We start from the raw sequence: 66,717 nt of genomic DNA, 5'->3' as shown, positions 1-66,717 counted from the left end.
GCTTTTTGTATTGTCGTTTACATCATTGACAGTCTTTCAACCCTAGTACTTAATCGTAAGACCGCGTATGAACTTCTTTTTCATAAACTGCTCGACTATTATCATCCTCGTGTCTTTGGTACACGTTGTTACCCCTGTTAACGCCCTATCATACCTCAAAATTTTAGCCAAAGACTGCCTCCTGCATTTTTCTTGGCTATGCCTCTCGCCATAAGGGCTACCTTTGTTTTGACCACTCTCAACTCCAGACCTATATTTCTCGCCATGTTTACTTTTATGAGCCTGTCTTTAGACCCGTCTCTTTGTTTGTTCGTTCTCCATCCCCTAGTCTTTTCGAGTAGGATTTTTCTTCTATTATCGTCCTACCCCCTTTTGATCCTCTTCCACTACTTCCTTCTCAACCGACGGTCCCCCCTGATATACCTATCCCTCCTACTTTGCATGCTCCTTCTTCTCCTGTGAGCCACATTCCTACTCCTGATCCACCTGATTCTTCTCTGCCATTGTCCTCTACTTCCCCTCTTCCTGACTCTGTCATGAGTTGCCCGTCTGACCATACTCACTCCATTATCACTCGCTCTATGACCAACTCTCTTAAACTCCATGCTTTCACCACCACCCGTTATCCCCTATCTCTTGTTTTAGCTCTACCCTACTCACATCTGAACCTACTTCGTTTAAACAGGCTAATCTTGACCCCAAATGGTGGACGGCTATGGAAGATGAGTTTAATGCACTCAAACTTAATCACACATGGCACCTTGTTCCTCCGCTTTCTCACTATAATATCATTTACTCCAATTGAGTCTTTTGGATTAAACGACATGCTGATGACTCTGTGGCTCATTATAAAGCTTGTCATGTTGCTAAGGGTTTCTATCAAGAGGAAGGCATCGACTTTTTTGAGACTTTTAGTCCCGTTGTGAAACCCACCACCATCTGCGTTGTTCTTGCTCTTGCAATCTCGTTAGATTGGCCAATACACTAATTGAACTTTAATAATGTTGTTTTAAATGATCTTCTTTCTGAAGAAGTTTATATGGCACAACCTTTAGGTTTTTAAGACTTCGCTTTTTCTCAGCATGTATGCATGCTAGATCAGGCCTTTTACTGTCTCAAGCAAGCCCCACGTGCCTGGTACCAGCATCTCGACTCTTATATTCAATACCACAGGTTTCACATCTCTCTTTATGATGCTTCGTTATTTATCTTTTAAGATAGCAGTGTGGTTATTTATTTACTGGTTTATGTTGATAATATCATAATCATCAGTAGTTCCATCGTTATCATTAAGCAGGTAATTCAGTGCCTCAGTCTTGCTTTTTTCATCATAGATCTTGGACACTTAAATTATTTTTTGGGCATTGAAGTCCATTATGCTTCGTCAGAGATTCTTCTCTGCTAGCACAGCTATGCACTTACTCTACTTCGTTGTGCATCTATGTTGATGCGAAGCCGATCTCTACTCCTTTGAGTGCTTCTACTCGACTATCTAAAGATGACACCCCTTTTTTTCATGACTCCACTCTATTTGGAGCATCATGGGCGATCTTCAATACCTCATTATCACACGACCTAACATTGCCTTTGTGGTCAACAAAGTTTGTCAATTCATGCACCAGCCCATGGTTACCCACTGATCTGCCGTCAAACGCATCCTTCGCTATATCAAGGATACCATTCACCATGGCTTGTTCCTCTCACGGTCTTCCTCTCTCCAGCTCAGTGTCTTCTCTAATGCTGACTAGGCTGGTAGCCTTTATGACTGCAAGTCTACAAGTGGTTTTGATGTCTTTCTGAGCTCTAATTTTGTTTTTTGGTCTTCTCACAAGCAGTGGACCGTAGCTCAATACAAATCTTTAGTTTGTGTTGTGTTTGATCTTCTTTGGCTCAAGTCTCTTCTTAATGAGCTTGGCTTTGCTCCTTCTTCTTCACCCATTCTTTGGTGTGATAATATTGGAGCTTTATATCTTGCAACGAATCTGGTTTTTCATGCTCTTACCAAACATGTTGAAATTGATTTTCATTTTTTTTGGAATCATGTGTAAAAGGGTCATCTTCAAGTTCAGTTTATCACCTCCTTTGATCAGCTGGCTAACGGTCTCACTAAACCTCTTCCTTTTTTGAGGTTTATTTTTATTCATGACAAGCTCAACGTCGTTGACCCCACGTTGAGCTCGTAGGGGCATAATAAGGATAACGCTCACACGACTTTCCCAGAAACCAAAAATGATAAAGGTGTTCAGGATAACTCAAATGCAGCTACAAGGAATCCAGCTCAATCAGGAGTCTCATGAGCCAATCGTCCATTTGATAATCTGATAATATCGGATTATCAAAAATGATAATTGATAAACCAGTGTTACCATTTTTTAGAATTATCAAAAATGATAATTCATGAGTGTTCTAGAACAGTGTATTGCAAATGTTGTAAAACTCAAACTCTATTATTCCATATATTGTAAAACTGTGTTATGATTATAAATAAAGTGCTCGACCTCTCGGTGAACAAGAGAGTAAAAAATTGAGCTTTCCATCCGCCTTGAAGTTCTTTCGGCAGCCACAAGCAAGAGCCTATCTTAGGTCGCCAGTGGCTAGGGCTATTCTTAGAAAGATGGTGAGACCTTGTTTTTCTCAAGATTGATTAATCATGGTATCATGATTAATGACTTGCCCAATGTATGTCCTCTGCGAATCAGAGCACTCACCTGGAGTTTGTTAACTTAGGAGAAGAAGGCTGGTAGGCTGGTAAATGGGCCGAATGAATTAAACAAGGCATGTTCGGGCTCGACTCATTTACTAGTGAACCAAGCTCGTGACTCCGCTCATGTTCGTATTTAGCTGAGCCAAGTTCAAGCTTAGGTCTTTCCTGAACAAGATGAGCCAAACACGAGCTCGATCATGTAAAAAAAATCCATATTTTTTATACATGAAATATAAATATTTTCTATATATTACACTTAATATTTTTTTATATATTAAACTTATTAGTTGATATTTTATATGTATGTTTATTATGCATTCTTCTCTCTTTATATATACAGAGTAATGGGTAGGTGCAAAATGATAGATGCTAATTGAGTTTTTTAGGGTTTTTTGTTTTATTTTTAAATTATTACCTTATAGATGTGATCTATGTACTTGATTTTATAGGGATCAGCTATTGAAGTGGTCAATTCCTACACATGGGTGGGTTTTTATAAAGTTCAAAAAATCAATGGTCCAAAATCTTTGTAAATTTTTTAGGCTCCAAATATCAGTTTTTTCATCAAAAACACATGATCCGGGTGTGGATTCTTCCTAAATCGACCATGCCCAACACATTTATGGGGTTGGAATTGCAAAAAAATACACAAGAAGGGCAGAATAACCCATTTAGCAAGTATCAATTTCACCCGTCTCTCTCTCTCTCTCTCTCTCTCTCTATATATATATATATATATATATATATATATATATATATATATATATATATATATATATACATGAGCTTACCCAAACGAGCCGAACACTTTGTTGTTTGATCTCGACTTATTTAAACAAACTAGCTTTTCATGGCTTGTCTCTTCAGTTATGCTAGCTGATCACAAACAAATTCTTGACAAGCCCAACTGAGCCGAGTCTCGAGTTGTTCGGTTCATTTACCAGTCCTAGTGGGGACAGCCTATAATCAACTTTAGTTGGAGGGGGTGCTTAAATTCAGAATTGTCATCCTCGTTAAGTTGAATAAGTTGGACGAACACAAAAAACGACTGTATTAATCATCAACTTTACTCTGAGAAGTCTTTGAAGTCAGTCACCCTCATTAATGGCATGTTTGTTTCATTCCCATGAGATGGGAAAAGGCTGAGCTGGCGGAAAAGCTCAGTCCTCTCTCACCTTGGATGAAACAAACATGAATACAAAGATGGGAATGTGGTGAGCTGTTTCACTCATCCCCGATGTCCCTCTTATCTTCATACCCCTCATTGGGATTTCATTAATGCAGGTTGTTTTGATCAAATGAGACTCCATGGATGCGATCTATATCATTCATTTAGTGAAGATCGACATTTAAATTACCAAAATCTGACTTGTGTGCAGGATTTTTTACTGCTTTAAAAATCAACCATGACAAAACACAAAACTTTGTGATTTAAAAAATCATATTTTTTTCAAAAAATTGGAATTCAAGGGTCGATTCTCGTTAAATCGACCATCCTAAATCTATAAGGTCAGATTTGATCAAAACAATTTGCATCATAAGATTTAAGAGGGTTATGAAGATGGGAGATGACATTAGGGGATGAGTGGAACCGACCTCTGACCATGTCATTTTTTCATTCAAATCTCTTCCACCCTCAACTATGCATTGTGGGCTCCAAGGGAAAAGGTACCCTTTCCCATCCCATACCTGGCGGGGCATAAGTACTGATGGCGTCATACATCAACTCATAATCACTCTCATTCTTCCTGCGGTCAAGTTTAATGCTTATACAGCGCATCAAATGCAATTATTTTTTTCCATAATAGCTTTCAATCCATACTACATAAAATATTGAAAAAAGTTTAAAAATATGTACACAATATATATATATATATATATGAGAGAGAGAGAGGTGTAACAATGGACAACCCAGCGTCAAACACCCATGTCAGATGAAGTGCAATATCAAAGGCACGCTTTATTTTGTGCAAAAAGGGTCTAGGTGCGCGACCGCATGTCCGCCCATTTGATGCTTACAAAATGTCCACTATTATGCTGTCTCTTATATATATACCATGATACCTTATTGTGGTACACACTATTGTTTGCATAGATCTAGCCACCAAATGGTAAAACTAACCATGGAGATGTGTTAAGTATGATTTATTTAGTATATTACAAAGTTTTATCATGTTTAGTACACCATAAGTTTTCATTTATTTTTGAGATGATGAAAATCAACAGCTAACAATTCATGAAAATGGGAGTGATTTAAAAATGGTTTAAAACATCATACTTGAGTCAACTTTAACGCATGAAAGTAATAAATAGAATGTGCTAAGCATGATCAAATGGTTAGATTTTGTTTTTTAAGCTTAGATCTACGTAAATGAAACCTGTACCACGTAACATATGGTAGTACAATACCACCATAGAAGCACCATATATAGAGAGAGAGAGAAAGAGAGATGTGTATCTTCCAGACATCTTAGAAGACATTTGCACAATTTTTTTGCTTAATCCAAACTAGTAGATGTGTTTATCATTGTTTATTTACTGAAAATCATGATTTAGATCGAATCAATTTAACAAAAATTCTTGATTTCTAGTTGATCAAGTTTTTGGTGCAATATATACCGTTCATTTTTTCATTGAATTAACAACACATCTAAACATAAAAAATGCTTAAACTAATACATGTTTTTAACTAAATAAAGTGTAAAAGATCACATCTATGGGTTTAGATTAAAAAAAACACATACAAGTATGTTTTCTGTAAGGGTGGAATTATCTAGGAGATTAATGGTCTGAAAATACACATCACTATATATATATATATATATATATATATATATATATATATATATATATATATATATATATATATATATATATATATATATATTCAGTTATGGTCTTATGGTCGATGTGGACCGGATAGATTCTTGTATAAAGCTAATGATGGCCATGTTATGTGCTTTGACCATGGATTTCCATGACTTCGGAATCAGAATGACTTAGAGTCTTGGTACTTCAATTATTTATTTGATGCAGTGTTTGTCTCCATTTACTTTTCTACATTCCATATTCAGCCCGTACTCGAATTTACCACTTATGCCTTAGGACGCCTATCAGCATCTCTTGCCTTTCTGTACAACTTTTAACAAAAGATTCTCCCTTACAAGTTAGACTCAAAATTCATTTTATATAGACCTCCCCATACGTACTTTTTCAGCTAGATTAGATGCCCATATTTTATCTAAGCGCATCAAAGAAACTGCATCTTGCAGCAGAAGCTTGACACCAAGAACCACATTGAGCTGTACCAGGGTGTTCGAAATTCTCAAGGCATGGTTGCTGTTATCAACCACTTGCTTGCACCGTTGCAACCACAGTGATGGCTTTTTTTTACCTTTCATAATTGAGGAAAATCACTTTACTCACTCATTCGCAAGCTTATTGGTGTAAAAACTCCTGAGCCCCATTGCTCACCAGGAAGTACACCCAGCTTTGGTCTTGCAACAAGGGACACACACCTGTCCGTTTCAAACTCGTGACATCCCTTCAACTTGGTGACATTCGCGAGTCATCCCTGTCAGATGAGCTGAGCCCTTCTGGGCCGATGATGGTAGCAAAGTTGTATGCACTTTGTTTCTCCTTGAGTATCAGTTTGTCTACACATATCCATCATTCATGATAACAGCGACCTAGATAACAGTATCGATAGTCACACAAACAGAGAAGAATAGGAAGCATAATAGTGTCTGTATGCACCTGGAGTAGGGTGGTCTTCAGCTGTTCACATCCGTTCCTCCCATGGAGCAGTGCAACCATATATGGCAGCATGATGGCATTCATGGTCACACAAACATTGTCGTAACTTCATTTTCTCCCCTCGATCTTTGTCAAGTTCTCCGCCCTTCATGTGGAATGTGATTCTAATGTTATTGTAGCCTCCTTGTTTTCTAAAGGTCGGGATGCATGTTCATTAGCTGATCTTTACTGATTTACGCAAATTTTACTGAATCCAGCCAATTGCCAATCTAATATAGCAGAAGTTCAAGTTTAAATAAACAAACGTACCTGACACAAATTTTACTGAACCCAGAATCACCATTCTGCTGATCTAGCAGGAGTTCAGATATATATATAAATCAAACCAACCTGAATTACGCGAATTTTACTGAATCCAGACATTTACCATTCTGATCTAGCAGAAGTTTATACATATATATATGAACCTGTGCTGGTAAGACATCCAGACCAAGCTGGTTGTGGTTAACGTTAACATTCCCCTGGAAAGCAATGGCATGAACATGACAGACAGAGAAACAGCCGAGAGTCCTCTTTTCCTCATTATTTTTCACTTTTTGAAGTGTAATACAGACCATGGGAGGCATTTTTGTTAACCGAGGGGCCAGATAAGTTCTGGTGTAAAAAGGAACAAATAATTGGCAAAAACTAAAATTTGACTCATTCAACTCAGACTGATCACATAATTGAGATCCCTGCAAAGTAGACAACCTGGAAATTCTTTGCTATGTCGTTCTATACAAAAATTATTAACCACAAAGATGGCACGATGAAATTTTCAAAATTGGTTTCAGAATACAAACTCTTCCTCTGATCCCATGGGTGGAAGTCCCCTTTCTCGCAAAACTGCAGCTGCTGTATCATTGATCCCCAGGAGATACTGCAAACGTGAAACTTTATCTGCAGGTGCATCACTGTTCAGGTAAATGCAGAAAAGATCAGCAAGCTCCTCAGGCACAGACCATGGCAAAGGTTCAGAAGGCACCGCCTTGTCACATGCTAGCATGTCATTAAGTGATGCGACCTGAAAGGGGTCAATGTGGTCAACACATGAGATTACTTCTGAACAGCCATCACTTGCTATTAATGATTGAACAAAAGATTTTTATCAAAGTACCACATATGTGAGCCGACATGATCTAATTTTTCTACATGTAAATAAACTCACGACAGCTAGAGAATAACTAAACTGCTAGAGTGAATGCCTGTCATAGTCACCCCAACAAGTGCTTCTGAGTATCAAGACTAGAATATGTAGCCAACACATGCTGCAATCAAATGTGGCTAGACCACAGATGCATCTTAAATCCTAATCATAGGAGCCAACCAACAGAAGCTGCTTGACTACCAGGTCTGACTCAAGCCAACCAATTGAAATTGCTCAAATTCCATTAGAACCAATCAGGCCTGTCTACTCACACACTTCCCAAGGGCCCCACGTACATGAGCTTCAACAAGTTGAGTAAAACAATGAAAAGCTCCCAGGTTTCCAGGACTTGAGAAAAAATTTTAAGGAATGTAGAAGGCAGGCTCTGAGTTGTGGGTTGAGCTTCATACCAGGATTCCACCATTTCAATGTGTGAAACAGGAAATGTAAAAAGAGACAACAGGCCATCTAGAAAGCTTTTCTGTAATGAGAAAAATATGCTCAGAGTGTGACAAATAAAAATTGTGCCCAATAAAAACAAAAACAGTAGAAGACATTTCTATTCTAGCCTCTGGATACGTGGGAATTTCCCACAAACAAGAAATTGAAGCAAGATGGAATGATCTATAAGCAAAAATATTTGGAAGAATCACATCACATTAAAAGGGGAAAATACAAGATCCTGCAGATCAGAAAAGTGCAGGCCTTATCACATGATGATAACCACAATAATGTTTTATGTTCAACAAGGTGGCACATAAGAAACAGAAACAGAAATCGATTGCACAATCAACATGATGGAGCAAATGCAGCAGCACATTAGCACGTCCTTGTCATGCCAAATTGCAAGTCATGCTAAGCTCTAGATATAGGAAAACCAGAAGATAAACTTGCATGAAGTTGAACTTATTAAAACAAAATTTTATCTGAAAACTACAAAGGAATATTCTAGATGTCGGTCTGGGTCACTTAGTAAAAGCCCCTCACAAGTGAGAGTCTAGCAGGTAGCCTAAACAAACAGTCCATAGATAAATAGCTTTGAGCATTTCTTTTAATAAAAAACGAGTGAAAGTAAAACACCATAAAAGATTGTGGCCAAGGATTGGAAAATTAGCCGCTTAAAGTATTAAAATTAAGTTTTCCTTTCCAGACAATGGAGCAAAAAGATTAGTTGCCAGTTAAAAACCAATATAAAATTGCAAAAGTATCAGTGCTATTACCACCCCTGCCTGATTTCTCTGGCGCAGTAAAGACACAGCTTGAACCAGTGAATTTGACAACCTGTTCCTGGCAAGTTCCTGAACGACTACTCTTGACTTTTCAACATCAATACCAAGATCGGCTGGAATCCTTTCATACACTTCCTCTTCGTCAAACTCTCCAGTTCCTGAGGAGAAAATCTCATCCACTGTTTTCTTGAAGAGATTCTCACGTAAATTTAATGAAATCATGCTGTCCAAATCCACATTTGCTTCTTTCAGTTCTCTGACCTGCTTTATGGTGATTCTCCCTCGGCTAACAGCTGTTTCTATTGCAGCTGCCATCTTTGTTGTGGTTATACCCTTGATAACTTTTTGAGCTAACTCAGAAGGCAGACCTACCTGCTTCTGTACCTCATTCAGTTGCTCAATCCGTTCTTTGGTCAACTGCCCATCAGCCAGAATCACCCGAGCCTTTTCACTGAAAGCTTGTTCAGCTAAGTTCCTATGAACATCCACAACTTCTTTGCCACTCATTCCTAAAATTTGCCCAAGCTGATTCAATAGAAAATACTCTGAATCATCCTTTTTTGTGATGATCTGTCCCCCAAATGGTACAACAGTGACCTCCCCAGAGATGCAGTATAAAAGGTATGTCCGGTACAAGTCAGCTCTCTCCCTTTCTGATAGGTCATCCTTCAGAGTAATTTCTGTCTGTCCTGGTTTTCCAAGTTTTTCTTGAAGCACTTTGTCAGGTCTCGTCTTTCTTAGTGTCTGCAAAGATTCCCATTCAGGCTCTTCTTCCTCGGTGGGTTTCTGTTCTTTCTGAACTGGCTCTCTTCCAGAAGCAGGAGATTCTTCCTTTATATCAGATATCATTTCTGTTACAACCACAGTGTTAAAGGCAACCATCTTCTTCAATTCTTTCGCTGCCTCGGTTCCTTTGCCAGATGCCCTGGATCTCTTCACATAGTTAATAAATGCCTTTCGCACCTGCACAATGAGAAACCAAAAATGATGAATCACAATCTCAAAAAATGAACTTTTTAGAGCTAAATGGAAGGAGCACAAACCGTTTTGCTGACTATAGCCATGGAAGCATCCCGTGTTAACCGCAAACCTTGAGAAGCCTTTCTTATTTTTGCTTTGAGGTCTTCATCATATCCATCAACACCTGCAAAAATCACATCTCTCACAACCTGCATAACAACAGCACATATATTAGAACCAAGATGGGAAAATGCACAATGATCATGAACATGACCAAATCAAAATAAAGAAGATCAATATATGCATATTTCAAATCAGACATCATCCTAGCAAATATTTGCCATAAATGTTTCATGACCAGACAATCAGGTCAATACAAATGACTCAATAAAAACACCAGTCCAAGGGTTTAAGGAAAAGATGCTTGAATGCAGGAGCTCCTGAAATATAACAGTTCAACTAACCTTCTGTTTTCCTGAAGCAAACAAAAAGATATAATTTTAATAAAATTCAGTTAAAAAGTTTATTTTCACCTTCTCAAACAAGCTACCACAGATATCTGCATGTGCTGCATCAATTGTTTGTTGTGGAATGCACAAAAGAACCCGTAGCCGAAGTAAAGAATCAACATCCTCCTCACTGAGTGCACCATCACTTACAGCAAGCTGGAGCTTCTGCCGATATATATCTGAAGAAAAATGTTGCATGAGCCAAATGTACAACTTAAACCACAAACAACATAACTCAAAACCTTGCCAATGCCCAAAGAGTTCAAAAAAGGAAAAAACTGTCTCTGTTTACATTTATAGACTTAACACTTTGAAGAATCCAATAGTAGTCACCACAAAATAGAAACATTTAAATATCACATGAAACTGAAGTTACAAAATAATAGGACTTGGTGTTAACCTTGACGTAATAAAAAACCATTAGCTTGCCTTTGTGTTTAGAACCATGAACAGAATTATGTTAATGGTAACTTGAACAAGTATAATGCAATGCTTCAAAAAGGAAAAACATGCATTAGCACCTAAGCATCTCATTACTTTATTGTTTCTCAAAAAAAGAACACCAAGCATCTTATTACATATGAAAGGAACGTGATAACATATTAACATCTCCACAAATAGTACGCAAAAACACAATCTTTCAAATAAAATGCCCAAAGTTCAAAAGGATAGCCACTTTAAAGGCAGCCTCTTTAACATTAGTTCCTAAGTTTTGCACCTGTGCTCTCACTTACTTTTCTAATCAGTTTACTTTAGTGGAGTGCTTTACACTTTTCTTATGAATTAACAATGTGAAATACAAGCTAATAATGAATGAATTAACAAAAAATAAAAATGATAACTTATCCTGCTAAACAACAACACATTATGTAAACATAACACTATATTACCTTTATGGATTTCGCTAGCCTTCTGCGGATCAAAACGCAACTCATCACACAGGTTTTGAAGGAATGCTGCTTTGCTTGTTGCAATCTCCAAATCACCCCGAGAAACTACTTGTGAAAGCCGTTTACGGTAGACCTTTGAGGTAACCTCAAGCATAATGGCTTCAGATTCACGCTTTCCTAAGCCGAATATATTCTTCAAATGGTTCAAAGCAGTAAGCTACACAGAAAAATAAGAAAAAAAATAAAAATAAAAGGTTAGAAAATCATATGGTCAAAAAGAAAGGAAGCCCAATACAAAAGCATTAGAGCAAATGAAAGAACTAAAGAACATTAAACTACCATAAAATGATCAATAGACTTTAACAGGATCCCTATATATTCATCAGCAATAGAACTCTAGATCAAGATCACAACACATGAAGGAACTCGTAACTAATAACAAAATCAAGACCTGACTGGATGGATTCAACAGCCCAAATGACAAATTGGCAAGAGAAATATGATGATATGAAATCATTAGAAAAAACTATAAAATATAATTTCCAATATTTTCCAGAGAACTATTGCATAAAACTAGAAAGCAAAAAATAGGGGGAAAGAAAGCATCCAAAGAAAGCAATTAAATTAAAAGTGAAATAGAAGTTGCATCAAACAGCTGAACACTTTACGAATATGAAAGGATCCAAAAGAATTGTACACAATAGTAAACAGAGAGAGGCATCATCAAATATTCATATTACAAACATAGAACAGCTATCTCAGTTGATCTCACCTCAACTTTTATCACACTCCAAATCAAAAGCAAGAGAAAGCAGGATATTATAGCAATATATCATACTTCTTACTATATAGCCCACCCCATGTTAGGATAAGGCTTCACAATGATGATGATCGTACTTACCATTCTGATCCCACTAGTACTTTACAGGTAGTTGTTTGTTTTTTGACAAGCAACCACCACTTTATGACAATATCTTATCAGTGAATAAAGACTACTGAAGAAATCAGATTTCTTAAACTCTTTCTCTTTATTTTTTGAAACCTTCTCCTTGGTCATGTCACCAATTTACACTTTATAACATTCATGTGTTACTCCACCTAATTGTAAGAAAAAAATCATTAGCATACCCAGGGACAACAAATTCCCAATTGAATTAGGCAATGACATTTCACTATTTCACCTTTGGAAATTTATGCAGACTGCCTAGGGATGCCAAAGGATATCCACAGCCATGGGAAGTACACAAATTATATTTCGTACAAATTATGAAATTCTCATACAATAGTAGCATGAAACATGTTGATAGAACTATTTATATGACACTAAACTTTTCTACTGTACAATTCCAAAAAAATAATGCACATAAAAATACCATCAAGTGGTAACAAGGCAAATGTTGAAATAGAAGAGTGTGTAGATTACAGAATGTAAGCACATGCCTCTTTGTCTTCAATGCGCCCATCAGAGAAAGCCTCTGTTAAATAGGCTCGATAAAGCGGTTTCAGGTCATCTATCTTTCTGTCACCATCATATTCACCACCTAAGATGCACACAATCATGTGAAAAACTACAATTTCTCCATAATCTTCAGCATAAATAATAAATTCAACTTTTCATAGAATATTTACCCAATAAATAAATAGGTCCAATTCCAGGAGGGAATCTACTGAATTCAGGATGGTTGGTGAACGAAATAAGCAGATTATTGAATGACAAAATCTTCTCAAGTTCATCAACAACAACTGCCTCCCTACAAAAAAATAATCAGCCTTTTCTGTTTAAAAGTGCAGCAAGATGGGGAAATACCTGAAACCTTAAACAACTGTGTTGTCATTGCAATGCAGTATATAGAATATTATGTAAGAAGTTCTCTAACCACAAATATTCTTGTTTATCAATAATAAATGTTATTGACCAACATATATTTTATTATCAACCATCGATTTGTTTTATGTTTCAATTAACAAGTATCATACACTAATCAAAATAAATGTGAAGCAAAGACCAAAACACAATGCATGCATACCATTTTATTACCAATATGTTTCTGTTCTAGGTCATGCACAAAAAAGTAAGATGTGTGCCAGATTCTCTCGGCTGTAGATGCTGCATGTGCATTTTGACATATGAATAGTAAAGGTTTTAGAAGCAACCTAATGAAAGAACATGTACCTATGTGATGCCCAAAGTAGTTACTAAGGAGGAGAGACAATATTGCTGGGGCTGTATTGCTTCAGTTTCTACTATTCCCAATGGAGATATTATGTGCTGTGGATCTTTATTAATAGACTGTGTTATACAGTCCTTGTTAACTCCGCCTGTGTATAACTGTTTAGTTATACACTGCCGGTCCCAAGCCCGGATAAAGGAGGAGGGTTGCGGTAGGCCTGTGACAGCCATCATAAAAACTTAGTCATACCCTATGAATATGAACCAATATGAGAATTTCGTTGGGGCGTTCCCTACTGAGCGACGCGCTGTACTCTATAGGCCCGGAGGCAGTGATAAATGGGCAAGGGTAGCTAGGTCGTCGCCCGGAAGCGACGCGTCACACCGGCGCCCGGGTGTGGTGTCAAATAGGCAAGGGTTCCCTCACTTTGTTAGACGGGTGGGGGTAAAGAAGTTAGTCCACGGCCATAAAATTAGGTTAGCCACTTGAAACATAGGATCTTTAACTGGTAAGTTGGTAGAGTTAGTAGATGTTATGTGTCGGAGAAAGATTGATATTTTATGTCTACAAGAGACCAAATGGGTAGGTGAGAAAGCAAAAGTGATAGAACCTTGGGGATATAAGATTTGGTATACAGGAATAAATAGGAATAGGAATGGAGTAGGGATTGTTATGAGTCGTGAGTTTATATATAATGTAGTTGAGGTCCGTAGGAAGGGTGATAGGATTTTACTTATTAAATTAGTATTAGGTACGAATATTATTAATATTATTAGTGTTTATGCACCTCAAGTAGGTTTAGATGATTCCATTAAGCGTCAATTTTGGGAAGATTTAGATGGAGTAGTACAAGGGATATCTTATGGAGAAAGGCTTTTCATCGGCGGTGACCTTAATGGGCATGTAGGCATTAGTAGGGATGGATTTGAGAGTATCCATGGAGGCTATGGTATAAGAGAAAGAAACGAAAGTGGAGAAAGGATTTTAGATTTTGGTTTGTCCTATCATATGATCTTAGCAAACACTTGGTTTAGGAAGAGGGAGTCTCACCTAGTAACATTTAAAAGTGGGGTTAATACGAGTCAGATAGATTTTTTCCTACTTAGAAAGAAAGATAGGGGTTGTTGCATCGATTGTAAGGTTATACCGGGAGAAAGTGTAGCTACACAACATAGAGTCTTAATTTTAGATCTTAGAATTAGACAATACCGCAAAAGGGATAAACATATGATAGATCCTAGAATTAAGTGGTGGGCACTGAAAGAAGCTAAACAAGGAATGTTTGTAGAGCGGGTAGTTAAGGAAGTTGATTGGTGTCTCGAGGAGGATTCAAAATCTATGTGGAATAAGATAGCGGGTGGCATGAGAAAGGTGGTTAAGGAGGTATTGGGTGAATCTAAAGGCGGTGCACCGCTAGGTAAGGATACATCGTGGTGGAACGAGGATGTCAAATTAGCTATTAAGGTTAAAAGAGAGTCTTATAGAAATCTAAGTAAAAATCGTGATAATGAGAATTTGGAGAAGTATATGATAGCAAAGAAGGAAGCTAAAAAAGTAGTTCGGAACGCGAGGGATAAGGTATATAAGGAGGTTTATGACAAGTTGGATACCAAAGAGGGTGAGAAGGATATTTATAGGCTTGCAAAGATGAGAGATAGGAAATCGAGGGATTTGGGTATGGTTAGATGTATCAAAGATGAAACGCAAAGGGTTTTAGTCAAAGATGAGGAGATTAAGGAGAGATGGAAAGATTATTTTGATAAGCTATTTAATGAAAGTCATGCTCAGGATCTTGGAGACTTTTCAATTCTTTTTCATGAGATGAATCGTGACTTCATGCGCAAGATTCAAAAGAAAGAAATTGCAGAGGCTTTGAAGAAAATGAAATCAAGAAGGGCAGTAGGCCCAGATGGTATACCTATCGAGGCTTGGAAATGCTTGGGAGAGAAAGGTTTAGAATGGTTGATAAATCTTTTTAACAAGATTTGGCGGACAAATAAGATGCCTAATGAGTGGAGGAAGAGTACTTTGGTGCCTCTATATAAGAATAAGGGTGATATACAAGATTGCACAAACTATCGTGGTATAAAACTCATGAGTCATACTATGAAACTTTGGGAGAGGGTGATTGAGTCTAGGTTGAGGAAGATTGTCATGATATCGGAGAATCAATTTGGTTTTATGCCTGGAAGATCAACTATGGAAGCTATACATCTTCTTAGACAACTTATTGAGAGAAATAGAGAGAGGAACAAAGATTTGCATATGGTTTTTATTGATTTGGAGAAGGCTTACGATAGAGTACCTAGGGACGTTCTCTGGTGGACAATGATGAAGAAAGGTGTTTCTCTCAAGTACATTAGCAGAATTAAAGATATGTATGAAGGAGTAGTAACCAATGCCCGCACTTGTAGAGAGGTGACAACCAATTTTCCTATAACGGTTGGGTTACATCAAGGATCTGCTTTAAGCCCTTTCCTATTTGCTATAGTGATGGATGAGCTTACGAGATCAATTCAAGAAAATGTGTCGTGGTGTATGTTGTTTGCTGATGATATTGTTTTGATTGATGAGTCTAGAGCTGGGGTTAATGCTAAGTTAGAATTATGGAGACAGACATTGGAAGCAAGAGGTTTTAAGTTGAGTAAGAGTAAGACAGAATACATGGAATGTCGTTTTAGTAAGCAACGAAGTAGTGATGGGAGTGTAGTGAAGCTTGGTGAGCACGAAATATCGGTGGATGATTCTTTCAAATATTTGGGATCTATCATTCAAAAGTATGGAGAAATTGATGGAGATGTAAATCATAGGATAAAGGTTGGGTGGATGAAATGGAAGAGTGCAACTGGAGTGTTGTGCGATCGTAGAATGCCATTGCGGTTGAAGGGAAAGTTTTATAGGACAACTATTAGGCCCGCTTTACTATATAGTACGGAATGTTAGGCTGCCAAGAGACATCATATTCAAAAAATGAGTGTAGCTGAGATGCGGATGCTTAGATGGATGTGTGGAAATACAATAAAAGATAAGATTCGGAACGAGGAGATACGTAAGAAGGTAAGCGTTGCACCCATTGAAAATAAGATGAGAGAGAATCGTTTACGGTGGTTTGGACATATTCGACGAAGGCCTAATGATGCTCCAGTTAGAAGGATGGAGAAATGGAAAAATATATTAGTTAAAAGAGGTCGGGGTAGGCCTAGGAAGACATGGATGCAGGTGATAAGAAAGGATATGAATGCTTTGAACCTCACCGAGGACATGGCATTGGATAGAAATGAATGGAGGAGAAGGATTCATGTGGAAGACCCATAATGATTTTCTTTGTTGGTTCATATCGCCGACCCCAATTGTTTTGGGATGAAGGCGTAGTTGTTGTTGTTGTTGTTGTTGTTGTATATATATATATATATATATTAGTGTGTATGTAAACTGAAATACCCCTTAGGGGTATTTCACTAATTTCATCTTATAACAGGTGTCAGTCCACTAGGGACATGCTTTTTAGTTTTTTTTCTTTTTTTTCTCTTTTGTAAATGCTTCTAAACATTGGGTGCTGGTCCAACTAGCTGTTGGGCCAGCCCCAACGGCTAGGATTAGTACATGGAGTACTTGTTTAAAGGCACTCCATGTAAATTCAAGGCTTGGTTGCCAAGCATATTGGAATAAAGGCCTTTATTATTTTTATGTGCTCTTGCTCTCTTTTGAGAGATTGTGTATTTGGCCCATTAGAGGCTTTTGTAGTTCTGAGTGTGCACCTTTGTAGCCACTTTGTGGCATCGAATTTGTGTACTTGTTGTTTCATTACATGGTATCAGAGCCTTTGGTGCTCTTGGGCAGGAGATTCATGGGGATTGGTAGAGCATTGGTTTGTTGGTTCGTTGCCTCGAAAAGCACGCCATCAAACTTCTTCAACACTTTTTCCTTGCTTTTTCTCATTCTTATCTCCATTCTTTCCTCAACTATGGCCAACAAAGAAATTGTAACAGTGGTTCCCATCAAATTTGATAAAAACAATATGTGAGCCGCAGCGGTAAAAAGAATTCTCATGGGTAAAGACTTATGGCATTTTGTTGATGGATCCGCATTAGAACCACAACTAATTCTCACAAAATTAGTTATTGAAGTCGATGGTAGATCAAAGAAAGAAAGCCTTAAACAACAACAACAACAACAACAACTACGCCATCATCCCAAAACAATTGGGGTCAGCGATATGAACCAACAAAGAAAATCATTTTGGGTCTTCCACATGAATCCTTCTCCTCCAATCATTTCTATCCAATGCCATGTCCTCGGTGAGGTTCAAAGCATTCATATCATTTCCTATCACCTCCATCCATGTCTTCCTAGGCCTACCCCGACCTCTTTTAACTAATATATTTTCCGATTTCTCCATCCTTCTAACTGGAGCATCATTAGGCCTTCGCCGAATATGTCCATACCACCGTAAACGATTCTCTCTCATCTTATTTTCAATGGGTGCAACGCCTACCTTCTTACGTATCTCCTCGTTCTAAATCTTATCTTTTATTGTATTTACACACATCCATCTCAGCATACGCATCTCAGCTACACTCATTTTCTGAATATGATGTCTCTTGGCATCCCAACATTCCGTACCATATAGTAAAGCGGGCCTAATAGTCGTCCTATAAAACTTTTCGTTCAACCGCAATGGCATTCTACGATCGCACAACACTCCAGTTGCACTCTTCAATTTCATCCACCCAACCTTTATCCTATGATTTACATCTCCATCAATTTCTCCATACTTTTGAGTGATAGATCCCAAATATTTGAAAGAATCATCCACCCGTATTTCTTGCTCACCAAGCTTCACTACACTCCCATCACTACTTCGTTGCTTACTAAACTGACATTCCATGTATTCTGTCTTACTCTTACTCAACTTAAAACCTCTTGCTTCCAATGTCTGTCTCCATAATTCTAACTTAGCATTAACCTCAGCTCTAGACTCATCAATCAAAACAATATCATCAACAAACAACATACACCACGACACATTTTCTTGAATTGATATCGTAAGTTCATCCATCACTATAGCAAATAGGAAAGGGCTTAAAGCAGATCCTTGATGTAACCCCACCGTTATAGGAAAATTGGTTGTCACCCCTCCACAAGTGCGGACATTGGTTACTACTTCATACATATCCTTAATTATACTAATGTACTTGAGAGAAACACCTTTCTTCATCATTGTAGACCAGAGAACGTCCCTAGGTACTCTATCGTATGCCTTCTCCAAATCAATAAAACCCATATGCAAATCTTTGTTCCTCTCTCTATTTCTCTCAATAATTTGTCTAAGAAGATGTATAGCTTCTATAGTTGACCTTCCAGGCATAAAACCAAATTGATTCTCCGATATCATAACAACCTTCCTCAACCTAGACTCAATCACCCTCTCCCAAAGTTTCATAGTATGACTCATGAGTTTTATACCACGATAGTTTGTGCAATCTTGTATATCACCCTTATTCTTATATAGAGGCACCAAAGTACTCTTCCTCCACTCATTACACATCCTATTTGTCTGCCAAATCTTCTTAAAAAGATTTTTCAATTATTCTAAACCTTTCTCTCCCAAGCATTTCGAAGCCTCAATAGGTGTACCATCTGGGCCAACTGCCCTTCCTGATTTCATTTTCTTCAAAGCCTCTGCAATTTCTTTCTTTTGAATATTGCGCATGAAGTCACGATTCATCTCATGAAAAGGAATGGAGAAGTCTCCAAGATCCTGAGCATGACTTTCATTAAATAGCTTATCAAAATAATCTTTCCATCTCTTCTTAATCTCCTCATTTGACTAAAACCCTTTGCATTTCATCTTTGATACAACTAACCATACCCAGATCCCTCGATTTCCTATCTCTCATCTTTGCAAGCCTATAAATATCCTTCTCGCCCTCTTTGGTATCCAACTTGTCAAAAGAAAGCCTTAAAGGGATTGGAAAAAAAAATGTCCATGATCGATTACAAAAAAACTTATAAAGATTGGGAAATAAGTCATGCCAAGGTTCTTTCCGTCTTTATGGATAGCATGCATGAGGAGCCTTGCTCCGATATTCTTAAATTTGAAAGAGCCGATGAGGCTTGGGAATATGTTAAACAAACATATACCCAAAAAGATGTGGCACACTGATGCAGTGGAGGTGCCAGATTTTTGGAATGCTTGGAGGCCAGCTCCAAGGAATCCACGATCTCAGCGTAGGTAACGAACTGGAGTTGAGGCAGAGAACAGGCCACCGACTCGGTGGTGTAAACTGAATGCTTTGTATTTATTTTTATTTCAATAAGAATAGATTTAACACATAACCCAACTTAATGAAAAGTAAAACAACCAATTTAAACCTTAACCTAACAAGGAAAACCAATCAAATGAAATGAATAACAGGGAACGTAATAAGAAACCGGAAAAGAAAAGAGACTGCGGCTGAAAAGGAACAAGTTGTTGCACTTCTGAATGTTCTCTGCCTGCGCACAAAACCCTAGAGGGGTTTTTAAAACTTTGGCTGGATCCGGGTAGCGGGTCCGGCCCCGGACCCGATACCGATGTTGCTCCGGTATGTTGTTGGATCTGGAGCGGTCCGACCCATACTCTCTATGCTTGCCTGGCATTGGTACACAGTGGTACCTCCCCTCCACGTTTTGGAACCAGTATGGGAATCCACTGCTTGGATCTGATTCCCAAAGTGCAAATTCAGTCCCCTACGTGAGTCACGCGGTATGAACCCAGGTCCATCCTGCTCTGCATCATTCTCCCCTGGTTGGGAAAAAGTCGACTCTGACGACTTGTTGTTTTTACAATAAGCACTTAGATCATGCATAGTAAATGTAGGAGAAGAATGCCAATTTTTGGGTAGCTCAAGGAGGTAAGATCGGTCCAGTAGGTTCGTGAGCCGAGGAAGCTCGGGCTCCTTGGTCGGAAGAAGAATTATCTTGTGGCCCTGAAAAACAAATGTGTATGTGTTCCTACGGCCGTCATGAATGGTTTTATGGTTGAACTGCCAGGGACGCCCCAAAAGGATGTGGCACGCACTCATAGGGGTCACATCACACCACACTTCATCATGGTAATGCTCTCCCATGGAGAATCGAACTAGGCAACGCAGGGTGATGGGTACCTCATTCCCTTTTTTTGAACCATGCCATTTTATAGGGTTGGGACAGTTTTTCTGTTTTTAAACTCAAGGCGGACACGAGACTCTCGGACACCATATTCTTGCATGCCCCAGTATCAATGATAACATTACATGTGTGCCCCTCACAGTTGCACCGGGTTCTAAAAATATTATTCCGCAACCATTTTGTTGGGGTCGACTCTCGGGATGTGGTCAACACATGACAGACGGTTAACAAATTTTCGCTGCTGCCATCGAACTCAACGACTTTCACCTTGTCACTTCCCTCAACAAGCGACTCACCTTCGTTATCACTGTCGGACGCAGACTCAACAATGCCCTCTGCTAGATGAGTGCTCTTATTCGTGGTGGGACACCTGGACGCAATATGACTTAACTCTTGACACCTAAAACAACGAATGGTGGACTCACCGGGCTTACCCTTGGATCTGGTGTGGTACGCGAGTCCAAATTGATCGGGTTTGCTAGGGTCGACTCCCGGGGTGGACTTTGAGTCTTTTTTCCTAGGAGAGCTCGCTCCCCTGGTTGGGAAACTCGACTTGGATTGACTAGACTGGTCACTACGGGAAGTTAGTCCTATGTTCTTGCCTCCTTTTCAGTTTCTCCTTCACATTCATGGCATAACTACTAGCCTGATCCAATGACTCAACTGTGAGACAACTGAAGTCGTCAGAAATAGCAGGACGGAGACCAGAAATATACCTAGCAGTGTTATTAAAAGCGCGCCTCAAGGCGCAAAAAGCGCGCCTCGCCTCAAGGCGAGGGCCTTTGTGCCTTGAGGCGCAGGTATAATGCACAACACTCATGAGGCGTGCGCCTCATAGGCCTTGAGGCGCACGCCTTGAGGCGAGGCGCGCCTCGGACTGAGGCGTACACGCCTCTTTTTGCTGTAGTATTCTAATTTATTCTTTTTGTTTTCAGTTAATGTGGAAAACCATAATCCCCTTAGTAAAGGTGCTGCATTGCGCAAATTTATACCCTCCCGCACCACGCACCCCAATTTTTTTAAAGTGCCGCTCTTTGACACCTCTTCAGTCTCCAGCGAACTCACCGAGTTGGTGGGGAAGGCGTGCAAGGAGTGGGGGTTCTTTCAGTTGGTGAACCACGGGGTCCCATCGAAGTTTCGACGGAGGGTGGAGGCCGACGTGGCGGAGTTCTTTGGGTTGCTGTCAGAGGAGGGATGAGAAGAACCCGCTGGGCTACTACGACGCCAAGCACCACAACCGCCACCACTTCTTCCACCACGGAGGAAGAGGAGGAATCCAGCGGGTCAGCCAAAATTAGGGAGGAAGATAAAGGCGTCGGAGGGGACACTTCAGTCGCCCCTGGACAAGCCCTTGGGGGAGCTCACAGAGGAGGAACCGCTTTCCTACCCCGACTGCGTTGGAGGGCTCGTGAAGGAGGGCGGAGGCGGCATCCCGGTGGTGGAGGTCGGAACACAGAAGTAGCAGGGAGGATGGAGGAGACCCGACTCCGTTAGATGGTCGTGTCGGAGTCTCTGACTGTAGTGGTGGTTTGCGGAGGATGGCCGAACGGTGGAGCACCGACGAGTAACCGGAGATGGTGGAGTTGTGCCGAAACTAGCGACAGTGGTGGAACCTGCAGAAGAAGAGGGAAAAAAAACAAACAAAATGAAAAAAAGGGGGTCTGAGATGGGTCGAGAACCCTTGCACGTTTTTTAGATAAAATTACGATATTACCCTGATCCCAACCTATGTTTTACAGAAAGAGGGCTTTTATTTTTCAAAAAAATAATAAACAGTTCTCTGAAAATATAGAAACAGAGTTGTAGTTTGAGAATTTTTTCAGAATTGGTTCTTTTTTAAAATTACAGAAAAGCACCTATAGGTTTTTTCGATGAACCAAAATCAATGGTTATGAAGGTACCAGTTTTTTCATCTCAGAAAAATATATTTTTTTGTTAAAAAGCATGTTCCAAATGAGGGGCCATGAATGAAATATGCAGTAATATGATATTTTTTTTTGAAGTGAAGTCTTAGTTCCAACATGAGCATTTTATGTTGTGTTAGGCCACTTATGGCTGGTAAACAAACAGAGGATTCCGAGTTTGAGTTTGTTCAAGTGTGGCTCATCCTTCTGGCAACCTCAAAAACTGAATATAGCTAATTAAACAATCCAATCCCAAGTTAGCTCAATTATAAAAAGAAATTACATTGTTTTAAAGATGTAAGTAGTAGGATTTGAAGTGTAGATCTTTTGAAATGGCTTGTCAAGCATTGTTCCCTATTGTTTGAAAACCAACACTAACTCTAAGCTAAAAAGATATTTGTCAGGAGATTTTTTATTTCCTGTTGGTTGTTGCTTCATCGATAAAGATTTTTTTATTTATTTATAATTTTAGATATTTTTTTATAGTTTTTTTAAGTTTTTAAAAAAAAAAACTTTGAGGCTTACGCTTTACGCCTCGCCTCAGATTTTGGTGGAGCGCCTCGCTACGCCTCAACGCTTTTCACAACACTGATACCTAGTGACCTGCTGGCGGGCAGTCTCCTCGATCTGCACTCGCAGGGAAAGACGATGAAACTCAGCGGTGTACTCTGCCACAGTACTGGTGCCTTGACGCAGCGTCAGGTACTCCTTGTAGGCCCTCTCAGCGTGATCTGACGGCACACACTTAGACTGCATCAACCTCTGCATCTCCTCCCATGACTGCGTGCGCTCTAGTCCCTGCCGTTCTCGCGACTTCTATAACTCAACCCACCACATCTGTGCTAGTCCTCTCAACCGAGTGGAGGCTAGGGAGACACGGCGGTGTTCAGCTACATCATGGTAGTCAAAGAATAACTGAACGGCATAAGACTAGTCAAAGAACCGCTCCGCGTCGAACCGACCTGTGAATTCTGGAAGCTCCAACTTCACCCCATACGTGGAGGGGCGCTCTGGTGCTCTCTGTTGTCGGGCCTCCACCGTGCCTGCTGGGTACTCGTTCAAAAAAGTATCATCATCCCATACTGCTTCATCACCCTCTGTGCGATACTGCTCGCCTGGATGATGGTGCTGGCGAACTCCACTGATGGGTGGCCGACGCTCATGTCGCGCTGGTCCCTGCTGATCTGCCTCGGTCTGACTTGCCCGTGGGCGGAAGCCATCTGCGGCCGACGTTGGGGCACCGGGATGACAGGAAGTCCAAGGTAAGGTGGATGGGGCTGGTGGGTAGGGATGTCATAACATGAGTTTGGATTAGGATACTGGGGTTGGGTCAGATATTGTATTGGATTCTTGGTCAGGGTTGGGTTGATAGGTTGGTTCGGGTTTGGGTACAGGGTTGGGTTGATAGGTTGGTTTAGATTTGGGTACAGGGTCTGGTTGATATATGGTTGGGTTGACTCGTCCGATGGGATGTGGATCGGGTCTATTCCTAAACTACTCGTCGGAGCCAGATATGGATAGGTTGGACTGGGGATCGAGTTGTGGGGATAAGTGGCTTGGTTTGAACTCGATCCACGATCCATATGATTATGGGTCGGGTTTTGACCCGGCTCAAATCCAAACTGGAGCTCCGTCCGGGCCCGATATGGGTTTGGGTCAGTAAGGGGTCCGTTTTGAGGTTCAAAATTACTGGGTCGGGTCTGATTTGGGACGACCTGCGAATCCAACCCACTGGGTAACTCGGGTTAAAGGGTTCGACACTCGGACCCGCTCTCGGGGACCCAAAGGGTGGTCCCCGAAACTCGAGCCTTGTATTTGAGAACTCGGGTCTGGACCCTCTCGAGTTCGGACCTGACCCGTGGTCTGCTGCCCTCTTGCCTCCACGCACAAAATCCTCAAAAAAGACTACCTTCCCAGGTCTTGCCGCCACGCTTGGATCAGCAGCCAAGCCCAGCGAGTTGTTGGGACCCTGCTGGCACGACCCACCCAGTGGGATCGTTCCAGCAGCTCGCGGCCACAGGCCTGGACCTTCGACAGGACCCAGCGTGGAGCTGGGGTCCTGAAAAACAGGTTTGGCCTACGATGCAGCCGCAAGGATTTGTTGCAGAGAAAGGGGTACACCCAAGGGAGGCGACATACCTCTGTGGTTCGTCTGGAGCGGAGGAGACAAATCAGAGTAGGGAGGGAGAGCGGACGTTGGAACTTGGTGTTGGACAGGCTTAGTGTGCAGCGGCTGAACACCCAGATCTGCCCCCTGAGTTTGGGTTGACGTTGCGCGCCCCCTCTCGCTGTGCTTCGAGGGCGACCAGTCGATCCTCCATTCCGTCCAGTCGTTTTGATATGCCCACTATGTCTCTGTTAATCCTCGACACAGTTTCCTCCATTTGAATCATCGTCTGAAGCATACGCAGCATCGGATCACTGCTGCCGGCAACCTCTTGCTCGTTTCCGATCGTCGAATCACTCCCCGCCTCTTGAACCATATCGCTGATGCCAAAGGAGATGTTGGTGCTCTGATACCACTTTGATGCAGTGGAGGTGCCGGATTTTTGGAATGCTTGGGAGCCAGCTCCAAGGAATCCACGATCTCAACGTAGGTAACGAACTGGAGTTGAGGCAGAGAACAAGCCACTGACTCGGTGGTGTAAACTGAATGCTTTGTATTTATTTTTATTTTAATAAGAATTGACTTAACACAGAAGCCAACTTAATGAAAAGTAAAGCAACCAATTTAAACCTTAACTTAACAAGGAAAAACAATCAAATGAAATGAATAACAGGGAACGTAATAAGAAACAGAAAAAGAAAAGAGACTGCGGCTGAAAGGAACAAGTTGTTGCACTTCTGAATGTTCTCTGCCTGTGCACAAAACCCTAGAGGGGTTTTAAAGACTTTGGCTGGATCTGGGTAGCGGGTCCGGCCCCGGACCTGATACCGATGCTGCTCCGGCATGCTGTTGGATCTGGAGCGGTCTGACCCATACTCTCTATGCTTGCCTGGCATTGGTACACAATGGTACCTCCCCTCCACGTTTTGGAACACGTATGGGAATTGGATCCACTGCTTGGATCTGATTCCCAAAGTGCAAATCCAGTCCCCTACGTGAGTCACGCGGTATGAACCCAGGTCCATCCTGCTCTGCATCACACACAAATGGGATCTCAAAGACAAGGTACATAATTGCAAAGAAGGTGATAAGACAGTGAGGGAATACTATAGTACCCTCAAGAAGCTTTGGGATCAATTGGCTAAATTTGAGCCTAGATGGGAGACTTTAAATGATGCTCAAGAATGGAAGAAATACAAGCATGAGCAATAATTGTTTCCATTTTTTAGAGGACTTAGACCCGAATTTGAACAAGTTTGGGTCAATAATATTCATAGAGAAAATCATCTTCCCTTACATGAAGTTTTGGCTCAAGCATGGAGAAGACAAGACTAAAATATATGTTTGAATCTATGTCACATGGGTGTGGGTGCGGAGATTCGGCACTTCCAAAAAACCCGGGTGCGGGGGTGCGGCAGGGGCAAAAATGTAAAAAAATAATATATATATATATAGTGTATATGTATGAATGTATGGTAGCTGTTAAGGTCCATGACATTTATGCATGTTAGCACGTTCACCATAATTTTATGCCCCTAACAAATTTAAAAATTGATATGGTGATTAGGTGTATTAATTGTCACAATTATGGACATTTTAGTAATTTTTATTAGGAAAACATATTAATAATTGTGCATTTTGAATGCACAACTAATAAGTGTGTAACTTATTTTTACACAAAATTGCAAAAATAGCTACTGGTGTCCATTAATGCATGGAACCGCCAAGTCATTTTTAAACTTCAAGGGTGTATTTTATGGTATGTGTTAACACCTATGGCTATGGAAGTCAACACACTTATTAACTTCCTAGACTGATCCCTCTTCATGAGAAGCCTTTTGTTTTATGTTTGCAGAGGCATTGATTTTTTTTAGATGTATATCTGAATGTGTGCCCAACTTGCTTTTTACCATTTTTTATCTTATATGGTTGTCCCCAAAGATGAAAGTGATGAGTTGTGGAGCCTGATTCATTGTTTTTGCCCTTGCAGGAAGGGGGGTCCGAGGGCTCCCCCCGGTGCGGGTCTCGCTGCGCGGTCAGCGGTCCAGGGGGGCAGCGCCCCCCCCCCCCAAGATTTTTTTTTTAAATTTCGCAGCCCATTTCATTGGGCAATTTTTTTTTTAATCCAAAAAAAAATGGACCAAAATGACCCTGGGTGCGGTAAACGCACCCATGGTCGGGTTGGCCGCACCCGCGTCGAGTCACGTCGACCCGGGTGCGGCACCCTGCTAGCTGAATCCCTGTTACATAGGTCTGAATCTAAGGAGACAAAGGATAATGTGTTGGTCTCAAGACCGGGGCCAATACAAATGTTTACAAACCACCTCATTTTTCAAAGCTTTACAATGGAAAGCCTAGATATAAAGACAAAAAAAAAACTATGTTACTTGTCATAATTGTGGAGAACCGCATATTAGGCCATTTTGTCTCAAATTCAAAGGAAAAAAAGAAAAAAAAATGGGATCTATGGGAGCATCTCACGAAGAAAGAAATGGAACCAATGAAAATTCTAAATCTATTGGAACCATGTTCTCTCAAACCTGGTAGTCCTTCATCCCCTAATCAATAACTCTTCTCTCTCCGGTGTTGCAGTCTCTACATCATCACCTCCCGGTAAGGTTTCATGGCTTTTGAATTTTGGAGTCTCATTTCATATGACTCCACATTCTTCTTTACTTTTCGAATGTTTTACTAATTCAACACCAAAAAATGCTTTTACTGCCGACCAGTGTTACTAAAAGTGCACTTCGAGGTGTAAAAAGCCTGCCTCGAAGCGAGGCCCAGCATACTATGCCTCGATGTGCACCTACAAAGTGCATGAAGGTATGAGGCATGCGCCTCATGTGCCGTGAGGCGCGCTTTTGGCTCGTATATAAGGTGGTAAAATGGGGTCAAATGCCTTGGTACATGGAGTGCCTATTTAAAGGCACTCCTTCCCCTTGTAAATTTAATGTTTGTTGCCAAGCATATTGGAATAAGGGCCTTTATTATTTTCATGTTCTCTTGCTCTCTTTTGAGAAATTGTGTGTTTGGCCCTTAGAGGCCCTTTGTATTTGGCCCATTAGAGGCTTTTGTACCTATGAGTGTGCCACTTTGTGGCATCGTATTTGTGGACTTGTTGTTTTATTACACTTCTCAAATACAACAAGCCTCTTGATAAAGAGGCACACACAAATAGGAAACTATACACAAATAAGAAACCTCACAAAGAGGCATACACAAATAAGAAACCATATTCATCGTACAACAATTGTCCGTCCATGACCTCATGTTTTTTAGTTATTTTTCTCTTTTGTTCTCTTTTGTAAATGGTGTTGAACAGCATTGGGTGCTGGTCCAACTACTTGTTAGACCAGCCCCAAGAGCTAGTTGGGCCAGCCCCTTAGTACATGGAGTGCCTACTTAAAGGCACTCCTTCCCCTTGTAAATTCAATGCTTTTTGCCAAGCATATTGGAATAAAGGCCTTTATTATTTTTATGTGCTCTTGATCTCTTTTGAGAGATTGTGTATGTGGCCGTTAGAGGCCCTTTGTATTTGGCCCATTAGAGGCTTTTGTACTTGTGAGTGTGCACCTTTGTAGCCACTTTGTGGCATCGTATTTGTGCACTTGTTGTTTCATTGCACTTCTCAAATACAACAAGCCTCTTGATAAAGAGGCACACACAAATAGGAAACTGTACACAAATAGGAAACCTCACAAAGAGGCATACACAAATAAGAAACCATATTCAAATAGGAAACTACAGCACGCCAGGTTCTCTGTATGCTGGATCTGAATATCGAATCTGGATCTGGATCATTGTCACCAATATTGCCGATATTTTGAATATATCGTGATATTATCGACAATTTCAAGCTTGTCGATAATATCGGGAATATATCACGATATTTTCAAAATGTCGGCAAATAAAAAATATCATGATATCACGATATTTTTTAGTTTTTTTTAAGTTTGCATTTCCTATTTTTTTGTTTTTTTTTTATATTTTAAAACCTTTAAAACATGTTTCATTATATTTTTGAAAGAAAAATAATACAAAACTTATTATTTTCTTAGGTTTTTTGTTATTTATATTTTTTCCAATTTTTTAAACTCCCGAGATTTATTAACTTTTGAAAATCTCTCCAAGAAATACCCTCATCGAGAAACTACCTTTAACGATACAGGTGACTATGATCTGGATCCAATATCTAGATTCAACTAGCATGATGTAGATCTCGGTCGAGTATCTAGATCCATCTTGTGTTATCTCTAGCTTCCCTCAAGTTTTACCATGGACAACTTAGACTCCAGGTACCAAAACCTTTGCTTTGTCAAGCCTTTTGTGAAGAGGTCTGCTATTTGGGTTTCTGAGCCAATGAATCTTGGTGATGAGGGTAAGATGTACATATTTCCCGACCTTTTCCCTTCAGCGAATATCCTCCTCGTGTTAAGGTCTTTGACACAGACAGAAGACTAAGTAGATTTCACACGTGAATTAGTATTATCAACAAGTTTAAAATTTGAAAAGAGATTCTTCTTGATGTTGGAGACAAAAAAGACATTACAGATTTAGGGAACAGGATTTAGACAAAGGGATAGTCATAAACACATTTCTAGTATGTGTAATGGGGTGGCGATAACAATACTATCTTTACCATGATAAGGAACTAATGTTAAGAACTTACCCTCGTCACATGTGATACGGTTGGCAACTCCATAATCAAGATACCACACACCTTGCGAATTTTGCTTTAAATTGAATCCTGCAAGAGAAGCAAGTAGTAATTGCTTGTCCATTGGAAGTTGACCCTCTCCATTGTTTTGTCAGCTACTTTGACTTCCAGATTGGGTCTTGCTTTGATTTTTGTTTTGTGTTGTCCTTTGATTATATCTAAGGACATCCTTAAACCAACAATTCGCTTTGATATAGCCTGGTTTCTTGCATATGAAACAAGAATAGGGTGTCACCCTTGGACAGCAGTATTAGGAGGAATATTTGGTGTGAGCAGAATACCCCGGCCTCCCTAATTGCTTCCACGACCATGTTCCCTAACTCGTCTAAAGTATCCACTTCTTCCACAGCCTCGTGAGACGTTAGTGACGACAACTTCCTGAGTATCATTGGAGTCATCAACATCAGGAGGAAGGGTCATCTAATAATGTAACAACTTGGCCTTTAAATTTTCAAATTTGGGAAGCAAATTTGAAAATTTAAGGAGGTAGAGAGGACGTGGTAGTCAGGATCGAAACCGCTAAAAGCCTAATGAACCATATCCTTATCTGAAACTTCATAGCCCAACATAACAATGATGCTATTCATTATATTAAGATATTTCATGATCGACATGGAACCTTTCATCAAATTTTGAAACTCTTTAACATCACCCTAGACTCTGAAATATGAGAATATGTTTGGACTAGTCTAGTCCAAAGTTGAAGAGCAATGCAATCATCAGGCACTCCAATGAGAACCTCATGCGACAAGGTGGAGATGATGTAGGCAACCAATGTTTGATCTCTCCTTATCCATGAAATGAAGTCTGGATTTCTAACATGAACAGAAAAAATTACAAAAATCGCTTTATCATCATTTTCCTCTTTAATAACACACACTCTGGTGGGGGGACGATGGACCCATCAAGGTGTCAAGATAAAATGAGTTATTTGCTTCTTCCATGTCAGGAAATTGAAATTGCTTAATTTTTCAGAAACTAATTGAGGCAAGAAAGTATAAAATAAGGACAACTGAGGGTTAACTGAGGATATTGGATCCATGAATAAAAGAGTAACAAAAATAATGGAGTAGACAAGAATAATATGAATAAAAGAGTAACAAAAATAATGGAGTAGACATGAATATTCAGCCTATCATGTCAATATCAAGAACACAAGTTCCTTTTTTTGCCGACTTTTTGTTTTTGTCAGTATACCACAGCAATTAAGCACGAAAATAGAACTGATCTGACCTAAGACAATATTTTGATATGATATCAAAATAGGTGACGTGAAGTAGAAAAATAGCAACTAAAATTTCTGCAAAGTTGAGTGTGCAGACAAAGAAGGCTGAATATAGATTTTCAGTTTTCAGATTTCAGATTTTAACAGGATGAAAACAAAAGAATATTTGAAGTCAAGATCAAGAAAGAAAGAAGAAGGAGAAGGTTTTTGGATTGATGTGAAGTGTGAAAAGAGGGAGAAAAACAGCAACACGATATGCTGTGATAATTACTTTGAAAAAAAACTGGTACCAGCAAAACACAATATACTGAGATTTTTCTTTAGATGAATCTGTAAAAGTATCTTCAACAAGATACTTTAGTCGATAACACAACAACCTTAAGAATAAATGTGTGAACATACACACCCAAGAACACTTGTGCACAACAAACACAACACACCGAATCACAAATGTGCACTTGCACCCATAAGTTTCATAAACACTAAAGAGGTTGGGCTATAATCCCAAATCCCTTAAGAAAATACAAGAGGAGCTGCCCATATAAATAGGGCTTGGAGGAGGCCTTGGGAGGGGCTCCACATAGTCGTTGGAGCCCCTCCAACGGTCACATTTGTGACCGTTGGAGGGGTCCAACGACTAGTGGGTTGGGCCCCTCCCAATGCATGTACAATGCATTAAATGCAAAAAAACAAAAATACAAAAAGAAAAAGAAAAAAGAAAATACAAAAAAAACATATTCTTGAAAAAAGAATATGTGTAAAATTCCTAAACTACCCTTACTATGACTATATATATTTTATATATATAATTGGTAAATACATATACATATATTATATATATGTATATGTATTACCTTATATATATAAAATATATATACGAAATTACAAGTTTGATTACATAATTTAACACCCCCCCTCAAACTTAGGGCAAGATGACCGATAGTTTGCCAAGAAGGAAGTTGAACCGCGGAGCGCACAGGGCTTTAGTAAAGAAATCGGCCAACTGATATTCGGACGTGACATAAGAAAGGTCGATAACTCCTCGGAGATATGCTTCACGAACATAGTGACAGTCCATTTCGATGTGTTTTGTCCGCTCATGAAAGGTGTAGTTCTTTGCAATGTAAATTGCACTTTTGTTGTCGCAGCATAGCTTGGTGGGTCCTTCAATTTTGATCCCCATGTCTTCTAGCAGTTGGTGAATCCAAACAATCTCCATGGTAGTAGTGGCCATGGCACGATATTCAGCTTCAGTTGAGGAGAGCGACACCTTTTGTTGCTTCTTGCATCTCCACGAAATTAGTGAGTCTCCTAAGAACACACAAAAACCAGTGGTGGAGTGACGGTTATTTGGGTCACCTCCCCAATCTGAGTCAGTATAAGCAATCAATTTTAAATCAGAGGAAGAGGACAGAAAAACTCCCTTATTTAGAGTACCCTTTATGTATCTTACGACCCGTAAGATGGCACTCATGTGAACGGATGTAGGCGCATGCTGAAATTGACTTGCAGTATGGACTGCATGGGATATATCTGGTCTGGTAATACTTAGATACATCGGGGACCCTACAAGCTGTCTGTAAGGTGTAGGATCCAATAGGGGAACTCCATCATCAATTTTCATCTTTGCTCCTACTACCGCAGGAGTTTCACACAGCTTCTCATCTGTAATACCTGACCTGTCAATGATCTCAGAAGCAAGCTTAGTTTGAGATAAGAAATATCCTCGAAGAGAGTATGCCACTTCAATTCCCAAAAAATAAGTTAAAAAACCCAAGTCAGACATTTCAAATTTATCTTTTAAGATAGATTTTATACTTTTAACCCCGTTAGAATCACTCCCAGTGATGAGCATGTCATCAACATACAGAAGTAAAATAACAATCCCTGCATTGGATTTTCTAACAAATAGAGCAGTGTCAGTAAAACAAGAGGAAAAACCATTCTCAATCATAACAGAGTTAAATCTATCATACCAAGCCTTGGGAGCTTGTTTTAGGCCATAGAGTGCTTTCTGAAGACGAAGCACCTTTCCCTTAGGAGTCTCCATTCCAGGAGGAGCATCCATGTAGACTTCTTCGCTTAAATCGCCATTTAAAAAGGCATTTTTCACATCCATTTGATAGATGTTCCATTTGTTGATAGAGGCAACAGTTATAAGACATCGAACAGTGACCATACGAGCTACAGGAGCAAAAGTTTCTTCATAGTCAATACCATATTCTTGACTATATCCTTTTGCAACCAAGCGAGCTTTATACCTTTCAAGGGATCCATCACTTTTAGTTTTTACTTTGAAAACCCATCTGCACCCTATTGTTTTCTTGCCTTTAGGAAGATTTTGGAATTCCCAGGTTTTGGCTCTTCTCAGAGCCTCAAGTTCATTGTCCATGGCATTAATCCATTCAGGGCATTTACGTGCTTCTTCAAAATTTCTAGGTTCTATATAAGAGTGGATGGCACTAAGGCAGACTCTATATCTTGGTGAGAAAGAGTCATAAGAAATGAACCTAGAAGGAGGCCTTCTACTTCTCTCAGTTCTACGAGGGATCACTTCATTCTGAGAGGCACTGGAACTGGCATCATTATATCTGTCAAGAGCACTCCTAAAGTTGTTTTGATCTCTATGAGAGTAGGTGATAGGGTCTCTAGGTAATTCAATAGGTTGATGTGACAAGGAGATGTTTTCCTCGGTTTCCAGTTCATTTGGGTTACCTTGATCTGACTCATTATCACTAGTATCATCATCCTTATTCAGTAAATTAAATAAAAAGGAGTAATCCATATTTTCATTATGGGGGTCACAACTTTCAAATCCACTAACATTTTCCAAAAAACTCACGTTCCTGGAAACATACAACTTATCACTTTTGATATCATAACAACGAAACCCCTTTTGGGTTTCAGAATAGCCAAGAAAGGCACAAGGAATGGCCTTTGGAGAAAGTTTGTCATTCTTATCAGTAAGAACAAAACACTTACACCCAAAGACCCTTAACCTACTATAATCAGGTTCCTTATCATACAGTTTTTCAAAGGGAGAAATTTTGTTTAAATTTTTCGATGGAAGTCGGTTTATGAGATAGACAGAGGTAAGAGCTGCCTCAGCCCAAAGATTTTTTGGAATGTTTTGAGAAATGAGCAAAGTCCTAGTTGTTTCAATGATGTGTCTGTGTTTTCGTTCGGCTAACCCATTTTGTTGAGGGGTTTTTGGACAGGATTTTTGGTGAAGAATTCCAAAATTTTCAAGATAACCCTTAAATTCATTTGAGAGGTATTCTCCTCCAGAGTCAGACCTAAAAATTTTTAAAGATCCATTGAATTGATTTGAAATCATCATGTGAAAATTTTTAAAGGTTGAAAAAACTTCATGTTTATGTTTAAGGAAATAGATCCAACAAAACCTAGTATAGTCATCCACAAAGATTACATAATATGAAAAACCTCCTTTAGACATTACCGGAGCCGGTCCCCATACATCGGAATGGACAATTTCAAATGGTTTTGTCGTAAACATGGATCTTTGAGGAAAGGGCAAACATTTCATTTTCCCAAGAATGCATTCATTACACAAAAAGTCACTTTTACAAAGATGTTTAATAAAAGGCAAGTACGAGATTTTAACAATATTGGGATGACCCAATCTCTTATGCCATACATGAATGTCTTTGTTTTGGACGACGTTGCAAAATTGACTCTTGGGAACTTGAAGAAAATCTACGTAGTAGAGGTCTCCTCTTCTAGAGCCTTCCCCAATCAATCTCCCGGACTGGCGATCCTGTATCCAACATTTATTAGAAGAAAATTTTATATCGCAACCATGGTCCGAGAGTTGGGAAACGGAAAGAAGATTTAGGTTAAGGTTTGGGATAAAACGAATTTTTGGAACAAAGAAGTCTTGTTTTTCAAAATTACCTATTCCTTTAATCTCAAGAGATGTACCGTCTGCGGTTGATACAAAGGATGGAAAAGCACTTTTAGAAAAATTTGAAAGAGTGCAATAACTAGGGGTCATGTGAAAGGATGCCCCGGAATCTAAAAGCCAAGATGTCTTACCGGGGGAAGAGGATGACATAGCGGCTCCGGAAGTTCCTCCCTTGAGAAGAGGTTGTAGAGCTTCCACGATTTGTTGAAGAGAAAGAGACTCACTTGATAAAGGGGGTCGTTCTTCAACTTGAGATGCCATAGCCGTTGCAATCAATTTCTTCCATTTAGGACACAAGGGTTTGATATGTCCGGGTTCTTTACAATGATAGCAAGTTACTTTGCTATAGTCTCTTTTGCCATACCGATCATTTCCTCCTTGACCTTGATTCTTGAAATGAGGAGGTCTATAGGTCCTCATGTTATTTCCCGGTCTTGACACGGCATTAGCCATTTCACCATCTTCTTGAGTAGAAGAAGTAACAAGAATGCTAGGGTTATTTTTGCCAATCCCCATACGGGTTTCTTCACCACTTAGCTTGGTGATAACATCTTCGAGTTAGGGGGATGTGAAGGCGGAGAGAAGAGAGGACCGAACTTGTTCAAATTCGGGTCTAAGGCCATTTAAAAAATTAAAGAACCGGTCTTCTTCAAGTTGTTTGTGCCTTAATTCGATAGCCTCACCACTCCATTTAGGTTCAAGAATTGCGAGCTCGTCCCAAATAGAGGATAATTCGGCAAAGTACTCCCGAATGGTCATGTCATTTTGTTGGAGAGTCAAAGCCCTCTTTTGAAGAAAGTACTTGTGGGATAGATCTCTTGAGGTGTACATTTTCTCAAGATATACCCAAGCTTCGGAAGCCCTTTTAAATTTGATGATGTTGGCATTTATCTTGGTCTCAACGGATGAGAAAATCCAAGATAATATCTTGAAGTTCTTCATTTCCCAATCATCATGTTTCTTAGAATACTCTTCAAGGGCCTTTTGTCTTTCATCCCCTTCAAGAATCTTAATATCACCTCCTTCAACAATGGTAATTTTGGGTTCCGGTTCCGGTATGGATCCATAAACGTAACCCCAAAGCCCCTTTCCTTTAATATGGGCTTCCATATTACCGGCCCAAACATGATAGTTTGAGCCATTAAGCTTAAACCCAAGAGAGAAACGGGAGTCTTTTTCGCCCATTAGAGAGGAAAGAATGCAAGAGATAGTATGTACCTTAATTACTTTTTGCGTCTTTCTTGACAAAAGGAGCTCCTAAAATATTGCTCGAAGAAGATGATCCTCTTTGATTTCAAAAAACTTGAAGGCACGCTTCCCGAGGAATGCAAAAGAAGGCGAGTCGCAATTCTTCTTCTTCAACCTTGCTCTGATACCATGTAAAAGTATCTTCAACAAGATACTTTAGTCGATAACACAACAACCTTAAGAATAAATGTGTGAACATACACACCCAAGAACACTTGTGCACAACAAACACAACACACCGAATCACAAATGTGCACTTGCACCCATAAGTTTCATAAACACAAAGAGGTTGGGCTATAATCCCAAATCCCTTAAGAAAATACAAGAGGAGCTGCCCATATAAATAGGGCTTGGAGGAGGCCTTGGGAGGGGCTCCACATAGTCGTTGGAGCCCCTCCAACGGTCACATTTGTGACCGTTGGAGGGGTCCAACGACTAGTGGGTTGGGCCCCTCCCAATGCATGTACAATGCATTAAATGCAAAAAAACAAAAATACAAAAAGAAAAAGAAAAAAGAAAATACAAAAAAAACATATTCTTGAAAAAAGAATGTGTAAAATTCCTAAACTACCCTTACTATGACTATATATATTTTATATATATAATTGGTAAATACATATACATATATTATATATATGTATATGTATTACCTTATATATATAAAATATATATACGAAATTACAAGTTTGATTACATAATTTAACAGAATCAAACCACAGCAGCCAAGATTGGGAAAGATGTTAAGAACTGATTTTTCAAAGAAGAAAAGAGGATGAAGAAGAAGAATAAGATGAGAAGAATCAATGGACAGAGGTTAAAGAATCCTGAAAAGAGGCAAATAGGGAGACAGAAAACCAACATATCTTAGAACTTACCTCAATAGATGTGATCAGACACACTCCTACTCTGATACCATGAAGGAACATATACATATATGATGCCCAAAGTAGTTACGAAGGAGGAGAGACAATATTGTGGGGGCTGTATTCCTTCAGCTCCTACAATTCCCAATGGAGATATCGTGTGCTGTGGATCTTTATTTATAGACTGTGTTATACAGTCCTCAAATACAACAAGCCTCTTGATAAAGAGGCACACACAGATAGGAAACTGTACACAAATAGGAAACCTCACAAAGAGGCATACACAAATAAGAAACCATATTCAAATAGGAAACTACAGCACGTCAGGCTCTCTGTATGCTGGATCTGAACATTGGATCTGGATCTGGATTCAAAATCCAGGTCCAAATAGCATGATATGGATCTGGAACTGGATCCAGTACCCAGATCCAGCTTCTGTTATATCTTAATACCTAGAAGTTAAAAATACCTTGGACGGACAAACATTTAAGAATTACAGATTAAAATTTTTATAAAACAATGGAACCTGAAATGCAATAAGCTCAGATATTGGTAAGATAGATTAGATCACACCGAGTATGATAGGAATATAAAGTTCCATGAACACCCAAGCAGACCGAGGGCAAATTCATTGTTAAGAAGAAAGAGTAATTACGACTACAGGCAGTAATTCCAAAGCATTTCGAGTAAGAGTCCCATTATTCTATTATCATAGGACCTATGTCACAGGGACTCGGCCAACTGGGTGCCGCACCCACGTCGACATGACGCGACGCGGGTGCGCGTGCGGCACCCGGTGTGGTCAACCTAACCCTGGGTGCGGTCAATGCACCCAGGGTCATTTATGTCCAACTTTTGGACTTTATATATATATATATATATATATATATATATATATTTTTTATTTTTTTTTTGCCACACCCCCGCACCCAAGTTTTTTGAAAGTGCTGCACCCCTGCACACGCACCCATGTGACATAGCATAGGACTTACAACTTGACATAGTACAAACTGTTAAATACCACCATGTAATTCAAGGTACGATAAAATACAAAGATAAAGAATGAAAATATTGGAATTAACCTGTTTGAACTTTGAAGGCCGACGTTATCATTCAAAGAACAATTTAGTCTATTGCATGTATAAAGTATAAACCAAGCCAAGGTAGAGTGTTGCCATTTTGTAAAAGCGTACCAGTACTTGTCCAATAACACGTATGTTAATCACAAATCACTGATTGTATAGACTGCAAAACTGTTGGTATGAAAATTGCAGATTCAAACTAAGGTTGCAGAATCACTATTCTATTGTCTATGATATAAATTATACAGTTACAAATATTTTTTATTAGGACAGTCCTAATTACAATTACAGAAAACCTGAAAAAATCAAAGCAAGGACAAAGAGGGACAATATAAGATGAAAAAAAAATTCAGTCATGACCTAATAGACCAATCTGTTTTGTTCGCAAATGAACTTTAGTCCTTTAAGAAAGACACTGACCTTTCAAGTTATTTCATTAGGATATGACCAAATTGGACAAGTCCCAGAATATGTTTTTCTTCTAACTCATTCTGGGGTGCAAGTGTGTGGGTATGTATGTATGGATGGTGAATGGATGTTTGACAAGTTCACCACATTTTCTACCTCTAACAGAATTAGAAATAACATGGCAGTTTTGAGCATTAATTGTCACCACAAAGAGCATCTCCATAAACTATAAGGGAGCACCCTAAAAGATGTCTTATATTTACAAGATAAGAACTAATAAAATGTGTCTTTAACTCTTTATAAAGTTGCATGTGCCTAGTGGCAACGACCAATCTGTGGAACAACAAATGTTTGACAATGGGGAACTGAGAAGTATACACTGGAGGGCTGGAGGCACTAGATAGAACAGGTTGTGAGAAAGATTTGAAAAGATGAATATAGGCATGTCCATCTTTCTTATCCATGTTAGTATGCATGAATGAAACTAACCACATCTTTAGACCAGGAAGATGCCTAAAGCAAGGGAAGATATGTCTGTCTATTTGACATAGCAGGCTAACCTCTCAGCCTCACGTTTTCATAAGAATTCAATACAAAACTTCCGAATGGTCCCCAGCTACAAGGTGTTCTCGATGACAAAATCAAACATTGTTCTGATCAAAATCCTAATGGAAAAGCACTAATTACTTTCATTTCCATTTTTTTTAAAGAAACAGGAAGATTTTTTTTACTATTATTAAAGACAAGAATAAAGCTTTACATTTCCAAGACAAAAACAAAGAATTAATCCCATGTCACACAACGAAAAAGAATACTGCAGGAAAAAAAGATTTCAAGTAATCACCATGCATTGTCCCCAATCAATCATAAGTTTAGCTTCTTTTTCATTTTTAATTGATAGGCAAGCTGGTGGATAATCCTCCTAAAAGAGTTGAATCTAAGAACATTGAGATAAGATGGTGCGACTCTACCAATCAAACTAAAGTGCAGATATAAATGTGTAAATCAATAAGAAATGTGCAGTTTTATTACACTAAAGCAATTCTTTTGTACGCAGGCCTCCAACTCATGTATAAAGAAAAGGAATTGTGAACATACTTGCTTCTTGATCTAGACTTCACCATATCAAGTGCAGCTGAAATATTTTCTTCAACAAGCTTCCTAGTGTGCTCCCTAAACAAATCAGCAGCAATCTGCAAAAAACAATTCAAAGAATGAAAAACACAAAGTAGAATAAAACAAGAGTGTTACACCTTAACACTTCAATGAAATCAAAAGGAGAAATTGACCTCGTCAGAAAGTTGATATTGCTGTTGTGCCACCCTCAAATCAATCAGCTGCTTCTCATTGACATCTTAAGATCAGAAGCTTCAAAATATTATTAGATGGACAAATAGAGAACTTATCTGAGTAAAGCTGAAAGTTACAGAACCTTGAGCAAAAGATCACATGGTTCTCATGCTCCACACAGAACTTTGAATAATAGACTAGATATTCCAGGCAATCGTTGAAAGCAAAATGACAACACAAATCAAATCTCAAAATGTAAACGCAAACAAATTTGGTTGGAGCTTGTCAAATTGAGATAGAAGATGCTTCCAAACCCAAGAAAGCACATAATGCAAACAGAAAAGCATGACTACTCTAGTACTTGGATCTTTGTGAACGAAAAAACATTGTAAACGGAAACAAGTTTGGTTGGAGCTTGTCAAATTGAGCTTGCTTGTTTACGATCCTCTTGCCTATTTATAAGATGAACACATGCTCAGTTTGCCTCTTCAAAAAGCAAAAGAAATGTAAAATTCACACAACAAATTTAAAATAAGCTAAAGGATTTAGATTTTAACCTCGGCCAATTGAACTTAGTTTCACTGCATACAGTCTTTGAGCGTTATCACGAATAGCAACTTCAACCTGGCAAAAGAAGACTTTATAAGATGACAGCTATTACAAAAGCTAATAGAAGAGTTAACATAATATATGTACATAACCAATTAACCACTAGTTTTTCTCCCAGAAAAGTGGATTTATCTCCTGTTTCTATTTCCACCTCTAGCATTCACTCATTGATTCTCTTCCATCTGGCACTTCTCACACTGCCACTTTCCTCTTGTCTAAATGGACATTACAAGATTCATTTTTGACATCCCTCTCTCACCTACTCTCTACTTCCTGTAGCCGTAGCCCTTTCCACTCGTATACCCTCTTCCTACTTTCTTTTGAATGCATCACAGAAAAGTCCACATGGTAAATATAACTTGTATAAATTACTTGATAAGAAGTATGTATTATTCCTATGCAGCATCTTCAACCATTCGCATTTGCTGTACTATACAGAACATTTTATTACATACTATTATACCAAAGTCTGGCAAAAACAGATTAATGAAAATGATTGTTTGCAAAATGCTAATCGCTGAAAATAGCAACTTTCCTCTACTGTGAAAATATTTTGACAATTTTTTTATTAGAAAGAAAATTTATGTCTTTCAAAACAACCTGAAAAGCTTTACAGATGAGTCAAAATACATACCGACCAATGTCACCTAAAAAATCATATGGTTGTCAATCAATGGGTATGGAGCTGGCATGCATGCAGGCACACACGCATTCATGCAGATCCAAAAGATTAAGACATGTTTGGAACTTTGAACTACAAAGCGAGAATGTGCCAAATCAGTAGTATGATATGAGTCTAAAAATCAATACAATACCATTTGTTTATTCACTAGTTTTCTTTAGTTCATTCAAATAGAATATAAAGATATGGTCTCAACATGAAGTCATTATAACACTTGCAGTTTTAGACAAAATTAATGAAACTGCCATGACAAACATGCCTAAATCCAAAAAGTAAAACAGTAAAGCCATAATATTCAGATAACTAAACAATTATAGTTTCTAGAAGTGTAGATGTCAGTGTCAATGTCCCCAAGTGCCAGGAGAGGACAAGGCTGGCTGGTTGAAGAGTCCATATAAAATAGTAACTCAACCAACCCTCATTCATGAAAGTTTATACAACTCATCATCTTCATAAAGAAACTCAAATCCAACTTGACTCAACTACCAAGGTTTAATTTTAACTTGTTGATTTTAAGAAAAAACTATTTGAGAACTGCAAAAAGGAAAAGCGAGAGAGAGAGAGTTCAAAACAACACTTTTTCTGGAAAAAAACATGGATTTCCTTTTAGAATTCTCAGAAATAAAGAAAGTGTATTTAATTGTAAAGACAGAAGTCAATCAATGAATCAAATAATGACTAAGAAAAAATTGTTGATCCAGTGGAAAACAAATTCCATGTACCTGAGCATCGGTGACCTTGAAAACACGTTTCCATGGTAAAAGGAACGTTGCAGCTTCTCCAAACACTAGATTAGAAGCATAAACCAACTTCTGAAATGCCTGCACTGGAACATGGACTGATGGTCAGGCACCAGTATTTGCTTTTCCCAGAAAAAATCACATCAGTACATCATGCCATCAACATTCTACCCGGCGTTGTTCAATGTCTGCATCACGATCCCCAGTTTCCAGTCTCTGCCTATAGATGTGTCTTCCTATCTATAAGCATCACAAGGAATTGCAATCACCAACTATAAGAGCATTTCCAAAGGAGTAAGTAGAACGACATTAGCCAAAAGGTACCTCCATATGCACATTAGCTGCATCAGGGTCATCAATGCCCAGAGCATTTTTGAATTTGACAATCTTGTCAACTTCATCACCTCGAAGACTTTCACTCCCAGGTGGAAGGACAGATGACACAAACCTGAATGAAGTAAGCGACATAATGGTAATAGAGGACAATTAGCAGAATGGATAAACGTATAGATGATTGTTATCCAAAATTAGCTTAGACATTGCTATAGAAAATTTTGCTAGCAGCCTAGTCATGAGAGAGGTAGAGGGAACACTATGCAAACAACACTTTACCAAAGGAAACAAAATTAGTATTAAATAATGAGGTCACAAATTTTCAATTGGTATCCAACTCAAACCAGGTTTGCTTCTGGATAACTGCACAAATATATCAGAATAATCTTCGCATGTACAGGCTGGGCATGTAACTAGTTCCTCCAAAAATTTAAAAAAAATGGAAGAAAAGAAGAATCGGAGATTTAACAAAATTTCCATAAATTACAAGACAAAAAAAGTTTCACACTGCATTGACATTGTTTGGTTCCGTCAATGATCATCAGCTACTTTCTAAAATCAATTAGCAACCCAGCCATAAACTCAAACGAAACAAAAAATATTCCTAATGTCTATGATGGACCTTTTTGACGGAATTAGCAAAGAATGAAGTTAAAAAATAGCAAAGATATATCAAACTAACCTGCTGTATAAATCGCAAAGCTCTGCATTGAACGCTTCATCCTGTTTGCTCACTCCATATCTAAAAATTTTAGAACAAGACAATGGATCGAAAACCAACACTTAGAGCCATATAACAACCATAACCACGACGAATAACAACAATCCCAGTGAACAAACTTAGAGAAGGAAAGAAAAAACGAAGATTTCGCTGAAGAAACGAACCTCCTCGCAACCTCCTCGATGTCCTCCCTCTTCAAAGACCCCGGATCACCACAACCCGCCACCGTATTATGCAAACTCACCGCCGCGGCTCCCGGCGCCGCCGAGTTCACCGCAAAGGCCGCCGCTCCGCCAACAGCCCCGAGAGCGACAGCGCCACCGATACCAGCGGCTAGTGTCCCCTTGACTCGAGACCCTAGCGCGTAGCCAGCAGCAAGGGCGCCAGCAACCACGAAAACCGAGCCCGCGTACCGCGCCGAAGGAGGAACAGCATCGACGAGCTTCTGCAAGCCGGAGAGCTCCCGCTCGCCGCCGAAGATGCCGGAACTCGACGGGGTTTTTTCCTCCGGCGGAGACTCCGACGTTGCGGAGGACGAATTGCGGGTGATGGAGAGTCTGAAACGTCGGGTTGCGGAGAAAACAGGGAGGGAATTAGGGCTTCTCTTGAGGAAAGAGTTCCGGGTGAAGGGAGAGAAGAGAAGAGGAGGTGAAGAAGAGGAAGAGATTGAAAGGAGAGAGGCGTCCATCTTTTTTCACTTCTTCTTCTTCTTCTTCGCCGTCGTCAAAGATGAGAGAGTCTGAGGAGAGAAGAGTGAGAACGTCATCCGAATTGAGGGTTAAAGTTTGGCCTTTATATATCCCGCCCTTCTTCTCCGACACCGGAAACTTGATCGTAAATTTTGCTCCGACTGACTGTTTTGGAAAATGGATGGGTGACAATATGGTCTCGCAGTAATCAAGCCATTGCATCGAGCTGACGCAAAACCATGGAATTTCACCGGATGTTTTTGGATAACTTGTGGAAGAAATAATATCTTGCCAACACTCTGTATAAGATCTCGAAAGACTTGACTTTTGTGAGATTCAATAATCAAGCAACAATTTTAGCAGGTTTAAGGCTGATTGTGAAATGACGAAATTGCGGAAGGTTTTCGTGAGCAGACGGATATGGATTCTTGACCCGATTGCTTTTCATTTGCGCAACCAGTCGGGTTTGGTTCCAACTCAGCTGAGACCTAACCCAGATCTGATTTAAAATGGAGCCGGGTTTGGTATCATGTTCGAACCCAGGTCCAAAATGTCACACTATAATAAAAACCATACCTGGATCCTATAAGGATTTCATGAACCAGACCCGAATCATACATAATCAAATAATATATTTTATTTTTTATACTGAAAATTTGCAGATCTTAGTCGGGTCGGGACTAGGTCTGGTATAAAAATTCACAAATCATACCCGGTTCTATATATTAATGGAACCCTTCGATTCTAACTCGGATTCTAATTGAACTTGTTTATCACCAAACACTGGCCCTATAGAGTTTGGTACGGGTCAGATCCGGGTTAACCCATTGACACCCTGTGGTGAGTGACGAGCCCCAAGAAAATTCTGATTCATATATCGAATCGTGTCAAGATAATCCGATCTGCACATGCCATCATAGATAGTAGCAGCAGTTAGTTTTGGGCAATGGGTGCGTGATTTGGTTTAGAATACCAATCATATCAAGATTCGAGCTAAAATCCGAACTCATAAACCTATATCGGTCTACTTTTTTCGGCCATATCTAAACCCGAAGTCGATCCGAATCAAAACAAGTATATCAAAGATCCGACCCGATTTTACCTGACCAGCCACATATCCGAACCGTTAACTTATATGAATCTATAATTGCTAATTGTACCCGAACTCGAATTAGATTGGTTCGGGGGTCTGATAAAAATCGACCTGAAGCCCAACCGGTTACACCATACTAGTCTGTAGTAGCAGTGTCGCCTTCACCGAGATTCACGCAGAGGAAGAAAGAACTCGTGAGAACGGAGGATGCCTCTTTCCAATTCCACCAGAAACCAGACAAAGAAGAAAACCCTAACCCTAACTTCCCTCCTCAAATCCAGGCTCTGCAAGCTCCTAGCTCCCCTCTTCCTATTCTCCTTCCTGATCGTCGTCGCCTTCCGTTTCTCGAACCCACCGTTCTTCTTTTCCGGCAAACTCCAAGGCCCAAATTCGCAATGCGGGGATGCCGGAAAAGCCCTAGGTCCCCTCACTCCTGGGGAGAAGTACCTGTGGTTCGCTCCGCACAGCGGGTTCAGCAATCAGGTCTCGGAGCTCAAGAACGCGTTGCTGATGGCGGGGATCTGTTTGTGGTGGAAAAGCATTAGTTTGATGGGAATGAATGTCTGCTTCAGGTACATCTTTTTACTGCTTTCCACTGTCTCTAATGTGAACAGTTGATAGCATTCAGTAACTACAGGGTAAACTTTGGTCTTATGTGGGCCAATGCCTGCTACTAATGCTTCAGGTGCATCTTCGATTGCTGTTTGCATTAACTATCTCTGGTGAAAACAGGTGATAATATTCAGTAACTGCATGAATTGTCAGCATTTCAAGGCATTTTGTATGTTCCTTTTAATTCCACAAGACAATTCACTTCTGATATACTTGTTTGGAAGGCAATATAGAACTTCTTGGATTTGAACAGTGGAATGGATTTTTATAGTAGCATAATATTTCAGCACTGAGGCATTCACTTCATACTATGATGTAATACCAATTCAAGGCAACGCAACTCAGAGATTGGAGGAATATTTGTATCTTGTCTTCTTATTGGTTCTTTTCTCAAATTTATAGAAAATGGTGTTCATGCAATAACAATGACATAATCGTCTCAGAAACTGCACCTGGTTTATACTGGTTGATAAAGCTCTTATGCATGAGCCTGTCAGATACTTGAGGGAGCACAAAAATGATGAGTTTGCATTTTTCAGCCATAATGGACTAGAATGTCAGGGTGAATATACTGTCTGCCCACCATCTGAAATTGAAACTCAAAATTATTACCTCTAAAACTGAACTGTTTGTACAATTATTGTTATCTAATTCATCAATTTGTTATATTCATAGATGCTAACAGGTATTATCATTTAATATATTGAGTTTTACCCAATTTCATTTATTGTTTAGTTGCAAAATGTATGGCATTATTATTTGAAATGGCTAATTTTTAGTTCCTGATTGTGAATCTATGCATAGGTCGAATTTGTTGATCTCTGGAGTTTGTGTGGTTTCTTTATATTGATTCTAATTTTCTTCACCTGTAGTAGTCCTTGTGGTTCAAAACTCCAGATGTTTTGGCTAATTTTACACTCATTTTACATTAATATAATCTAATAGAACTGCGAAAGATGTTCCAATTTTAGGATTATATTTACCATCGTGCGCATTTTTAACGCTGTCACAACTCACAACCGTTGGCAATGGCCATGGACAATGTGGCATCGTGGTATACGGCTGTCATAATCATCTATCAAAAATGTGAAATATCACAATGTATAACAAATCTAATGATCCTAAGTGGCACGATTCAAACTTTGAATGCCATTGGGTAGGGGTGCAAACGGTTCAGACCCGGAACAGCTAAATGCATTTGGGGTATCAGATCCTGTCCGATCCGGAACAGCAGAAATTTGCAAAACCTACATCCTGGATCCAATCCATTTGCATCCCCACCATTGGGAGTCAATTCCCAGCTTGGCTGCAAAGGACGAATACACAACTGCAAACTGCAAAGCTACTGAAAAGCATCACTCAGCATAGAATTATGGAACGAAATGTAATTCAATTGTGAGACATCCACACTATTCTCCTTTCAATTTTTAAACAAGTCTTGTCATGGTCATGTACTCTAAAAAATTCACTTTTTTGGTATGATTTTCAGATCCGCAGACATGTAAAATTTCTCCACCTACAAAGATGGAGAAATGGTAATGAAAGTTTTTTCCAAGCCGTCTCGTGCTTTTCATATGATATTATAAGTATTCAATTTTTTGTGAAATTTTTTACCACTTGCAATCATGGGCTAATGCAAGTTGATGTGTGAGAAACATTGTCCAATGTTGTCGAGGTCATGGTAAAAGAGCAGAGGTGAGTGAAAATGCCAAAGAATGCCAACAATGTGATAGTTCACCCCTGGGCTTGAAAATGTACTTATTTTCAAATTAAAATGTTACTAGAGAAAATGAGAAACTTTTTTCGTGGTGTTGGGCATAGTTACTGTGGGAAGCGTGTTTCTGAAGTGGAAAACACCACGCTTCCCCCTTCTCTCTCAAAAGGGGAAAGTGGGAGAAACTTGCTTTCCATTTATGGGAAGAGTGCTTCCCACTTTTCAAGTGACTTCCCTCTTGCATCATTTTCAGTTTGCTTCTCTCTCTTTCTTTCTTGCTTTTTTAAATTTGGTTTTATTATTTATTTATTTTTCATTTTCCCCTCGTTTTCCACCCTCTTCCAACTTCCGAGCCTTAGGCCAAGGTATAAGCTCGGCTCATTTACAGAACATATGAGCGCTCTAACGAGTCTTAACCGTCGCCAGCTTGGTTCGTTGTGCATGCCTATTCCCTACCTCACTTTTTTCATTTATCACTCTCTTTTGTCTTGTTCTTGTTTTTTTTTAACTTTTGTTGTATTATTTATTTTTTCGTTTTTTTTTTCGCTTTCCACCTGGTTCCCACTTGTTTTCCTTCACGTTTTATTTTTCGCTTTTCACACATTTCCATAATCGCTTTCAAAACAAATCTCGGTTCGTGCTTCATACTACTTTTTAACACTACTTTTCCTGCTTCTGCTTCATGCATGCTTCTTAGTAACTATGCTTTTGAGAGCCTGAATTTGGATATTGGATGAATAAGCAGTGCCTGCAGAACTGGTTACACCCTTTAACACCAAAGGGAAGCTCTTCAAGAGTATTCTTACTCCTAAATCTCGATTTGGCTTCAAGTATTCATGATGTTCAATCAAATGAAGTTTGACTCCAAAGAAGTTAGCATAGTTGGAAAGGGAATTGGTTGTCAGGGCAGTCAGAGTTCGATTCCTGCAGGCATTTTCAGCGTCTGGCTGACGACTATGTCTCTAGAACCCGTTGCGGGTTTCCACAGGTTAGATATGGAAAACAAATCAAATGAAGTTCTATAGTCTATCATGCTGTGGAATTCACATTTTTAGAACTACTATACACGATGGCTTGGAGTACGTTAGAAAAAGGCTTAGGGATGAACGCCGTAAGATGAGAATTAGAGATTATTTCACTTGTTTGGAATGGCTTGAAAAGGTCCTATCTTTTGTATTTGCAAAATTTTCATCTCTTGTTTCACACTGTCATGTGTGCCCTTCAAGGGCCAAAGATGCTTGAGAGAAAAAAAGAAGATACCAATCACTTCAAATAAAAGAAACGTGAGAAAAACTATCACATAAACATGTTTAACGCTTGCCAGTTCTGGGAATATGATAAGTTTCTCGAACTCCAACTTCAATCCTACCCCTACTTCCACGTTTTGCCTAGAAACCAGGTAATTGAGGAATGAACCATTGCATGCTGTCATCTTTAAGCACAAGTCCTCCTAACAATATGTTACGCTGTCAAATTCGTGAGGTTATACTGCTAAAAACAAGAATCTGCAATATCAGATACTTGTTGCAGGAGGGGAATAAGTTACTCTGGAGACATAAATCCGATGCCGGTTTGCGCATTTTTGGTAACAACCTGGAGCTCTCCAGCAGTACACTGCTGCGCCGAGGTCCATGTTACCTTCCTCTGCAAATGTGAATAGGCACAGTAATCTACTTCATATACAACCGTGCCCTTCTTGAATGCAGCAACAGCAACCCCAACTCCTTCACCTGCACACAAATGGGCAACAAATGAGAGAGAGAGAGAGAGAAGCAAGACCAAGTGCATAACAAGCAGAAAAACAGATCGCTCACCATGCGAGACAAGCAACAGATTTTCTCGAGGATATTTATCTGCAAGAGCAACAATTACATTCCTATATCGCTCCCTTGCACTTGTTACTTCTTCCTCCCACTTCGGCGGCTGCAAGAATTTCACAAGAAAATGTTGGGGTAAGCCCTCAATAGCATTCAAATTCTTCCATGCAAAACTGCAAACTCAGCCCAAAGATTCTATTGCAGAATCGAAATAAAATTGGTTCCTGAACTACCTATAATACAATTCTACTGTTACTTGACACCCTGCGCTGTTCGATCACATGACATCCGAGATATTCAGACTTAATCAGCCCTGAATTAGGAGATTCCTATTCGTCAGGTTAGGATTTGTCTTAAAGCCTATTCTAGACCATCACCTTCAAACCTGGCATTTTCTAAATCACCCAAGTTCTCCTCTAGTCAAGCCCCATTTTCTAAATCTGTTCAAGAGCTAAATGAGAGATGAAATTACAAGTAGAGAACCAATGCTTGAAAGAAAGAAAAAAATACAAAAGAAAACCTCATGGTACACAGGCTCTACTGAGTGATCCATTGTCCCAGCTGGTATAATGGCTTCGATCTGGGAAATGTCAAGAAACCACTTCCCATCTTTCGGTGGAGCTTCAATCATTGCTTCCCTGCTCATTATCTCACAGAGTCCATATTCTATTGAAACCTGTAAGCAAGGCAAATTGCCCAGACGATGTCAAAAGTTCATGCCAGAACTGTAGAAATCTGCTCGAGTGCAACTTCCAGTAATTCACTAAGTCGAGAAACATGTTTAGCCTGGCAGTAGACCACATAATTGATCTCAACGATCATAAATGAATTGGCTTCTTTTCTGAATATTTTTAGCCTATTAAATGTAGTCCAAAGATAATAATCTTATTTTGTTAACAATGCCAAAATCACTGTAGTTGCTTACTAGTATAAGCTCGTTTCTGTGGTCAATTCCAGACATTTCATCATAATGTTTAGGTCTTCACTCATATAAGCAGTATATATCAACAAATACTTGCGACTATAGCAGTGGAAACAAAATAAAATTTGAATTCTAAAATGGATCTAGATCCAAGAATTGCATTTAGAAAAACAAAGCACATATATTCCAACAACAATGCAATATGAAAAGTCATCATTGGACTTGCTTAAAACAAAATTGCAAGTAATATTCTGATTTCTGAATGTAAGAATAGATTAATCATACACAATATCATCTCATCTACAATTCCTTTGAAAAGGATACAACCTTAAAAATCATCACCAAGAAAACTGATTCCTAATCACAACCAAGAACTTGGATAAATCCATATAACAGCACAGCTAGAAATCATTGCAAATTATAGAAAACTACACCAAATAATTGGAGCAAGAGCACCACTATGCATTAATTGCAAAGTATACCCACAATAATCATGATCACGACACAGTCACAAGAAAAAGAAGAAGAAGAGCTTCAGAATGGAATCTCTTAGTAGTTAAATGAATAAAAAATGTTCGATGAACTCCAAACCCTAATCAAAAGGCTCAGTTCAATAAATAGCAATAATTGACAATGAACAAAATAATAACTTGCAGTAGATGAGCATCATTTTCCATCTAATCTTCATCAAACCTCATTTCGACTCAAACTCCAAAGCATCAAGAAGACCACATCAGAAAACGGATCACCTTGTTTAAGTTCGATCTTCTCTCAAAGCCTAAACTCTTTGACCTGGAATTGGCTAAGCTATCACAAAGATGAAACTCAATGACATTATCTCCAGCCTTACTCATCCACAACCAAGCCTTTTACCTAATACAAAGTTCGCAGTATATATTATTCAATATCCAACTGCATGGATCCTACTTCTGTCCTAATCTTAACCTAGGATGAATAGTTTCTTAGGCATTCCATCTAATTCACATGCATTGAAATGATTAACCCTCTGGATTATGAACCTTTTCTTAAACACCTAACAAGTCTGCTGTGAGATCATGACAGTATATTATTGTACAGTGTACACCAAACCATTCAAAGCTCTGGCTTTTCATCTTTGAGCAACGACCTTGGCCAAAACCGACTTTTAAACTTCTAAAGCCAACTTCTAGCAAGACAGAGTGCTAAAAGGATTCGTTCTCAACCATCCGGCCTACATCAATTCAATGATCACTAACTGGACCCATCCAATTTCCAACCATACAACAACAACAACAACTACGCCTTCATCCCAAAACAATTGGGGTCGGCGATATGAACCAACAAAGAAAATCATTATGGGTCTTCCACATGAATCCTTCTCCTCCATTCATTTCTATCCAATGCCATGTCCTCGGTGAGGTTCAAAGCATTCATATACTTTCTTATCACCTCCATCCATGTCTTCCTAGGCCTACCCCGACCTCTTTTAACTAATATATTTTCCCATTTCTCCATCCTTCTAACTGGAGCATCATTAGGCCTTCGTTGAATATGTCCAAACCATCGTAAACGATTCTCTCTCATCTTATTTTCAATGGGTGCAACGCCTACCTTCTTACGTATCTCCTCGTTCCGAATCTTATCTTTTATTGTATTTCCACACATCCATCTTAGCATACGCATCTCAGCTACACTCATTTTTTGAATATGATGTCTCTTGGCAGCCCAACATTCCGTACTATATAGTAAAGCAGGCCTAATAGTCGTCCTATAAAACTTTTCCTTCACCCGCAATGGCATTCTACGATCGCACAACACTCCAGTTGCACTCTTCCATTTCATCCACCCAACCTTTATCCTATGATTTACATCTCCATCAATTTCTCCATACTTTTGAATGATAGATCCCAAATATTTGAAAGAATCATCCACCGGTATTTCGTGCTCACCAAGCTTCACTACACTCCCATCACTACTTCGTTGCTTACTAAATCGACATTCCATGTATTTTGTCTTACTCTTACTCAACTTAAAACCTCTTGCTTCCAATGTCTGTCTCCATAATTCTAACTTAGCATTAACCCCAGCTCTAGACTCATCAATCAAAACAATATCATCAGCAAACAACATACACCACGGCACATTTTCTTGAATTGATCTCGTAAGCTCATCCATCACTATAGCAAATAGGAAAGGGCTTAAAGCAGGTCCTTGATGTAACCCAACCGTTATAGGAAAATTGGTAGTCACCCCTCCACAAGTGCGGACATTGGTTACTACTCCTTCATACATATCTTTAATTATACTAATGTACTTGAGAGAAACACCTTTCTTCATCATTGTCCACCAGAGAACGTCCCTAGGTACTCTATCGTAAGCCTTCTCCAAATCAATAAAAACCATATGCAAATCTTTGTTCCTCTCTCTATTTCTCTCAATAAATTGTCTAAGAAGATGTATAGCTTCCATAGTTGATCTTCCAGGTATAAAACCAAATTGATTCTCCGATATCATGACAATCTTCCTCAACCTAGACTCAATCACCCTCTCCCAAAGTTTCATAGTATGACTCATGAGTTTTATACCACGATAGTTTGTGCAATCTTGTATATCACCCTTATTCTTATATAGAGGCACCAAAGTACTCTTCCTCCACTCATTAGGCATCTTATTTGTCCGCCAAATCTTGTTAAAAAGATTTGTCAACCATTCTAAATCTTTCTCTCCCAAGCATTTCCAAGTCTCGATAGGTATACCATCTGGGCCAACTGCCCTTCTTGATTTCATTTTCTTCAAAACCTCTACAATTTCTTTCTTTTGAATCTTGCGCATGAAGTCACGATTCATCTCGTGAAAAGGAATTGAAAAGTCTCCAAGATCCTAAGCATGATTTTCATTAAATAGCTTATCAAAATAATTTATCTCTCCTTAATCTCCTCATCTTTGACTAAAACCCTTTGCGTTTCATCTTTGATACATCTAACCATACCCAGATCCCTCGATTTCCTATCTCTCATCTTTGCAAGCCTATAAATATCCTTCTCACCCTCTTTGGTATCCAACTTGTCATAAACCTCCTTATATACCTTATCCCTCGCGTTCCGAACTACTTTTTTAGCTTCCTTCTTTGCTATCATATACTTCTCCAAATTCTCATTATCATGATTTTTACTTAGATTTCTATAAGACTCTCTTTTAACCTTAATAGCTAATTTGACATCCTCGTTCCACCACGATGTATCCTTACCTAGCGGTGCACCGCCTTTAGATTCACCCAATACCTCCTTAACCACCTTTCTCATGCCACCCGCTATCTTATTCCACATAGATTTTGAATCCTCCTCGAGACACCAATCAACTTCCTTAACTACACGCTCTACAAACATTCCTTGTTTAGCTTCTTTCAGTGCCCACCACTTAATTCTAGGATCTATCATATGTTTATCCCTTTTACGGTATTGTCTAATTCTAAGATCTAAAATTAAGACTCTATGTTGTGTAGCTACACTTTCTCCCGGTATAACCTTACAATCGATGCAACAACCCCTATCTTTCTTTCTAAGTAGGAAAAAATCTATCTGACTCGTATTAACCCCACTTTTAAATGTTACTAGGTGAGACTCCCTCTTCCTAAACCAAGTGTTTGCTAAGATCATATCATAGGACAAACCAAAATCTAAAATCCTTTCTCCACTTTCGTTTCTTTCTCTTATACCATAGCCTCCATGGATACTCTCAAATCTATCCCTACTAATGCCTACATGCCCATTAAGGTCACCGCCGATGAAAAGCCTTTCTCCATAAGATATCCCTTGTACTACTCCATCTAAATCTTCCCAAAATTGACGCTTAATGGAATCATCTAAACCTACTTGAGGTGCATAAACACTAATAATATTAATAATATTCGTACCTAATACTAATTTAATAAGTAAAATCCTATCACCCTTCCTACGGACCTCAACTACATTATCTATAAACTCACGACTCATAACAATCCCTACTCCATTCCTATTCCTATTTATTCTTGTATACCAAATCTTATATCCCCAAGGTTCTATCACTTTTGCTTTCTCACCTACCCATTTGGTCTCTGTAGACATAAAATATCAATTTTTCTCCTACACATAACATCTACTAACTCTACCAACTTATCAGTTAAAGATCCTATGTTCCAAGTGGCTAACCTAATTTTATGGTCTTGGACTAACTTCTTTGCCCCCACCCGTCCAACAAAATGAGGGAACCCTTGCCTATTTGACACCACACCCAGGCGCCGGTGTGACGTGTCGCTTCCGGGCGACGACCTAGCAACCCTTGCCCATTTATCACTGCCTCCGGGCCTATAGAGTACAGCGCGTCGCTCAGTAGGGAACGCCCCAACGAAATTCTCATATTGGTTCATATTCATAGGGTATGACTAAGTTTTTATGCTGGCTGTCACAGGCCTACCGCAACCCTCCTCCTTTATCCGGGCTTGGGACCGGCAATTTCCAACCATAAAAACCTTAAAATTTTCCCTAGGAATAACGTTGAAAAAAAATCTATCAAACAACCAGCCAGCTGAACCCTGATCTTCACAACTAAGCACTTTTTAACCAATAAAATCCTTCAAAGCCCAAATTTCAACATTAAAATCAACTAGATAAATCAGCAAAGGAGTATACAGACTGTTCTGTTCCATTTCATTCAATACAATCCTTAATTCCAATTTCTTCACATTTTTCCTTGGCCTAATGAGAAACTCAGCAATGCACTCGCCTGATTTTGAACCTTGATCAACACAAGGGCCATTATAGCATTCCATCAATTGAGAGCCATTCAAAATCATCTTTTGAGGGTCCGTTTCCGTTGAGGGAACGCGGTGGAGCCGGAATCCAATTCCAGTAAATCCTTTACTTATTTTTCAACCACAAAGAAGAATTCAGTGGAATAGGATTCCAAATTCCACTAATTTTCCCGAATCCAAACAAACTCTTACAACAAACCAATCATCATAACAACCTAGAAAAAACATCAACATCAAATTCCTCAAATTAAAAACCTTAACACCAGATTTAACTAAGGAAAGGGAAAACAAAGAAAGGAAAAAGAAGGAAAACCTCAACGAGTTACATCACAACTCCACAAAACCCGTAACCCTAACCCGCAATAAAGGTCTCTTACCTTGACCCTGGACGGATCGATGACGGCATTCTGGCTGGTGATCTCCGCCGGGTCGTCGACAACGGCGCAGAGCGCGGCGACGGCCTCGGCGGCCGTCTGGAGGCACCGAAGGAAAGGGGAGACGAAGACCCGGTGGATCTGGAACCCTTCCCTCCTGATCCTCTTGCCGGTGCACCACGCCCTGGTCTTCCCGGCGTCGGTGAGCGGCGGATCCCACGGTCGGGCGGCGTTCGGCAGCCACAGCGGTTCGAAGTTGTCGATCCGATCGCCGTGCCTCATGAACACCACGTTCTGGACGAACTCTGAGCCTTCACCTACTGATAGGGTTTCAGAGAGATCCATCGTTCCTTCTTCTTCTTCTTCTTCTTCTTCTTCTTCTTCTTCTTCTTCTAGCTTGTTTGGTTTCAAAGGAGAAATGGGATTCTCTTTCCTTCTGAAGCGTCGATCTTACGCACAGCCCAGGGAAGGGGAAAGCCTTATTTATGGGTCGGGTTCCAGATGCGGATCTTGGTGATTGTGGGACCCAGTGACAGGTAAAAAAGCGACGTTATATCGGCAAACGTCATTGGCCAATATGGTAACCAGGGTGAATCGTAAAGAGGATTCGTTGCAGGAGCCGCTCCCTCATATATCTTGGACGCACCACCATCTCCCACCCTTTGGTGCGTGAGTTCCCGTGATGAGGATCCGGTTATCGGTCCCACTTTGCATGAAAGTGGGATCACCTTCATGGCTCTATTACGTGAATAAGGGTGTAATTGGGTCGGATTTGGTTCGTTTTTGGGTCGTGTCTTGTTACAAATTTTTTTTAATCTCTCGTGTCTTGCTACACTTGCTAGTGAATCAGGTCTAAAAGTTAGAGCCAAATCTGACCTAATCTGATTCAGCTTTGGATTCGAGTTAGGTTTGGTTGACATTTTTGAATTTATATAAGTTAATGGGTTCAAGTACATGTGAGGTTAAATATAAATGGGTCGGATCCTAAATAAATATGTTTTTAATCGTATCTAAAAATCAGTTAGACTTAAATCCAACTGATTTTTATTTAGGTCCGAGTTCAAATTTCAGTATCATTGAAAAAATTAGACCCATATAAGTTAACCGGTTTAATTATCTTGGGGTCTGACGAGGGATGAACTGGGCCTTGACATGAGATTTTGGAAAACTTGCCTTCATGAACTGAGGACAGATGAGGTGCAATCACATTGTACACCCAAAGTGTGCCTCTGCATTGACAGCCCTCCATCCTCGTTATACTCCCTAGGCAGTTTGAGTTTTGTCAAAACCCTTTTTTTTTTAACAAGTCTAGAAATTGAACTCGATCCTAAAACATTTTGATTTGAGTTTGATTTAGAGCCTAGATATGATTGAAATTAATTATAGACCCCTATGAGTTAATGGATTTGGGTACAAATCGGATTGAGTATAAGTGGGTCAAATTTTAAGCAGACTAGTTTTCTCATTGTGTTTAAAAAACTAGGCCCAAAGCAGACCGATTTGATTTGGGTTCATATTTGGGTTTGGGTACGAAAGAAATTGTAGGCTGGCATGGGTTAATGAGTTCATATAATTAGGTCGGATCTAAACTAGTTGGGTCTTAACCATGCCGGCTTTGCAATTGGCTCGGATATATCCTTTAACATGACATGATTATATATTAACAAACTCTCACTTGTAAATTGCAGAGCGTTCAAAGATCCCTGTTCTAAAACACACCAAGATTCAAAATTGAAGAGAGCATTACGTGAAGTGAGTTTGGGTTTTAGGTTTGGTTTAGTCTGGGTGGGTGGTGGGTTGGTTAAGATTAAGGGGGTTTGGGTTTGGTTAATCAGATCCAAATTGCATAAAACGGCATGGGTGGGTCGTATCAACGGGTTGTGTACAAATTAATAGGTAAGTTTATATTTTCCTCAGCCAAAAAATTGGCCTCTAAGACAAGTGTAGATCAAACCTGACCCGCAACCATAGGCTTGTTAAGATCAAGCAGGCCCAACCCACTTACGCCTATGCTATTAAACGCTTCCTCATGTATTTCATGCGCTTTTCTATGAAAAAGGTCTTTTTTTTTATAGGAAAGAAAGCCTATTTCTTTCATGCCCTTCTTGTGAAAGAAGCCCAAGAGGGCTTTTCCTAAAGGGAGTAACGCAAACATCTCCATGAAAAATATGTGATAGAAAAGCAAACAGACATTTTTCCTATCAAAATAGATTCACCCATGCCCTCAAGGGAAAGCACTTCCCATCTTGAGTTTTCCTTTGAAGGACAAGTGACTTTCCTTGGGTGAAGGTGTAATAAATGTTCCATAAGAGGGTTGAAACAAACGTCTCAACGAAAAATATGTATTGTAATAAAATACAAAAAGGCATCTGTTTTTTTTATTGATAGCCAAGCTGGGGTTAGGTGATAAAATGAGAAAAAAAAACCTTCTCATTTTTACCCTTTTAAATTAAAAACTGCAAGACTCGTTCAGGAGGGTGCTAGAAGCGGAGATTTCGCTCTTCTTCATCACCGCAATGAGTGTGGAAGGTTGGTGGCGGTGTTGCTCTTCCTGGGTGGTGGTGGAGTGGGTTGCCGTGAGAAAGAAAATGATGATGGCGAGCAATGAGATGAGAGGGAGGAGGGAGAAGGAGATGACCATGGCTGGGGATAAGTTGAGATTTCTCTTCGGGGTTATTAGTTTCTCAAGTTTGTTGTGATTGTGGGTAGGGTGCAGAAAATGAGAATGAGGAGGAGGGGGTGCAGGACGAGAAGTCTTAGTCTGAACGTTGATACCCGGTGAACCAATCGTGCCTTCTTTTTCTTAGAAAGGACGAGATCAGTTTGATTGTATAGAAAAGAAACATAAGAGAGAGAGAGAGAGAGAGAGAGAGGTCTAGTGGGTTGTGATTTATCAAGTACCAAAAGATCAGCTGTGCAGTGTTTCCCAACCACCACACCCCTCTCTCTCCCCCACAGGCATTGCATAGGGAGGCAGAGAACATTTTTTGTTTTAATTTAAAAGGGTAAAATGGAAATGCTTTTTTCTTATTTTCTCACTCTCAAAAAGTTGGACATGTGGCGAGAAGTTATACAACGTACCATCGGGTTTTGAAGTTGCAAACCAAACAAGGCGGAGACCCCATTGGTTGAAAAAAGGCATCTTTTATGTAAAAATGAGGTTCACACCTCCTCTCATGAAAAAACACTTTCCTTTTGTCTCATGTGAGAAAGTTTTGCCATGATTAGGAAAAGTGCATAACTCTTCTCCATGAGAGAAGGACAACTTTTTGGTCCTTTTCCCCACTCTTCCTGAATTCATGAATTACTTCTCATTGTCGCATACTAGCACTTCCTGTGAAGTGAATATTTTTTTTTAAAAGCAAGTTGAGGTTAAACTGTGTAAGGCTTCAAAATTTTAACTCAAAAATCATATTTTTTTTAAAATAGTTTGAAAATCATAGCGGAAATCATTTGTTAAAATGATTAGCTAAACAGATTCGATAAGTTATAGATCTATCAAGCTATACACTAAATTAAATTGAATTTATCAATCACATAAATAAATTAATTCAGTTTCATAAGTTTAAAATAATATCAATGTCAAATTTAATGTCAATTCAAAAATCTTCGAGAAAAGAAAAATATTAGCTCTCAAACCATCACCACGTCTCGCCATTGTTAGGCCTCCTCACTTAATACTTGCATTTACATTTTGGGGTCAGTCTCATCAAGCCACAATAGAAAGTATTAAACCAGCACAAGTAAACTAAAACCAATATACATATGACATATTATGTAACGCCCCAACATTTTAACTCGAAAATCATTAGAAATATATATTTTTTAAAATAGTTTAAAAATCACAACGAAAATCATTTACAGATAAAATTGGATAAAAGGATTGGACAGGTTACAGATCTATAAAACCATTTAACAAATTAAATTGAATTTAGCAATCATATAATTAATTGAATTCACTCACACAGGTTTGAAAATAACATTAGATTCATATACTCAAAATACTATAACTAGGTTAAACAAACCAGAATTTTGAAAAATCAAATAACGAATACAAACACAGAAAATTATGGTTTAATTTTGTCTTTAGGTGTTTAAAGTTCAACCTACATTCAAACACACTTTTAAAGGTAATTTTTATGATGTCAATATCCCTTCCTCCTTAACTCAACTCTGGTTAGATCAAAATACAAGCAACACATGAGAGATATTCACCAAACACAAGATAGGGTGAAAATAATTTCTCAAACCCAAAATCTTTCAAACGCATCAAGTTTCAAATATGATAAACACAAAATAAAAACTTAATCATGAACTATCATGATGAAATGTCAAATCCAATGTTCAATAATATTCACATTACAAGTTTAGCAGAATAATCAAGTTTCTAGTCAAACTCAAATAAATAAGTGTTGATTGACTCAAACACCATGAATTGTCGATTCAATGGACACTCAGATGAAGATGCAGTTCACGACTATCATAAAACGTTATAAATGACTCCTAGGTCCACGGAAAACAACAATGGTTCTAAGAACAAGGTTCACACAGACAATATTCACTCGAACAAGCTTAAAACAAAACCAGTTTTCAAGCTTCAAGAACAGTAATGGTAGCAATGATCACAGGTTTAACAACTTATCCAAGTACAACGAGGTTTCACAGTGCAACAAAAAGGATTTTCAAACAATAACAACATTCTTGACAACCTTCACACAACTAGGGTTTCACCAAGGAAAAATGTCTATTCTTTCTCTCCAATTCTTTTCCAAACTTTTTTAGATTTTTTTCAAATATGCAAAAAAGACCCTTCTACAAATTTTTGAAACACTTTTAAAGAGGGAAGAAAGTAGTTGTGGCTCTCATTGGTCCCTTGAGAGGCCAATAAAGAGTCATTTTTTAAATTTTTTGTCTTACTCTTCTCTTGACTGACGAATGGAGAGCTACCAAGAGAGAGAGAAAAGTCTCATATGGATGACCAAGGCGATGATGCCACAATTCTCTATTATGCTTCTTTGCAATCATTAAGGCTCTATGATTCTGGTTTTTATTTAAAATATAAAGACCATTAATGCACTTTCCTTCACGAATCGTCCTCCCAGTCTGTCGGTCCTGTAAAACAACGTCAGTCGGAGAAAAAAACCATATTGCAATTAATAACTTTGGTGAGTTGAGATACCGACAAAAGATTAGAGGCTAATTTGGGTATAATAAGGGATTTGATAGGACCGTGGCCAAAAAAAAAAAAATTTAACTGCTGATTTTAATCTTGGATCCATCGGCTAAGGCAATGGAACTATTGCTAATAAGATTTTCATTATGTAAAACTGCCTTGTTATTCACCATATGCTGAGAAGCTCCATAATCTATAATTCATTGAGAGTTAGAAGTTATACCTGAAGGAGCAAAATGTGAGGTGTTTTGAATGGTTGATGAAGCTGTCATATTGTTGATGTTTTTCTCAAGGATTTGGATCAAACTATCAATAGTGAGCGGCTTTTCACCGGACTCTTTGCTTTTCCACACAACTATGTGATCATCTTGATTTTAGGTACCCTGTTTCTCGATGGACGCCTGATAAGCCTCACGATTTCTATTTTTGTTTTTCATATTTTCTGGCTTTCTGATAAGAAATGAGCAGTTTTCGTGGATATGTCCCACTTTTTTACAATGTGAGCATTTAACCCTGTTCTCCCTATTTTTATTGTTTGAGATTTGCTGCCTTTGGTTCATTTCTGCTCATCATAAATGCATTTTTTCAAGTGCTTCTGAGATATCCACATTATCCTCTGAGTTCATTACATGCCTCCGGGCTTCTTCTCTCATAATTAATGAGTAAACCATGTTTAATGAAGGTAACAATTGAGTCATAAGAATTTGGCTTCTCAAATTTTCATATTCGAGTCCCAGGTAGGCTAACATTTGGAAAATTTGTTCATGTTCTTTCTGTTTTTTAGCATCTAACGAGTTACTAAAACTTATGGTGTATGAGTCCAACTCATCCCATAAATCTTTGATTTTTGCATAAAATTCATTAATTGTGGTCTAATTTTTTTTTAAGGTTGCGTAATTCTTGAGTTATCTGGAACATTCTTGCAATATTATATTGCTCTTCGAACATTCCTTTAGCAGCCTCCCATATTTCTTCAGTCCAATTTAAAAACAAAAAAACCATTAGCAATCTTATGCTCCATAAAATTAAGTAACCATGACATTACAAGATGGTTATTTGATTCTCATTCTTCGTACGTTGGGTCACTTAAGTCGGGTTTCGGTTTTTTTTCAAACATGTAGCCCAATTTCATTTTTCTGCTAAGGAATAGAGTAGTAGCTTTGGACCATTATAAATAATTGAAACTATTCAGAGGCACATTTGTGATTTTAAGATTTGGACTGCCCTGTTATTGGATCACCATTTTCTGAGTATTATTAAAGACGTCTCTCACGGTCTGGATTCCACTATTGCTCGTTGTGTCTGCCATAGAAAAGTCTTCACTACATCTTTAAGATCTTGGCTTTGATACTATGATAAGAATTGAAAAACAAAAAAGATATAAAGCAAACACATATTTAACATGGTTCGGTCTCTTGTAGACCTACATCTATGAAACAACTAAACCATACTTCTCTTCATTGATATCGAATAGCCAGGGACAAAAGGTATATATAAAAAGATGCGTAGAGGAGATAAGCACAAAGAAACATAAAATATCCAGCAAGATAAGACAATGATATCTTGCTGGATTTACAATGCTTATCATAACATCCTTGACCGAAGAATCCTAGACTACTAAAACAACAAACCTGACTTAGTTGTTTCAATGTGTCATGTTTCAACATTATCTGCCGCTGATCAGCAGTGGATAGCAGTCCGATAACAATAGACACTTTGTGTGTCCACTGTTCTCTCTCTCAATATATATATACTAAAATGTGTAGGTGAATGATCACTTTCGAACATGACCAAAACAAACTCGCGTGCGACTGCCAAATAGTACTTTTAGTGGCAACTTTTGTCACCCCTAAAAGTTCGAGCATGGAAACACTTTTGCTGAGCACGCACAAAAGTGATCATTCACTTATGCACTACTATATATATATATAAATATATATAAGATACCACATTTGGGTTTAAAACCCAAGACCCCTGAGTTATAAAATGTGTTACCTAACCATCTAGTTAGGGCTGGTAAACAAAGCCGAACAAACCCGAACATCGAATGACCTGAGATTTGTGGTCAGCTGAGTTAAGCAAGTTAAACTAAATTAGTCGACTTTGAGCTCGTAAAAAATTACATTGTTTCAAAGTTTCAAGTAATAGGAATTAAACTTTAGATGGAAACATTAGTTGAATTCTCTACAACAAATATCGCGAGATTTATAAAAATCTCATGATAATATTGTGAGAAATTGCCTGAAAGTTTAAAACGATAATTTCTCTAGAGCTTTTCAATTTGTGACAAATATCACAATATTTAGCATATTAGCAGTTATTTATTGCAAGATTTTCATTTTTAAGCATGTTTTATTTATATTTTCCTATAAAAATTATTTTTTAATATTTTTAAATTTATTTTTTATTACCGAGATTTTGATAAAAAATGCATGATTTATGAAAATTTTCAAAATCTCTCAAGATTTTTTCGTTTTCAACTTTTGTCACTATGGTTGAATTTGTTCCCAAGAGTAAGCTCTCAGAGTTTTACGTCCACATGGATAGAGACCGTAAGTGTGGCAGGCTGAGCCAACATAGCTAGGTCTATGTGCCTGGGGGCGATTTCTCCTAATAAAAAAAAAATGAGCGATATGTCTAGCCAAGCCTTCTTAAACAACCATTGAAAAGCCCAACAAAACCAATGCAGTGAGAGGCAAATTCGACCTCATTCTCGTACAATGGACATCTATTTAACAAACAAATGCCCATTTTCAGGAACCGACCCAAATTGAAGAGAGGGTGATGTATGTTCACCCCTGATGATTCACTGAATCCCACGTCTGTGTTTGGGGGTCTGAATGAGCACCACGTATACAAGCACATGGGGCTCATATTCCCGTGTATGTTGACATCACTTAGCATTGGAGTCTGGTGTGGTTGCAAAGACTTAAGTACCCTTTCTTGCTATTCTTCTCATAAAGCGATGGTTTGAAAAAATGACAAAAATACCCTTCATTCAAAAAAGAAAAAGGACAAACATGTCCTCCATCTAGAAAGTCAAGGATGATGTTGACTCTTCAAAGTTGAAAAAATGACAAAAATGCCCTTCATTCAAAAAATAAAAAACAAACAGTTCAAAAAAAGGACAAACATGCCCTCCATCCAGAAAGTCAAAGATGATGTTGACTCTTCAAAGTTGAAAAATGACAAAAATGCCCTTTATTCAAAAAAGAAAAAACAAACAGTTCAAAAAAAGGACAAACATGTCCTTCATCCAGAAAGTCAAGGATGATGTTGACTCTTCAAAGTCTACCCAGCGAAACGAACCTTAATCGTTTCGCCGATGGTAATCCGGCGAAACGATGGTGAGCCGACGATCCGATGGTGAGCCGGCGATCCGATGGTCATCCGACGAAACAAATTGACTGTAGCATCGTTCAACTTGATGAGTTATGAAACCTGATTCATAGTTTTTGCCCTTACAGGAGGGGGTTTGGGGGCTCCTCCCAGCGTGGGTAACATCATTCAACTTGATGTGTTGTGGAGCCTGATTTAGAGTTTTTCCCCTTACAGGAGGGGAGTCCGGGGGCTCTTCTGCGGCGCGGATCCCGGATTTGAATTTTTTGGGCCTTCCAACAACGATTTATAGTATTATCGGGCTTTCCTACAACGATTTATAGTATTTTTGGGTCTTTTGCAAATCACTATAGCGATTTGTAGTGTCTTCCGCAAATCACTATAGCGATTTGTAGTGTCTTCCGCAAATCGCTATAGCGATTTGTAGTGTCTTCTGCAAATTGCTATAGCGATTTGTAGTGTTATTCAGTAAACAAATCGCTGTAAATCGCTACCCGAATTAGGACCAACTTGTCAGGGCCATATTTCCCTAACCGAAGGTCATATTCCAAATCCGTAAAAAGTAGTGTCTTCATTATTGAGTCTAGTTTATTCCTGTAAATTTTCAACGATTTCTATTGTCATTTTATTCCCCATTTTCACTAAAACCCGACCCCTATTATTCTGTGTTATTTGAGTTGCACAACACCATTCTCGCTTGACATCCACATCTTGATTCTGGCATGCTCCTTGTTGGATTTTCCATTAATTTCTTCCAACCTTGCTTGAAACAAAAATATGCCTTTCTCACCACGATACCCTGTGCATTTTTTGACCACGACACCCGAGACTCGTGCCGGAGGGAGCCCCCGGACCCCCCTCCTGTAAGGGCAAAAACTCTAAATGAGGCTCCATAATGAATCAAGTTGAACGATGCTACCCACGCTGGGAGGAGCCACCAAACCCTCCTCCTATAAGGGCAAAAGCTCTAAATCAAGCTCCACAATGAATCAAGTTGAGCGATGCTATTCACGCTGGGAGGAACCCACAAACCCTCCTCCTATAAAGGCAAAAACTTTGAATGAGACTCCACAATGAATCAAGTTGAACGATGTTATCCACGCTGAGAGGAGCCCCCAAATCCTTCTCTTATAAGGGCAAAAACTCTAAATCAAGCTCCATAATGAATCAAGTTGAACGATGCTATCCACGCTCGGAGGAGCCCCCAAACCCTCCTCCTATAAGAGCAAAAACTTTGAATCAGACTCCACAACGAATCAAGTTGAACAATGCTATCCACGCTGAGAGGAGCCCCCAAACCCTCCTCCTATAAAGGCAAAAACTCTAAATCAAGCTCCACAACGAATCAAGTTGAATGATGCTATCCACGTTGGGAGGAGCCCCCAAACCCTCCTCATATAAGGGCAAAAACTTTGAATCAGACTCCACAACAAATCAAGTAGAACGATGCTATCCACGCTGAGAGGAGCCCCCAAACCCTCCTTCTATAAAGGAAAAAACTTTGAATCAGACTCCACAACTCATCAAGTTGAATGATGCTACCCACGCTGGGAGAAGCCCTCGGACACCCCTTCTGTAAGGGTAAAAACTCTGAATCAGACTCCACAACTCTTCAAGTTGAATGATGCTACCCACGTTGGGAGGAGCCCCCAGACCCCTCTCCTGTAAGGGTAAAAACTCTGAATCAGGATCTACAACTTATTTAGTTGAATAATGCTACCCACGCTATGAGGAGCCCCTAAACCCTTCTCCTGTAAGGGTAAAAACTCTGAATCAGGCTCCACAACAGTCAATGTACAGGTCAGTCTGTGCTTGATGGAACAATGTAGGATCTTCTGCTGGATGTGCACAGAAGCAGAAAGAGAAATGAGAGAGAGAGAGAGTGTGAGAGGGTTGATGTTCATGGCCTCGTCTAGGGGAGATTTCTTTCTCGGATAATCCTGCAGTGCAGAGACTGGGTCTTAAATAATCATCTTCGGGGCACTTAAGTCTTTACAACCACTCCTTTTCAAGAATCGACATTTTTTTTACACCAATGGAGGAGAGGGTACTTAAGTCTTTGCAATCGCATCAAACTCAAACGCTAATTAATGCTGACAAACATGGGGATACGAGACACACATGCTTACATACATGGTGCTCTTTGGGACCCCCGAACATGAGATGTAGCTAACTCCCCTGTTCGGAGGGGGAACATATAACTTGCTTCGCAAATTGAAAGCCTATTTTTCACCAACCTTTGGTGTTTGGCTGGACAAACATTATTTATAAGTTATAGTAAACCAACTTGAACTGAACATGCATGCTTTGGCTTTGCTTGTTTACCAGTAGACCCAGTTCATGACTTGACCCTTGTTCGTGTTTAGCTGAGCCGAGCTTGAAGTGGCGCAATTGAAACATTACGTATAGCTAGGGGCGGTAAACCAGCCGAATGTACCCAACGTATCATGTTTGAGCTTGGCTTGTTTACTAGGGGACCGAGTTTATGACTAGACTCTTGTTCATGGTCAATTGAGCCAAGCTCAAGCTCAAGTCGGTCCTAAACAAGGTGAGCTGAACATGAGTTGGCTCGTGTACAAAAATTCCATGTTATTTATATATGAAATATATATTTTTTATATATTATACTTGAAATATATTTATTTGATATATTAAACTTAATAGTTCATATATATATATATATATATGTATATTGCATCCTTCTTTTTATATAGAGATAACATTTGGTAATGACATCATTACGTACAAACGCCTCTAGATATCCATTGCACATGATGTTTTAGCCTACTATGATGTAAATTGGATGGCTAATTTATGAGAAAATTCTACTCAACTACGAATTATCTAGGGAAACAAGAAATGAATATGAAAATAGCAAGACATTTAAGAAAATTGTAGGAAAATGATCAATTAATGTAAATAAATTCTACCTAACTGCAAATTATCTAGAAAAATAGGAAATAAATATAGAAATAGCAAGAAATTCATGGAAATTACTGAAAATAATGACAAATTATAAAAATTAATGAAAAACATAAAATAAACCAGATAAACTAAAATTAACAAATCTTGAATCTTACTCTAGTCCATAGTGACAAATGTTAAAATTGACAAAATATTGTTTTTCAAAAACTCGCAAGAATTTGAATTTTTTTCATAAATCTCACATTTTTTCAGCAAAATCTCAACAATAAAAAATAAATTAAAATATATATAATTTATTTTTTACAATAAAATATTAATCTAAATTATTTAAAAATAAAAACACACGTTTTTTCATGATAAATAGCTGTTTAAAATGTACATATCGCGTTTAAATCATGGTATTTGTGTTTTTTCATAAATCATGTGATATTTTGAAAATCTTGCAAGAAATCAGGCAATTTCTCACAATATTATCACAAGATTTTCATAAATCTCATGATATTTGTCACTATGCTCTAGTGTCCTCTAATCCTAGACTTTCCATATATTTATAAGAAAATATCATAATATAAGTAAATCCAACATACAAATTTCGATAAAGATCAATTAAAAAACTTGTTAATCCTAATGAACTACTAAATTGGAATATGGAAAAGTATTTATATCTCATATTCATTACAAGATATTTAAGCAAACAAAAAAGGATTCAAAATCTAAAACATATCCAAATGGATCACGTGGACCCGGCTTGTACGTTGCTCCGCTCCTACAGCATTATCCCCAGGTTGAAAAACAAATACTTGGCATTGAGTCTGGTGCACTTTTGTTTCTTCCAATTTTACTCGACTTCTAAGAATCATGAGGGTAGCATCACCTTCGT

At 38.9% G+C, this 66,717-nt stretch overlaps 2 protein-coding genes across 2 annotated transcripts; both read right to left on the bottom strand.

Moving 5' to 3' along the window:
• Nucleotides 1-7,137: 7,137 nt before the first annotated feature.
• Nucleotides 7,138-43,180, bottom strand: TIC110 (translocon at the inner envelope membrane of chloroplasts 110). The gene is made up of 15 exons (XM_089992085.1): nucleotides 42,576-43,180; nucleotides 42,373-42,432; nucleotides 41,682-41,805; nucleotides 41,529-41,597; nucleotides 41,340-41,438; nucleotides 39,884-39,950; nucleotides 39,326-39,390; nucleotides 39,135-39,229; nucleotides 12,864-12,985; nucleotides 12,675-12,775; nucleotides 11,235-11,451; nucleotides 10,369-10,523; nucleotides 9,919-10,044; nucleotides 8,867-9,838; nucleotides 7,138-7,523 (listed from the first exon to the last, which is right to left on the bottom strand). The coding sequence occupies exons 1-15, from the start codon at nucleotides 43,097-43,099 to the stop codon at nucleotides 7,290-7,292; spliced, it is 3,030 nt and encodes a 1,009-aa protein (XP_089848211.1). The 5' UTR covers nucleotides 43,100-43,180; the 3' UTR covers nucleotides 7,138-7,289.
• A 4,554-nt stretch (nucleotides 43,181-47,734) lies between these two features.
• Nucleotides 47,735-54,863, bottom strand: LOC149813892 (uncharacterized). Its single transcript, XM_089992083.1, has 4 exons — nucleotides 54,404-54,863; nucleotides 48,857-49,012; nucleotides 48,334-48,442; nucleotides 47,735-48,249 (listed from the first exon to the last, which is right to left on the bottom strand). The coding sequence occupies exons 1-4, from the start codon at nucleotides 54,743-54,745 to the stop codon at nucleotides 48,062-48,064; spliced, it is 795 nt and encodes a 264-aa protein (XP_089848209.1). The 5' UTR covers nucleotides 54,746-54,863; the 3' UTR covers nucleotides 47,735-48,061.
• Between the last annotated feature and the right edge of the window lie 11,854 nt (nucleotides 54,864-66,717).

Source organism: Nuphar pumila, chromosome 16 (assembly GCF_984573655.1).
Source record: "Nuphar pumila chromosome 16, dmNupPumi1.hap1.1, whole genome shotgun sequence".
Classification (NCBI taxonomy): domain Eukaryota; kingdom Viridiplantae; phylum Streptophyta; class Magnoliopsida; order Nymphaeales; family Nymphaeaceae; genus Nuphar; species Nuphar pumila.
The sequence above is the reverse complement of the archived record's forward strand: the minus strand, read 5'-3'. Positions and strand labels throughout refer to the sequence as shown.

Excerpts from the sequence above, each read along its gene's own strand:
- TIC110 (XM_089992085.1), bottom strand. The coding sequence starts at position 43,099 with ATGGACGCCTCTCTCCTTTCAATCTCTTCCTCTTCTTCACCTCCTCTT. Across the intron at positions 39,951-41,339 it reads TCAAGGTCACCGATGCTCAG|GTTGAAGTTGCTATTCGTGA; the intron begins GTACATGGAATT and ends TTCTTTTGCCAG. Across the intron at positions 10,045-10,368 it reads GTGGTAGCTTGTTTGAGAAG|GTTGTGAGAGATGTGATTTT; the intron begins GTGAAAATAAAC and ends GTTGTTATGCAG.
- LOC149813892 (XM_089992083.1), bottom strand. The coding sequence starts at position 54,745 with ATGGATCTCTCTGAAACCCTATCAGTAGGTGAAGGCTCAGAGTTCGTC. Across the intron at positions 49,013-54,403 it reads TCGATCCGTCCAGGGTCAAG|GTTTCAATAGAATATGGACT; the intron begins GTAAGAGACCTT and ends CCTTGCTTACAG. Across the intron at positions 48,443-48,856 it reads TAGAGCCTGTGTACCATGAG|CCGCCGAAGTGGGAGGAAGA; the intron begins GTTTTCTTTTGT and ends AAATTCTTGCAG.